The following is a 60,948-nucleotide window of genomic DNA, read 5'->3' on the forward strand; positions in this document are numbered from 1 at the left end:
GGAGAATAACTGGTGTTATTGATGTTAAAAGTAGAAAGATTGCTGTTTCTCTGTCTCAGAAATACAGCTAACCAAGGGGGCTGGGACTTCAGAAAGCCTAAGCATTCCTTAGCCAGTTACTGAGATTAGACTGGTTTCATTCCTGTGCCAGAAGGTGTAGAATGAGAGAAGACTGGCACTAAAGCTCAAGTAAGAAAAAAAAAATAAGATTTGCATTTTCTTTCAGAATGCAAAACTGAACTTTTTCCCTCCTTGTTTGCATTTCTCAGTTTGCAGATGGTTCTGCCTTCTGCCAACTTACCCTGAAAAGCTGGGGGTTAATCTACTCAGTCTGACTCAAATATGCACAATTAATACTTGGGCACCCCTAAACCTCTGCAGTGTTAAGTGAAGTCCCGTCCTCCTGAGATACCAGCAGGCAAAGGCTGTCATTCTCATGTAGAAGTTGACAAGTTGAGCCAAATTTTAGGCTACAGGCCCCTGGCTGTTGCTGGTTTGATGCCCTTCATATGCCAAGACCTTAGCAGTTTTTTGTAATGCCATATAATAAACTAGTGGTAAAACCAGGATTGCAGCATGAGAACTTGAACCAACCTATGCCATGCTCTGACTGCTAAATATTGCTGCCATCCAGCATTGGTGGAAGGCTCATAACCCACTTGCATGTCACTTCCAGGAAACAAAAAAGCTAAAATTATTTTTTTAGGGTTGACTGAAAGCATCTGCCTTCCCTACAGTTGAGGCAACCTCTCACAAAGGTTCGCTGTCATTATCCAGACCTGCACTTCAGTTAAGCATGCAGAGATTTGGTGCTTGTTCAACCGGGCCTCGTCAGGGCTGGTAGCCCTCGTTAGGATTATTTTTCAAAACAGAGACTCGGTGGGGCCAGGCTGTAGTGTACGCTGCCTAGATGCTGCCTTCTGTTTGTTCTGAGTCTGCCTCCTCCTAGTTTCCCTAGTTGCTCCCTACCTCTGCCAGAAAAGGTGGTAAACGGTTGTTCCTGATTCACCTTTGCCAGTGCTGCTCAGCGGTTTATAGACCTCTGTTATATTCTCTCACTTGTTTACTTCCCAGACTGAAACACTCCAGTATGTTTAGTTATTCCTCATAGAGATATAGTAGGTGAAAATAGGATAATTTGGGGAAAAGGGGTAACCAGTCAGTCCTGTCATGACTTTTTTCCCCTCTATTGTCAGTTTGGTTACATGGTCTCCTTGTCAGTGAGATGTACTCTGTGCCAGATGGCATTTGAGGCCAAGCATCTTGGCATCTTTTGAGCCAAAGGAATCGTTCTGTGTTTCACCTTCAAGCCTGTGCTTGTGCCACAGCTTTGATGATATTCTCTACCCAAAGCTACGACATCTAGAATGACACCAAAATTCATGGAGCCTGTAAGGGAAAGGTATCTCATCATCTCTATGAGTGACTTGTGAATGTGAGGTGAAGAAGGCTGGAAGGCATAGTTCCCACCCTGTAAGGATTTTCAAGATTTAAAAAATTAAAACAGCCTCCAGTGGTCCCCTTAGCTATCAATTTAAAAAAAATAAACCCCAAAAAACCCAAAAACCAAGCAACACCACCCAAACCTGATTTGTTTTTATCAAGACTGAAAGATGCCACACAGGCTGACTTACAGCATTAATAAGCTTGTCTGTGGTTTAGGAAATTTAGATTGAGATCCTTCACCTGTTACCTCCAGTACGTATCTGGACTGTTGGCTGCTCTGAATATATTCCAAGATCTCCTGTTGTCAGTGCTAGTTCCAAATTTGTTTGAATCTCAAGCAGGTAGGACCTTGTTCAGGTCCAAATAGCAGCCAACCTACCAGGCTCACAGAACTTCAATCCTGAATGAGAACAAAATTATGAAAATTGCTTGTCCTATGAGATTTCTGTCATTCAAAGCCAAATCCACATGCTAAACTTGTCTATTTGTCTATTTGTCTATTCCTTTTACTGCTCTTTGGAAAAGTGTGAGCACTGTGATAAGGACTGTGTGGAGTACAATGAGAGAAGAATGCACGTTGCAGATGTGCTCAAATCGGGGTTAGGGCGAGAACCCAATGGGAGAAGTAGTCTGGGATCCAAACCACTTTGTGATTTCTGCATAACTGGAGAATCGAGCTGTAATGGGATGCAGAGCGCCTGCATGTTTGTCTGCCCATGAGAGACACAGCTTCTTTTAAGTTGCCTGGACCACAGGCCCCAAAAGATCTAACTATAGGATAAAATAACTGTTGCTTCCCTGAATCCCTCCATGTGCCTAAGTAAAAGGGATGTGAGTCAGAGCTGAGTTCCTGGAGTGGGTGCTGGGAGCACAGTGTGAGAGCGTGCGATGCTGTGCAGAAACACAGCTTAAGGTCAGACTCAGCTCTAAAGCTTCCCCAGAATCCCAAATCCTCTTTTTATATGAGTTTCACTCAAACACAAACAATTAAAGAATTTCATCTTCTCCTACTATGGTGGGAAAGCCTGGATGCTTCTCTGGTCTCTAAACTTTATTAAATAGCTCCAGAGTGTTCCCTAGATGAGGGTCCTGCTTGGCTTCAGACAACCCATATCTTTGTGTTTGGTGCGAATAAATTGGTCACTGATGCCAGTTGGCAGTGGGGAAGAGAAATAACACAGCCTGTTGCAAAGAAGGAAAAAAAAAGGGCAGCTATGAGCCCCCTGTCTGCTCGTATGATTGGAGTCATTTGACAAGGACGCCCATCAATGGCAGCTTTTCAGAGGCCTCAGTGTGGGCTATCGCACACCTCCACTATCTGCCCCCTTTTATGTTTCCCCTCCTAAGAACAACACCCATACCAGCTTTCGAGCTTAAGCACCATATGTTCTGACGCCTGCCTGGAGCACAGGGAGACGCTTTTTGTAGTTTTAATTTTGGAATTTGCCCCATTAGTAGCAATGGTCTGGTGGAACAGGGAGAAACTTTCCCCCTGGGCTGGATTGCTCTGGACGCCAGCAGCTCTCTCATCACCAGGATTTTGTCAAAGCGTGCAGTATGCTAACATCCTGCCAGCTCACCTTTCGCAAGCTGAGTCGAAAGCATTAGTCCCACCAGTGCAAATAAGGTGTCTGCCACATGTCTGCTGGTTTCTCCCTGGTGCACTGAGGCAAAGCAGCCCTTCCTTGTCAGTCATTGACCAAAACTGTTGATTCTGGAACAACTGACTGCTGGTGGTAAAGGATGCCAAAACCTCTTGAAAGCTGGGAAGCAAAGGTGTTTTCTTTTTAAATGAATTAAGCTGTAGAAGGAATTTCCCTGAGAGCTTGTTTGATATCTGGAGTAGAAATGGCTTTCCTTCTCCATTTCCACCTACTCAACGCTCAGAGTCACATCCACAGAGCGTTTAGACACATTTTTCCTCTCCAGACTCCCTGCATTGGGGTTCCTGCATTTATTTCTAGACAACAGACGAATGTTCCAGGTGAGTCCGACTTGAATTTGCTTGCTGGGTTAGTGTAATGGACTTAGTTCAGCCTAAGGAGAATATAGCAGTTGTAGAGCACATTTTCTGTTGTATCAGACATTTCTGGCAGGGCTGAGCTGGAGGAAGTTTGGTCCAGTTTGGTTAAACTGTCTGTTAAAATCACAGCCAGTTCCTGAACTACTTGTTAAAGTTCAGGTCTGGTACATCCCACTGGATGTACGTGCTCTGTTTTCCCGGGAGCCACCCCTGCTCAGTTTAGCTGGCAGTTCCCCCCCTCCCCTCCCCAACAGCAGGCTGAGGGGGGCTCTACGGCCAGCCCCAGGGTCACCCAGACACCTCCTGACCCCCCCCCGCCTCCCTTGAGAAACATAGCTGAGCAAAAGGAAAGCACATCCCAAGATTCGTGTATGCCCAAAGGACCTGTCATATCGCTAAATGCTGTCATGTGTCGTGTGATTGAGGCAGGACCTTGCAATGCAAAAGGCATTTCTGCAGATACGTAGGAGACCAACCCCATGATAAGAGTGGCTTTTAAAAAACAAGTCTTATTGAGAGGAGTGGTAAACCCAGCTCCACCTGTACCTAAAGACACAGATAACACCTGGTGGCACGGATAAAGTGCTGGAGCTGTGAGCCTAATGCCCCTTGGCTCTCGTAGGAAATAGGACCTCTACCAACATCCGTAAATAAATATCCCCCTCTGTCTTCACACACTTAAATACCTTTGCAAACCTGGCTCCTTGCCTGTTTCCCGTACTCGGCTGCTGCTTCTTTACTTTTGCACAGCAGCAGGAGCAAGGAGCTCAGCTGTAATTTGGGGTTGTGTTGTGCTAAGTGCTGTACAGGCACAGAACAAAAGACCTCTGACCGCTTCCCAGCATCTAGCTCCTGTTGTTTTAAAAACAACCCTCCCTGGTTGTCTTTTTTTTTTTTGGTCTTTTACTCATTGTTTTCTTGCTTCCTTTATATTCCTGGTGCCTCCAAGGTAGAATACCTTTGCTGAGCTCCTGAGTGAGCCTGGCCAAGCCGGCCACATGGAAAGGACTGTTTACCTGTGTCCCGCTTATCTGCAAGTGGTAAGCGTGGAGTGAAGCTGCAAGGGTTGAAATGAAGGGTGTTAGGGGTAATGCCGCACAACAAACTTAGTGCTTCAAGGTTCCCACTGGGATTAGGGAACATAAGCACTGCTGGAAAAAAAAGCAAAAGTTTAGACCACAGAGAACTGAGCAGATGCAAACATGTGACACAAAACTGAAAAGCTGTGCTCCAAGAGAGGCAAATGTACCCCAGCTGCGCCCGGAGTGGGTGGGTCGTGCTTTTCCTGTGCCCAAGCTGTTTATTCGACAGCAACTACCAAGATGGGATTTCCTCCAGGTTTACGTCAAGGAGCTTCATTTCTTGCGTCTTGACCCTTAAATAGGTAAAAGTTATTGTATTAACAATCAACGAACCTGGGGTTTGATCTCCGAGTGACGATTTGCATCCATCCCTGAGTTACATAAATCTAAGCCACCATATTTTAAAGAAAAAGTTCCTGAGCTGGTGTTTCTTGTGAAATCCCAATGGGAGTAGTGTGTTTTCTGGGTGCTTTGATGCATTTCAGGTTCATTTTGGGGCTCTGCAATTCATGGCAGCTGGTTCTCTGATTATTTTATATTAAGGACCAACTTCCAGTAACATCAGTGGGAGCAGGATTTTAGCTCTAAAGCTATTATTAACTAATGCAGCACAACAATGCCTGGCTTTCGTTCTGTTTTGTTTTCTCCCAGGGTCGGAACGTGTGTGTATCCCATTAACTCTGTCCTCGCTGCTCTCAAGATGTTCCGCACAAATGATTTTATTTTTTTTGTAAGAAAATATATTTTACTAGGCAGTTTTATGAGAGCTGACAAAATGCCTCATAAATAACCCAGCAGGAAATATGGGGTAAATAAAATTTTTACAACTTTATCATAAACCTGAGAAGTCTTTGGTTCCTTTTCGAATGGAATGAGCAAGGTATTTCATTAAAGGAAAAGACATGCTCTCTAAAGCCCAACAATTATAGACACAATGCCTTTTTAACCTGCAATTCAGTCAAACAGGTTTGGTGGCAGTGGAAAATGTTAAAGGCCCTGTTTTGACACTTTGGGTCATGCTCCCCACAGATCAATTTGTGCTGTAGGTTCCCTACACAGCAGAGCTGGAGAACTGGTGTGTGCCTGACCTGCCCCCAAAGTATCCAGGACCTCTAAGGAAACACGTATCTGGGGGAACATGCTTAGGACAGGCTGAGGTTTTATGTTTTATGCCTTTATACATCTCCTAGTACAGGGGGCTGTGCCCGGGCCCCTAAGCGCAAAGGGAGTACAAACAAATATGGTCCTCAGGTCTTCAGCACAAGCCTGAAATGCGATGATTTGGTCAAAGACCAAGAGTCTGAAATAGAAACGCTTGGAACAAGCCTCAGTCCTTGAACTTTGCGTGAAGGGGGAATTCAGCTCTCAGCAGGAGGATCTTTGACGTGTGATATTTTGGTACTGTGGGAAGACGGGAGGGGGTGTCACTTTTAAGTCCTTTGCACTTGTAAAAATTCATATCGACATTCATGACTATTTTCTACTTACAGTGAAACAGAAATTTGGCACAATACAACCTGTTCCTGGGTGCATAAGAGGTATGGAAACTACTCCCAAAGGAAGTGGTAAAGTGCCATTGTATGCCTACTTGGTCTGATGAAATACCAGAGGAAATGATCTGGAGTGAAGGTCTTTGCCATTTCTCACACCTCTGGTTCTCTGATCCACCCTATTTGTGTCTCTGGGTTGGCTAAAAACTGAGAGAGAACAGTCATGGAAAGGCTGAGCTTCAAAGAAGAATTGGAGATGTTCAGATATGCATGTCATCTTCCCTGCGTTGAGAGTGGGGCTCTCGGACTCATCAGAGGAAGACCAGAGTGGACTCCACCACCCAGGCCTCACCTTGCTGGCACCACAGGTTGTACCGCACAGCTATGGCCCCCACCCCTCCTCCAGGGCGTTATTGCATAAAGCCCACCACCCAGGGTGGTATGGGCCCCACCTTCCCTTAGAGGCACTGTTGCATTCCCCTGCCTTCCCTCCCAGTCCCTCCCTGCTAGATAGCCCTTCCCCACCCACCCAGCAGATCACCTAGGTCCTCAGGACATCTACAGCAACTTCCTGCAGGAATGTCATGTCAGGAAAGTATTTAAAGCCTTTGTAGCTCTAAGGCCATGTAAACAAGGAGGTAAGCCCACCCCACCCCACACCGCCACTCCAAAGCCCTTTTGATGTTGATTTCTTTTATGGTCACCAGCCACACTTTGGGAATGGGGCACATAGAGGAGAGCTGGTCCCTGCACCAACAGGTTTGCAGTCCTGCAGCCTGATCCTACACCATGCTGAGTGCTCAGAGCCTTAGCTGACTTTCAAGCCAAGTCAGGGTGTCCCTGGGAGCTTTGCCTGTATAAGGGCTCCAGCCTCTGGCACGTTGTCTGGAAAGCACTGTGTAAATAGGAGAGACAATTATTGCAGCCCTTTCCCGAAAGGAAATTCCATATTGGCACTGAACAGCACGTTAGTACGGCAGAGCACAGCCCTGACGGAGCAGGCTGGGCTGCGTACAGGGCTCTGCCCTCCCCCGGCAGCGACTGACAGCACGCTGAGGGAAATTGGCTTTTCAGTGGAACATGCTGCTTTAGTGAAAGCCCATATGTTACTGAGTTATCTGTTCTGAATCCCCCGTATTATCCCCACGCCTCTGTCACCACCCCCCTATCTCTACCCTCCCATCAGGCCCCCACCCTGATGCAGAGGTTAAATAAAATATCATTTCCTTCTGATTTAGCCTTTGTCTTTGGCAATCAAAATGCCCTTCAGGCCCCTGTGGATTCAACCTTCCAGGTCAGGGTAGGACATGGGAAACCCCTTCCCAGGCATTTCACTGTAGATAACGTTGTGGCTGATTCATGAGATCATTCAAAGCGCTGCCTTCCGCCACGGCTGCTGCTTTCGGTGCTGATGCTTCTCGGCTTGGGCTCTACCTCCTTTTCCCTCCCCACAACACCACCTCTCCTTCTGGCTGGATTTTACAAACCATCTCCTGGGCAGCTGGGAGACACAGGACAGGTGCTCAGAAGGAGAACAAAAATAAAGGGCAGGTTAGGTCTACTGCAGCAAGCCTCCGTGCAGGCAAGGAACAGGCTGGGTGAGTCGGGAGAGCCAGCGAACTCTGTCCCTGCTTCAGGAGGGGCTGACCCAGGGAAGCAGCCCTGCTCTTGCAATCCTGCTGCTCCTGTTTGAGCCCCTGAGTGCCAGAGTAGACAGAGGAAGCATGAGGGCTCCTGTTGTAATACTGCTGGGCAGATATGGCAAGAGATGGGAGAACATATGTATACCTGCCTATAGAAAGCAACACTCAGCATCACCTGTGTGTCATTCCTCAGCTTGAGGGTGCAATACAAAACAATATGGCATGTATTTTTATTTATTATAGCTCCTCTAATTTCCTGCTCAGTATCTTCCTGGAGACTCCCTCTAACATAACACCCAACTGAGATCATAATGGTAAAAGAACCAGTGGTGTAAGGGGAAGACCTATAAAGGACAGTATATTACCTGTCTTTTATTATGGAGTGCTGTTATTTTAACTTCCCTTCCTTGTGCAGTTTTACATCCTTGGGTTGAAAGTGCAAAGAGGCAGCAGGGAAATAGAGCACACTGACTTCACCCTGTAATGTGCAACGCAGGTAAAAGGGGAGGGAGGTCAACAGTGGTTTTTATCATTTGTGTGTCCAAGGTAAGTAGGATGAGCATGGAAGGAAAGTCTCCAGTGTCGGTATCCCATGCGTTTTGCTGGCTGGGTTTGTCCGTTTCCCATGCGGTTTAGTGTGCAAATGTGTGGTTGGCGGGGAGCATGCTGCTGTCATGGATGTGCAGCAGGTATACACAGGGATGCACTCGAGGTGAAAGCCTCTGTGGGTGCAGGGCTATCATCCACCTCCCTGTCTGATCAAAACTATTCTGGATCAACCCCGTGCGGGGATACATCTCGGTAGAAAATCATGCTGGTTAAAACTGTCAGTGAGTTGTCAGCAGTCATCCCCAAACCAGTGTTTATTGACATGGCTGTTACTGATGTAACTGCCAGGTCTGTCCTAGGACTTGGCCCCAAGCACCTCCTCGCTGTCTGGTCTCTGCAGAAGACCCTAGAAGACTAGGGATGCAGGAAAAGGCAAGCACAGGGTAAAGGACAAGGCATGGATTGTGTGTGTGCATCCACCTTACCATGGGGTTATCCGTGGGTCAAAGCACCCTGTATCTTTGGTGGATGGAGCTGTAGGGAATCAGCTCACAGGAGTTTGGGCTATGAGGATGTTCCCTGGTTTTTCTTGCAGAAATAGAGCCTATTTATCTATATTTTTTTTTTCTTTTAAATCGGCAGCCTCCTAAATAACTATCTAAAGCATTTCAAAAAGCCAGGCTGGCAAGACGCGAAAATCAGAAGGAGACAGCAGGGAGGGGAAAGCGCCTGAGAGCCGGGAATAGAGGACAAATGGCCCCCGCCCCAGCAATGGTCCCAGCCCCCCATTCTCACCCTGCTAACATCCCTCCCTTTGGTAAACGGAGACAGGCAGGTTGGCACCTTGTCTCCTCGGACAAAGGAGCTGGCCCTTTGTTTCACTGTGTGAGTCCCTGGCAGCTGGGGGCTGGAGGGTGCCTGAGGGGTCTTGTTCAAGGGAAGCCTCCAGTATGCAAAACGCGCCCACAGGCAGGCAGGAGAGCGATGGGTTTCCTCCTGTGAAAGGGCTGGGTGAAACAGTTTCTATCTCCCGATGGTTCTTTTTTGACTTTGAGAAAACATAAATAGTCTGTAATTTTCCTGACTGAGCCACATGTTTTTATAGGAACTGAGAGGAAAACCTGGGATTTGGAGCCAAACTTTATTTCTGGAGAAGGAGAAAGCCAAAATCCTGACAGCAGGAATGTGTGCATATCTTAAATATTTAAAATTCTTGCACAAAATTTCTTAGGAGGTGAGAATTTGGATCACAAATCAGTGAGATGCAAGTTTTGCAAAGTCCTAATACTTGTGAATCCCTGCTTCCAGCCCCAAGGGATTTACTGGGTTTTATTCTTGTTGCTTTCAGGGGGGTGAGCGAGGCAGAGAGAGAGGAAATAGCCAAGCCAAGGCACAAGAGTTGAGGAGAAGCCCATAGTTAGCTGGTCAGTTAGTCTATCACCCACTGGTGTGTTTTAACCAGCTCTTTTTCCAAGGCCATTGTACCACATATGTGGCCTAACCTTGGTGTATGTGCTTTCTCCAGCCTCCCATACCACAAAAAGCCGGGCTGAGGCAATTAAATCATTGAAAATATATTGATTTCTTCAGGGAAGGTGTCAGGCACTGCATGGGGAGACTTGTGGCACATTTCCATACCCAGCTCTACTGTGATGGCAGCTCAGATCTGTCTTTGTGGATGGGGGGGTCTCTGGGCTGAAACGAGTCTCAGTCAAAGGACCTGCTGTGCTGGTTTGGAGGTCTCAGACCGACTGGTAACAGGAGGATGCCCACACTGCTGTTGGCATGATTTGTCCCCTTGTTTCATTATTTTCCTTCCCTACTCTGACCTATTATTAACAGACCCACCTTCTACCTAGTGCTTCTGTTTCCCCTGATATATTTGTAAAAGGCCTCTTATTCTCCTTAATCCCTTTGGCTATAATTAACTCATTCTGCATTTTTGCTGCCCTTATCTTTTCCCTGCAAGCCTTAACTGACTGAATATTCTTGTTTGGTTGCCTCCCTGTTTTCCATTTCTACTAAAGGTTTTCTTTTTAATCCTTAGATCTCTGAGCAGGCTTTGCACACTCTTCTTTCTTGCATTCTTCTTCTTTATTTACTCTTCTTTTTCTCTCCCACCTTACTTATTGTGCGTGTAAGGACCCCTATCTGCCTTACACACGGGTAGATTTCAGGACCACCTCACATGGCACCTTACTTGCTCAATTTCTTAATTCCCTTCAACGCATTTGCCTTTTTCCTTTGGCACTATGCAATTTTTTTTGGCTATGTTGAATTTGTCCTTCCCACTTGAGAGATTCCTACCTTCTCAGGCAGTTCCTTTCTTTCACCCAATACCTTTTGTTCTACAGAAGCCATGCAAAGTAAAAATTATGTATTTTTTGAAAATTATTATTTGTGCGGGGGGTTTTTTTGAACAAGAAAACTAGAAGGGCTGAACATGGGCTCAGTGCTATTTAGGAAAGTGGATCTTGGCTCTTGGTGCCAAAACTGTCTTTAGAGTTCGGGTCTGCATAACATCCTGGCATCTCTTCCCAATGGAACTCTCCGGGCAGCCCTTCCCTTTACTCCTCTCAGTCCCCAACTTTTCCACCCTTCCTCTCAGCTGGGCTTGCCTTTACCATGATGGCTTTGAGCAGGTTTTTTCTTTTGATGCATTTTATCTCTCATGCCCACAGCGATATCCCTGAGGGGACTGCGCTCCTGCTGCTGGGACTCAGCTGGGAAATGGGGTGTTCCCCCACATTCAGAAGAGGAAATTTGTGGCACATGATGGGGATCCAGTGTGTTTACCTGAGGGGAAGGTGCCAGGGGCTGGGATGATGCTGTGTGGTTGTGGGCTGGGGCCGTGAGAGCCCGTGGGGGACAGTGGAGACCCGATAGCCATTGCGGGGCTGAGGCAGCCTGTCCTCACCACCATTTTAGGCATCAGAAGGAGGGAGCCTGGGCCACCCTCTCGCTCCTCGGCCCGCTGGTAACACCTGCCTTGGAAGCAAGCATGGCGAGAGGAAACTTTTGCTGCTAACAAAGAGATGTAAACAGAATCGCGATCTCCAGCCATGCTTTTCCTCTTCCTCCCGCAAACCCTGCCTGGGCACCCCGAGGAGCGGCCGCTGGCCTGTGCAGGTACGCCGCGTAATTCAGTGGGTGGGGACGGTGATAAGAAGCCCATTCTTTTGTCCTTGTTATTGTGGAGACAGAGGCTAAAAGAGACCCCCTTGGAGAAGAGTCGCAGATGAACTTGTCCTGTGTGGTGTCAGCACCCAGGAGGCTGCCAGGGTGGTCGGTGAGGGCCTGGCCTGGCCGCCATCTTCTCTGTGAGAGGACAGGGCTGCCTGAGCCCAGCAGCCTGTGCCCTGACAAAGGGCAACTGGCTCACCATGGTTTGAAGAGGGGAAAAAGACAACTAAACTGACCGTTTTTACCCCACTGCCAGCTCCCTTTCTCCTTCCCACCATGTTCCCCCAGGCCTGGGCCTCCATGGAGGCAAGGGCTGTGCTGCTTGGACAGCAGGATGGCAGCAGGGAGGAGGGAGGTTTATGAGGGCTGGCATGCGGCTGCCTTCCCTCCTCAGGTTCTCCCTCACCAGCATCAGGCAGGGCCCGCCAGAGCTGAGTGCCCACTCTGGTCTGTGCACAGGCCTGAGTGAGGGCAGCAGCGGCTGCAGACAGCCATGCCCACAGCCAGTTTTGCCGGCCTTGGGCCCTGGCATCGCTCTTTGCAGTGGCCACGGACATTTTTTGCGCCCTTTGCTCTCCTCCAGTTTCAGGCTCAGCCGCTCCAGCGCTGCGGTTCAGCAGGGCAGAGCAAGGGAGGGAAGGAGGAAGAAGTGGGGGGGTTGCTTTGCAGAAAAAAGAAAAAAAAAGTGAAAAGGCAGTCATCTGGGGCCTGGGCATGCTGGTGGTTTCGCTGTTTCCGTTGCCTGATCCACCTTTTCAGACACGCATGAGGAGACTTCTGAGAAAAGGCCTTGGGCCGGCCCTGAGCGCTTCAGCATAACTGTGCACACGCATGCGTGCAAACATGGCCCTGCACACAGGCTTGCACGCCGGGAAGGAGCCCGCGAGGCCGGGCTGCTCCCCAGCACACACTCACGCATGCACACCTACCGTCCTCCTTCCACAAAAGAGGTTTCTTTCATTTCCTGCGAGAGGAGGAGGTGGGAGAGAGGGAACTTGAAGGCTGCAAATTCCTCAGCCACATATCTCGCCTCCCTCTCCTTTCCTATGCTGCCTGCCAGCTCCACGTTCAGGAGCCACGGCTCCCGCTTCCCATACAAATAGGCAAGGCTGAACAACTGTGCTTTTAAACCTTGTGAGACATTTCTGTTGCTTTGCGGGTTGTTTTTTTTCCACAGCATTTGTGTGCTTTGCCTGTCAGAGCCACCTCAAGGCTGCTCTAACTCTATAGGGCCAAGTTGCTGTTCAGCTGGTTAGGAGCACAGGCATACCTTGTGCTGTGGTTGAAGCATTTTTTCCACCCAAGCTGTCCCCTTCTTGCCCCCTGCCAACCCCAGGAAGCTTGTCTTCATGCATATTGACAATTACCCTGTGCTGGAGCAAGGCTTTCCAAACCCTGAGCAGGTTTGGAAACATGGCATTTCAAAGGGATATTGCTGTCAAGCACCCAGCTTGTCACAAAACTGTGAGCAGGAGCCACTAAAGCAGCAGGTGGTACCCAGGTGTGTTAGGCTAATCCTCAGCTCTCCTAAGCCAGAGTTACTTTCCCTCATGAGTAACTAGGACAAGCACAGGAGAGGCAGAGTGTTTCTGTTTCACAGTTACTTGGCGCCTGCAGGCTCTCCCTTATTTTCTACAAGGTAGGTAGTATTGCTTCTCCTGTGTCATGGACAGAGACATTAAGGATAGTCGGTAAGATCTTATTTCTCCAGAGATGTGGCAAAGCAGCTTACAAAAGCCACTCCAGGGCTGCTGTGGCTGTGAGGTGGTGTTTCTTAGCCTGTTCGGAGCATCCTGATGCAGTGTTGTGGCTCAGTTAGAGCTGCCGCTGACGTAGGAGGGAGTCCAGCTGGCTCTCCTGTTTCTTTGCCTGACACTGCAGGCATAAACGAGTAGTATCAATCAGAAACTATGCCTGAAAGGCAAGTAGATTTTTTGTTCATCTAAATAGGGGAAATCCTGTGCACGGAGATTTCAGGACCTGGTGGCTGGAGTGCAGAATGCATGGAGAGAAAGTCTGCTTTTGCAGAACATTTCCCAAGGCATCCAAGGACTCTCTCAAACCCACAAAGCCTGCCCTAAAACCACAGCTGCAACAAAAGAGGAAGAGTCCACAGCAGAACTCGGAGCATATTAAACCTTGCAAAATAGGTCTCTTTCTGTGGTGGGGGGCATGTGTATAAATACATACATACATGTACATGAAGAGAGAGCGGGTTTGTTCAGCATCGGGGCTAAAAGTGAAAGCAGCCTGCAGGAATGCTGAGCAGAGGCGGTGATTTCAGGCAGGACTAGCAGTGGCAGGGCTGTATTGCGTGGAGGAGCGGCCCGCAGTGGTGGCTTCGCAAGGAGAATGACCAGTCTTCCCAGGCCCTAGTGCAGCAGAAGTAAAGGACTCTGGCTAGTTTGTGAGCCACAGATGTAAATTCAGCAAGGATGTAAACGGGAGAGTGAAACATTGGAAAGAGAGCACCAAGAAAGAGGGTGCAGATTAAAAGATGCCCAATGGTGTAGGGTGCATAGGCCAAAAGGAGCGTAATTTCCATGTGGCATTAAGGAAGAATGTAGTAAAAGAAAGTAAAAAGAGCGTGTTAAAATATAGCCAGCTGTCTAACATGCTGGTACCATCTCCGTCCTTGTCAGTCCTGACACAACTGTTCAGTTCAGAGTTGTGCAGACTACCGTGAAGGCAGTGTTCAAGGCTGGCCCCAGTGAGACTCTACCTGAGGTGGCTGCATTCCTGTGCATTGAGTCAGGAGCTCAGGGTTAACTCTTTTGAGGATGCAGGACCTTTGCTGAGCAGGTGTGGGTCCCTCATGAACAGCTTTGCTGGAGCTGGAATGATGCTGGCCAAAGGGACCTCACCAAAGAAAGGAAATTCAACGAGCTTGTGCTTGGACACAGTGTCTGTAAGAGCTGTTGCTTCATTCGGACAAGCCTCTGGCCCACAGTGCTGGTGCATACTTTGTGAACGTGCCTATGGTATGGTTTGCGGTCAGAGCTGCATATTTTGGCTGCTGCATGTATCCAGCTTCAAGTTTCCATTCTTGGGACGTGACCATGTCCAAGGCCTGCACTAACACAGACTAATGGATTGCCACAACCCTATGCGAGGTAGATAAATCCCGCCTTATCTGAGCAGGCAGAGACACTAAGCTGCTGAGTTAAGCAGGTGTAGAGCCCATTCTAGATCTCAGGAGTCTGTAGCTCCTGGGCACAGTGGACTTGCCTCCTGGATCACTTTAGAAAGCACAGAAGAAGGAAATGCACTGGAGATCCCTGCTACTATCTCAGTTCTTGTGAGCACAAGGTCAGCAGAAGAAAAGCTTCTCCATGCTATGTCTGGACTGCAGGCAGACAGGCTCCACTGAGCAAGCCACAACATTTATTCCCCAGTCATCTCATCCAGGACAGGGATGTGGTTGGAGCTCCCTGACCTCCTTTAGCCCACACACCCAATTTTTCTTCCGAGGGAGTCAGAACAGAGCTGCTGTAACCCTCAAGATGGAAGGATCAAGGGGTGCCTGAGACCAGAGGTTGCAGTAGCGTTTCCATCTCTGAGATTATCTGTGTCTCGCGTTCCACGGGAGCAAAATTCACTTCCACATCCCTCCAAGTCAGCCTGCTGTGGAAGTGATGGAGAAAGAGAGTAAAGCAAGCAGATAATGCAGTGGGGGAGCATTTCTTTGCATCTTTTCTGGGTAGAAGCATCGTCTCCTTTCCCATCACTTGCAGGACCAGCTGTGGTTTCTGGCAATGCCAGACACAGCCATCACCCTCTGGGTTCCTTTCCCTTTCATTGTCCCTCTGGAGAACAGGACTCCTGTTAAAAACCCTGCAAGTATCACTGAGAGCCAGCTCTATTATTCACCAGCCAGTGAAGCAAGACAGGCATACTCTCCCACAACCTAAGGATGCCCCTCTGATCTATTACCAATGGGGCTATCTTTAATGGGATCAGAGCCTGCCCTTTTCCACATCCCGGTGGGACAACACCTGCCCACCAGAGAACAAAGAGGAAACCTGTTGTGATGGGAAAAAAGACAGAGTTCTCCCCAGAGAGGCAGCCAGGCCGTTTGATTAAGAGCATCTTTCTCCCAGCCAGCTGGTTTGCTAGCAAAACAACCAACTAAACTTCATCTTTATGCAAGAGAGAAAATCTCTGTGAAGCAAATACCACAAGTCCGGTTTTACTCACCTATATAAACCATGAGAAATCTGGGTAAATCACTGTAGAAAAAGACTGTAGGAGCAAGAGGGAAAATATTTCTGCTTAGAAACCGTATTTAAAATACATTTTTTAAAGGTAAATTCAGAGCAATATTTGAAATGCTGTAGCAAAGAGATCTAACTAGAAGCTTCATCTCTAAATTGTCCTCCTCAAAAGACCCAACGGTTATCCATTGCTGTACATTTCTCTCAAGCCCCAGTCTTTGCAGAGGTGCAGCATCCCTGTCAGGCAGGTCTAATTCCAGCTGTGCCTTCTGCATGAATGTCCTCTGGAGACTGACTGTCCCACGTGTGCACATCTGGCCCAGGAGTGCCCTTCATCTGCACTCCCAGTCCTGGGGCAAGAAACCAGGACAGGACCAACCAACCAACATCTCCTCGACAGTGGTGCCAAACTCCAAATCAGACTGTGCCTTCTTTTTCTCTGTCCATTTCCCAAATCAGAGACCATAGGCTTGGTTGCTGGTGCTTATCCCATGAGCTGCCCAGAGCAAAACTGGCATATGAGCATAGGTACAGGCTCCAAGGGGGTCAGAAGAAATTATCTATGAGCCAGGGCCACTTCGTGGTACATGGTTCATTAGCCCTGTCCAGAGTTGCAGTGGAAGGACTCAGGCATGCTTGGATGTGTTTATGCATCCTAGTTTCTTTGGGGGTTTTGTGATTCTGGCAGAAGTGTAGTTGTGAGCAAAGCTTTATTCCAGTGGATGCGGCATGTAACAAGAAGTTCACCTTCAGTTAAAGAGGCTCTTAATGTGACCTTCCATAAAAAAGGGGCATTGTTTTGAGTTGTTAAACAGCTGCTGTGTTCCACCCCAGTAATGGTTGCAATTCAGTAGTGAATAACATAAGCCTTAGATAAACAGCCGGTAAAATAATTTGGGATCTTTCCTAGTGGGGGGAAGCAGGCAAGTTATGCTACAAAAATAAATTATTATTCTCTCTGCCTAGGAAATGAAGTGTTCTCCTTTTCATCACCAAGTGGGCTGTTGCACAAAAACTCTTCCCGCCCTTGTGTGCTGGAAGCAGCCCGATGCCGTTTGCAGTACGCTCGTGCCATCTTCACCTTCATAGAAAGCAAGAGGCAGTTTTAGTTTGGATTCAGTTTCTCCTCCGACTCTTGTCCACTTCTCCATCCCATCCCCAATCTTAAAAACAACCCTCCCAAACTGCCCATCTACTATTCTGCACAGGCACAGACATCATCTACTTTCTTGAAGCAGCTGCAACGTGACTGCAAGAGAAGCAAAAGTTTCCCTAAACCACTCCCTCCTGCGAAACGCCGAGTGTCCGTTCGGTACACGCTGTGTCTGCCTGTGCTGGGGCAGGACTGAAAAGCACCGGGCCTTGGGTCTTGGCCTCCATCGGATGAACAATTTCCTGTTGAAGGTTACTCACTTCCTGTTTTCCGTATTTAGACAATCTGGGCCTATAGGGAGGCTTTGATTTGTTGTAAACTTCAGCTGGTTTAAACGTTAAGTCACGGGAGACCGAGGCGGGGGGAGGAGGGGAAAGGCCTGGAGACAAATTAGGGCTATTTAATACCGCGACTGTGTTCTCTGGCAGTTTTCTAGTGACCATTGGAGCATGTGAAAGGAAGGTCAGGGGCTGACAGCATGGGAGATGGAGAAAGGGCTGCTTCACAATGGGCTGGGGCTGGAGGCAGTGCGTGCATGCGTGTGCGTGTGCGTGGGGCGCTCTGTGTGCGCAGCAGTTGGGAGCAGCCGGTGATACACTCCAATGACTAATTTCTCCAATGTGTCATTTTTGCCACAGACAGCTGTACGGAGAGGCTAACGGCAGTGTAACAGCTCCACAGCGAAGGCAGGGAGGAGCCTCTAACCTAGAGAGGAGAGTGCTGTGCCCTTTCCTGGTGCCTATCCGTACACACTACGCACTGACATTTGTTCAAACTTGCCCAGAAGTCTATTAGACTGGAGCGAGTCAACACTTGTAGATAGCTGATAGGGCAGGTCATGTCTTTTTTATGCCTGTTTTGTGAGGGGAAACTGAGGCATGGAGTGCTGTAACTTTGCTTGTTATCAGAAAGTGAGTGTGTGAGGGATTGGGGTGAGTCCTGGCGCTAGTCAGGCAGTGGTCTGTCTCCTGAGACGTGCTTCATCATGAAGAACATCTTCCCTGTGTTGGCTGGAGTTATGCTTGGACAGAGAAAAATAGTACGCAGCCCAGAGTGCCTGTGGGCACATGAATGGTGTTGGTCTGTTCCTTTGTGTTCATCTAGTTCTCTTCTAACAGATTAACTCTCAAAACGGGGTGCTTTTACTTCCAAATTTTACAAGGGTCTACAAAAAAGAAAAGAAAAAAACCTAGTGGATGGGCTGAAATGCATCGGGAGATGGTAAATTGTTCTGAATTTTACAGCAAAATCCAGTAGGAATTTCCAGGGACGTCCTGATATCTAGCAGTACAACCCGCTACCAGAATGTCAATGTGGGCAGGTGGGAGTGAATGAAAGAATCAGAGATAAAAAATCACAACCAAAACAGCCAACATAATGCTCTTGTGTCCCAGGTAAAGAAATCTGCCATGTCCTCTCTACCTGACGGAGAGCAGGCAGGAGCAGAATCAAGCTCCGGAGGAAAATACAAGCACTGGGAAAGACTTTGGTGAAGCACTGAAGTGTTTAGGAGAAACAAGTGTCCATGTTCACGCTCTGGCATTGATAGGCCCAACTCCAAATGATTTACACATGCTTTTGACCCTCCTGAGCCAGAGCCAGAGCCAGTTTCCTCCAAATAACTCCCTGCAGCCCAGAGTGCAGAACCATAGCGAGAGGCACGGGAGCGGGATACAGGCAGGTTTTCTCCCTGGCATTGCTGGATAGGCTGGGTTAACATTGTACTTCCCCAATTCAGTTTTTATAGACCAAACAGTAGCAGTTCCCTCCCTCAGCGGTGTGTTGAAGCCTTTCACTGACGGAGGAGTTAGTTCTCTATTGTGTTACTACCTGCTGGATGTTTTTTCTGCTGTATCTCCTACCCTGTGATTGCGTTTTGCTCAGCCGAGCTTTTGGTGCTCAGCAATGCAACTGAGTTCTTACTGCAAATGCAGTGCAGTTCTTACTGCAGTCTCTCCCGTAAGTTTCCTCTGATGGGGCCCTCGACCTCCCAGCAGCACCTTGGTGCAATCTGAGCCCTGGATTTAGAACAAACTCTGGATCTGACAGGGGCACATCAGGCTGAATCAGAATTGACTGCAAAGCTGACACCATGGAGAATTGCACCCAAAGCTATTCAAGCAAATGGTGTTTCTGAGTCGGCACCAGGCTGAGGTTGATCTGTTAGATCCAGAGCAGCCTGGTTTGCACTCATATCACCACGCTTAAAGAACAGTCACTTAATCTCACTTAGAAATGTTTACTTGCGAGGACCAGATGGCCCAGGGAGTTGGGCTAAACAAAGCATTTTAATTCTAGGTCACGCATTCTAATCCAGTTCAGGTTGGTGATAAATGAACATATTCACCTGATAGCCACTTTTGGCTTCATTTTTGGTGATTTTTAGGCTGATTTCCAAGGGGAGATGTCTCACCACAAAATCTCCCTCTGTGCCCTGCCACAGTTGGTACTGATTTGACTGTCTCTGTGGAGAAGCCAAGGATCAAACGCTCCATGGCGCCAGACTGTTTTCTTTTGCAGCCTGCAGGTAAGGGGAAGTTGTCCTGTGTCTGGCTGTGTCATGCCTGCTCTGCGGATGGGCAGGATTTCAGTTTGCAAAGCCAGTCCAACCCCCTCCACCAACGTGAAATTCATTTAAAAAAATAGGGAAGTGTTTAATTGCAGTTGACATATAGGCACTCTCCACTATGAACTTTACACGCAATCACAGATAACAGTATCAAAATTAATGCCTGCTTCCCACTTGTCCTGCTATAAGCAATAAACGTTTGGCAAGTCAGTAAATAACAAAATTCTCATGTGGCCATCTACAGGTCACCAGGATACTTAAGAAGTTTGCGTTAATTATACCATGTTTGCCATCAAAGAGGGGATATTAACCCTTTTGAGCTGTTGCAGGAAAGCAGTGGAGTCATTTGGAAGTAAGTAAATGAAATCTCCTCGCTAAAAGTGCAACCTTTGCAAAATAATTAAAAAAAAGAGATGTTTATGGCAAAAACCTCACTAGACATCATGGAAAATACGGTACCTTTTCAGCTTTCCTTTTATTTATTTTGTATTTTGACATCAAACACTCCCTGTAACCTAATCTTCTTGGCTTTTGATGTGGCCGTGGAGACATGACAATTAAGCACGGCTTAAAACAATAATCCCAACAACAGGAACCAAAGGCAAGTAATGTCAGGGTTCCCCCCTCACAAAAAGCCTGTCCCCCAGCATTTGGTGGTAGTGAAAGGACCGTAAATCCCAGTTTGTTGCCTTGATATCTGCTCTGTGCTTACACTTTACGTTGAACTTTACACACTTGCTCCATTTCCATTCCCTGCTGTTTGTTTTTCTTCCGCTATGCAAAATGTCTGGAGACAAACACGATACACACGTTGCAGAGAGATGGTTTGATCTTTCACAGATTAGTGCCACCTGACAAACATGGGATTATTTGTTATCTGTGTTGCAGGAACCGCTGAAGACCCCGCTCAGGAGAGGCACGCTCCTCCGGGTGCCAGGGGGCTGCAGCACCCCTCCCGACAAACTGATGGATTATGGCCCTGATTCTGCAAGCGAATCAGACCGACCTGGAGAAATGCCTGCAGAGAGACAACACCAAGGTAAGCCCTCATCAAAGTGTAATGTGCAACCAAAGCAAATAGCTTGATTATTCTGAATTATTTTAAAGTGATGTTGTTAGTTCTCCCGTTCTCTCCTCGTCTCAGCTATTCAAATATGGAGGGAGAGTGGCTGAGTTTACTTATAACCCTGTTTTAAACCTGTCTGAAAACGAACATGTTTCTTTTTAAATGAAGCTTGCACGGTATGCTATAAACTGCTTTTTTTTTTTTTTTTTTTTAATGGGTGTTTGCACTAAGCCTCGCTAAACAAGTTAGAGAGATGATTAACTCATCTGAAATGATGCGGGAAGGCCTCGTCCCAGTTGCGTGTGCTTTCTTCAGCACATCTAGAGCTGCTGCGACTCCTCGTCATTCACGAGCAGGGCTTGCAAACAGGGCGGGGGAGGAGGCTGCACGGCTAAAGAGCAGGACTGATAGAAAGGGCTGGAATTTGCACACACACGCTGAAAAAGGAACTCGGGTTATTTTTTTCTTAATGAGTAAGGAGTTATCCCCAAGTTGGTTTCCACAGAAGTGAGACGCAACTCCCAGGAGGTCAAAGGAGGAAACCCAAAGTTCATTAGCAGTTTTCTTGAAAATATTGTTTTAGTAGCAGCAGTACTCACCCCTACACATGGCGGGGGGACTTTGCAAGACTTTGCTTCACTTTGTAAGTCCTGAAGGAGTTCCTGGTGTGGGTCACACTTGACTGTGTGATGAAAGCAGCCACAAAGTTTTGGCCGTGTGAGAGCTGCCTGGTAAGCAACTCTTCTCCATCCTCACGTGCCAGCCCGCGTGCGCACTCCCCTGCACCCACGGCTGCACCCCTTGTATCCAGGACAGCCGCTCTGGGCTGGCCATCCCCCCTTGCTCCCTTCACGCCACTGATGACCCCAAATGGTAAGAAACAGGTTTCCAGGTTGACGGTGTTGCCTGTTACAGCAGTGAAGAACCTACAGAGAACTTTGCCCGGTCTAATATAGGCACTGCCTTGAAACCCATTAGGCAGCTGGCTGTTTTTCTGTGTTTACAGTGCTTTTAAAACTTGTTTCTAATTGAAAAGTATTTCTCCAAACACTTTAAGAAAAGAACCCAAAAAACAACAAAAAAAAAGCCCAGAGAAACCACAGTTCATCATCTGCAATGTGGCTGCTGCCTTAGATTTTAAACTGATTTAGAAACTCTAGCACACTTAACTGCATGACCTTGTCACCCCAAAACAACATCGGAGAATAAGCTTTTGTACCTGTGCTTTTTATACTAAATCATTCGCCAAATACTTTTTTTGTCCTACCCTGGTAGCTTTTTGAAATATCAATAGACCGCTCTGCATAAAGTTTAAGCTAATAATTCTACTGGCAACAATGACGACGATAATTTTTCCTCTCTCCCTATTAAAAGCAGCAGTTATGACATGAAGCTGGGCACAGATACTTTGACAAAAAAGGTATTTTATTATTCTTAGCAATATTCACCTTGAAGGAATATGAGGAAAGCATACACTTTTTACAGACAATATATAAACATGTTGTACATAATTAACAATAACTTAGTTCACTAATCCAAAAATAAGCAAAATAAAAAAAATTAAAATAAAAACAGAAAATACTGCAGAATTTTTTTATGCTGATACAAGTACAAAATAATTTAAATCTCGACTGCCGTTGTCTATGCTGCAGTGACTGACAATATATTGCACTTTGTCAACTGTATCAGTAATCCCTGTCTTCCACCCACACCCCTTCCCCGCCCCCCGCCCAAATCCTACAGAAATTTGAGTTGGGTACAAATAACGTACAACTGTACCATTGTGAAAGGTAAAAAGTAGAAAGGACCCAATTTTTTACCTCAGTAGATTAAAAATTCTTATTTCTCGCAACCAATTTAGTTTCCCATTTATTTCCACTTCTTTACAAAGTGCACCTATATGCCTACACAGACCAGAAAAAGGAGGAAAGCAGGATTTTCATAGCTGCTTGGTTCTTAATCCATTATCAAATATTTGAATCACATGTTTAGAAAAAAAAATTACCGTACATCTATTTTTATTTGTTTCCTTGTGTTTTTTTTCTTTAAAGCAGGACTTTTGCAGTAAAGATATAATTGGCTTGATCCAAAAAAAAGAAAAACCCCAACAACAAAAAAGTTAAAAATTAGAAAAAAAAAAAAAAAAAGCTTGTCACAGAGTTAAGCTTACGTGGTTTACATTATCAAACCCCTCTGTTCATTGGGGCATTTTCATCAGAAGTATAGCTAAATATGTACATTGTATGTTATACTGGAGCTTGTGTTCACGAGAGGCATCAGATCATAACAATCAATAGAATACACTTCACATTGGCAATAGCTTTGTTTTCGGTCATTTACGTACAATATGGTTTTATAATGGGAGATTTAAATTTTTTCTTTTTTTTTGTTTTGTTTTTTTTTTTTTTTCATATAAAATACGCTACGGAAAACGGACGTTCCCCTTAGAACGATGCTTTCCCTCGTCTCATTAGCTGTCGCTGTGTCTGGGATTTGACGGATGCGTGAAGCTCAAACTGATTGTCTCTCTCTTTCCCCTCTCCAGTGATCTCAACCTCATTTCTGCCCTTCCTCCCTGTGAAGTCTACCGGGGCCTGGATGCCCGAGACAGCACACGCGCTGGCTGGCTGCGTGTGGACGTGGTGGCCACACTGCCATAAGTTTACCCAAGCAGCTAATCTGCATTTTTAAGCGACAGCTGCCAACACAACAGAACAAAATGCTTCAACCTCTAAAGTCTGCGAGTTGGATGTTTTTACGCTCTGTGATGGTTTTTGCTGTGCTAGAAGTTAGCTGCGACACAGTTTAGTAAATGCCTGTATCTCACCCCTTGCTAGTGCAGGATTGCCTTCCCCGAGAGTTTTTTCCCAACAGTTTGTCTGATCTAGCTATCTGTTTTGAGGAATAATACGGTAGCTGAGAGGGGGGCTGTTTTTTTTTAAATAAATCTTTCCTGTTAGGGAAAAGAATGAAGAAATTGTGTCAAAATTATCACCATCTTGGGCACATTAAAATCCCGTATTACGGCTACATTTTTGCTTTGTGTCCCCCCTAGTCTTTTCCCCCTTCCTAGTACATATTTTGGTATGGAAGATAGACGGAGCTAATCCAAGGGGGCTGCTGAATGTGTTCCCCCCTCTCCCCATTGCTTTGAAGGCAGGTTTTCTTACAGGGTAGCCATGGCAAACAACAGCACAAAAACATGCAATCAGAGGGGTTGAGGCTTTTTGTGGAAAACAAGAACAAAATAAATATGACTTTGTGTCTGATTTCATTTTAAAAATTACGTTTTTATAAAGATGTCCTTTTCTTTTTTTAATTTTTTTTCCTTTTTTCCCCATCCCAAACAAAGTCCGCGATAGAAATCCAGCATGTCTGGCTTCCAGTGAGCTGATTCCATCCTGGGAGGCTGCTTATATCTCTTTACAATATTCACAGTAATAACAAAGAGAGAAAGGAAAGCCAGTTCCAAGCCTTTTCCTTCAGCTTCTGCCACCTTTTGCTTCCTGCTGGACCATTAAGTATCAAACAGGTGAGTTCTTTTTCCTTATACCTGAGGGGGCAAAGTGCATTACAGGCACCACTACACGTTTCTGCAGAAGACCCATCATTTGCAAGGTTTTAGTCCAGCATTAAGAGTTAAACCACACGGGAGCAAAGATCCCCTTTTGCCATTCCCTACATTCTCCTCTTGGCAGGACATTTTCTTACTTGGTGTCGTCTTAGGCAAAGCCCCATGTTCTTAATCTCTGGGTGGGTCTCTTGGTCATCAGGTTTTATCCCATGGCTGTAACCATGCTGGATGGGTGCGGATGTCCAAATGAGATGCTGGAAGATGGGTGGATGGGGGTAGGTGTTGGTAGGATGTGTCCAGAGTGGCTGAAAGGTGGCAAATGCCCCATGGGCGCCATGTGACTAGCAAGGGCAGCAGCGCTGAAGGGAGATGATTTCTCCTGCATGCACTTGGACAGTTCCTCAAAACACTCGGAGCCTTTCTTGCTTTTCTTTGATTTGTTGGACATTTTCCTATTCCTGGTCTGAATTCCTTCCTTTTTCATGGTCAGAGGCCTGTTCACCTGCAAGAAATGAGAAAATCAGGCTCATGCAGACAAAATGACCTTATTGTGCAAAAATGAAAATATTTGGACAGCCCCCATGTGTTTTTCCTGGATGGAGACCTTTTTCTGGCCAAAAAAAATGGTGTTTCTCTCTGCAGAACTTGTTTATATTGATTTGTTTAATAAAACCACACACAAAAAAAACCCTAGACATGAAAAACAAATTGAACTGAATTTGGCAGCTGATGACTCTCTTTCCCGTAGGCTTACCCTCAGTCCTCATTAATTTCCTAACAGAAGAGATCAAACTAGGAGGCACACATTGACCCAAATTCAAGTCCTAAGACATGAGCAATCTTGTACCAGTAACCTCTGTTACTTACAGTTTAAATAACGTTCCAACATGTCAAGTTATTCCTGCTTAGGATTAATTTCTTTTAAAAAAATATAAAACAAAACCTTGGATATAATGATTTTTAAACAAAATCAAAATGAAAATGCCCCATCGGGCTTAGTTTTTGCACAGAGCCCATTCCAAATGTCCTCTGTGTTTCTGGAGGGAAACAGCACACAAAACACACTTACTTAAAACAAAGTGTGGTAGCTCTATTTTGCCTGATTTGCCCAAGCGTTAGAAGCCAAGCTAATACATTGTAATGTCACTGAACTTAGCATCACTATGCCGACAAAGAATGGCTGTCACTTCCCAGGGGAACCTTAGAGACGGGGGAAGAAATAAAACAAAAACCAAAACCCTGAAACCAATAAAAGCCTAGTGTGCACCATGCAGTTAAGACATCAATCCCAGCTAGGCAAGCAACGACACATGAGATGAGTAAATACTCACATTGTGCAATTTATAGTAGAGTCCGCAGGCATTACAAACTGGGTCCCCGTTTGCATTACGTCGCCATAAGGTCGTGGTGGTTGTCTGACAGTTGGCACAACAAGTCCCTGCTCTCCTAGCCGCTGACTAACCAAAAGAAAGAGAAAATTAAAAATGTATCAGCAGGAGGAGGAGATCATGAGAAAGGTCAAGTTGGACTCAATATTTAGGTTGGGTAGAACTAGTTACTAAGATTTCACAGAGCATCAGGGCTGAAGGAAAGCTCCTGTCAGTTTTACATTTTGTGGCTGTTAGGTTTTTGTTTAAATTCAAGTATTCTCCTATGCGGAAAGCAGCTTCAAGCCCTGTGGCACCATGTGTGCAGGGGATGTAGAGAGAAACAAAACATCTCTAACTCCACAAACAAAAATTTTAGAGGGGAAAACTACACCTGATTTGTTCAGGTTTTCCCTTTGTAGGATTCCAGAATGCATCATGAAAATGCATTTGCCTTTTTTTTTTTTTTTTTAAATGACCGATTTAGTTTGTGCCAGTGTTGGGACTGGGTTTGAAAAGAGGGAATGATCTTAAAGAATGTGATTTTTACCCCTACTCTGGCCCTTTAAAGATGGACACAAAAGAAAACCAACCGCATTACTTAACTGGGTGCAGTATTTATCAGAGCCATCACTGAAAATTCAGTTTCCATTTACAAGTGAAAGGCAGAAAACAAAACCGGCTCCAACTTTCTTTAAATATTTAGCAAACCAAATTTCATGCCTTGCAGCAATGATTCCGCTGACCCGTCTGCCGCCTCTGTCCCTGCTCAGTTCCTTGGCTGACAAGCCCTCAAACAACTGTCTTAAAAAAAAAAAAAAAGGCAAAAAAAAAAACCAAAACCCCCAAAATCCACCACCCTTTCTAAAACTATCGTTCTGCTAAAACCAAGGTGGAGGGAAAGAAAAATGCCCAAACATTCACCCACCTCCCAAAACAAGAACAGGAAAAGTAGAACAGCAGGCAGCCAGTAATTTCTGGATGGACCCTTGTTTAGCAGACCCCACAATAATACATTCTTTGTGCAAGCATGCTATCATATAAAGTGTTATGGATGGATCAATTGCACCCCGTATTTTGGAAAATAATTTTGTATTAGAAAGCTTCAGCCCTGCCTCTGGAAGTGATCAAAATACAGTCCGTTTTGTGCAATTGGATTAATGCTGAGGACTCAATATTTTCTTAAATTAGCAGAGTTTACATTCTAATGCACATCAATTGTGGTAATTTCCCTGGGGCCTTGCTCCCTGGATATTTTTGCAGTTAGCCGCTGAGAGCCATAGGGTGAAGCAGCAGCGAAGCTCATGTTAATGTGCAGGGCATCTCCGTGAGCAGCGAGCAGAGTCACGGAGAGGTGGGTTTCCCAGACGAGAACTTTGTGTGCTTCCCTGCCTGCTGGCTCCGCTGGGGAGCTGGTGCCGCTCAAAGCACAGACTGACCCGGCTCGCAAAAGAGGAGCACCGGGTTCTGTTCTCACTTGTTCCTGATTTACACCATGGCCCTCTGTAACTTTCCCAAAGCTGATGGACGGCTCAGCAGCTTAAGGCAAGAATCAGGCCCTGGGAGACTCATATATTTCAGTCCCTTACTTGCCTGTGAGAACAGGCCAAAGGCAGAAAGAGGGGGTACCCCCTACTGCAAGTACACTCATGCAACCCAAACACAATTAATGCCAGACTTCCAAACGCTGACATTATTAATATGATCACTTTGCTATTGCATGTCAGATGAACAAATTCCCAAAGATGGCCATCTCCTCTCCCCCGCAAACAAGCAAACTACAGTGGAAAAAGGGGCAATAAACAAAGCTGTAAATCAATTAAACCAAAACAAAACATTAAAACAACTAAACTAAAAGAAAACCTCTCTAGTGCCCCCCGAACCCCTCTCAGTGAGCTAAGTATAACAGTCTCCCAACATACTGGAAGGTGGAGACCTGTGTTTGCATATTTGAGATGGCTTACTGATATTCAGCTATGCTGCTTAACTCTATGGCCTGTCCCATTCAGACTGGAGAGCACTTGAGCCTGAGAGACGATAATGTTACACTGTTGTCTTAACATTTTTCTATATGTCAGTCACTTTAGAAGGCAAGTGATTAAGAAGCTTGCATAGTTGAAATTCTGACTCACTACAGAAATCTTCTGTATCCCATCCCAGTGTTAGAGCAGTAATGCCAATTTTCTGCTCTCCAAGCCTCATTGAAATGTGCCCACTAATAGCTAAGAGACTTAGGCACCATAAATCACAAAGCTCCAAAAAATATATTTATTATTCTTAGCATTTTACGCATTATTTGTGGAGTAGAGTGTATTAGAAATTTCAAAACAGCAAGCATGACTGGCAAGGCTTGCCTATAGAAACTCTCTAAAGCTTTTAGAGTCAGGAAACAGATACACAAAGTTTCCTTATCTTTAACGTACAGATATCCGGATAGGAAACTACTACCAGGAGCTTAGAAAGGACATTTTTTTTAAATCACTCAAATGAAAATACAAAGTATAGGTGACTCCATGGAAAAATAATAGGACTTTTTTTTTTTAAACAGTAGGGGATTGTCTGGGGAGGGAACCAATATTAATATTGCCAGAGAATATAAGAGTGAAAATTACTTCATGGCTTTTATACAAATAATTATTAAGTAGGGAGCAGTAGCTTTGACTCATCTGATTTGTTTGGCTTTTTGGAGCTGGAACTTTTTTTTAGTACACGGTGGAGGACATTCACACTCATAACCCTTTCGCTCCCACTATGCGCCCAAAATGTCCCAAGAGGCCAAATAAATGAGGAATTAAATTAAAAGCTGTCATCCGAGGATAAGCGGGGAGACGGATACACGATATCCCGCATGTATTGTGAGCGGCAGGGAGGCTCGGGACAGAGGCGCGCTCGGCAGGCTGCGGCGGCGCGGTGGTCTGTGCCGGGGATGCCGGGGCTGGGGGTGGCGGGGGAGAGATCTGCCCTGAGGCACGGCAGTGACCTCGACGTGACTGACCCCCATGTACAGTACAGCTCGGCTCCGCGCAGGGGCTGAGCAGGGATGAGACACATTCGACTTGTGCCTGCGTGTGGTCCCTTTGCCTAATTTATCCCCAAACCCAGGAGAAACAGAGACACCTACCAGCCTTCGTTTAGGTTTAATGAGAGGTCGGTTTTGACCATTCATTTTGTGGTAGAGCCCGCAGGCGTTACACAGGTAATGCCCAGTGCCGTCTCTTCTCCAGAGAGGGGTGGCAGTTGCTCCACAGTTCACACACTCTCTGCCTTCTAAATGGAAACACGAAGAAACCGGATTTCTTTCTTTAAAAACAAATTCACAAAAGCTTTTTGCATTGTCCTTTAGGCGTTTTCCAGAAGTCAAAACAGTGTGTTAATTCAAGCACAATCAGACAGCAGTGACATCTACAGCACATGCAGCAAGGAGCTCAGTGTTTCAAGAATGCCCAGACTCCAGCGAGTATTTTATGTCATGATCAGAAATAGGCAGCTCTCTCTGCAAGGTGAGAAAGAGTGACACTCTTATTGTGTCAGATGGAAGTTATCGTTTCAGTAACGAGAACTCCCTTAATCTGCGCTGGGCACCGCTCCCCTCCTGTATCTATTGCACTCCAATGGTTAGATCCTGTGTTCTCCTGCCACAAACACACACGTACACATGTACACAGACACACAGACCTGCAAACACACAACATGTTAAAGAGAGAGTCAAAGGAAGAGGTTTTCTAGAATTAAATCCAAGCAAAAAGACCTCCCATTCTGTGCTTTCTTTTTTGTTGCAAATGCTACGGGATGAGAAAGTAAAGCCGAGCAGATTGGGAATGGGTACAGAATGCCAAAGGCTCGGTTATTATTTTTGTTCTAAAGGCAGAAAAACGCTGTTAACGCTGATCTTTGAGAAAGTTCAGTTTCAGCAAGCACTCTGGAGATTACTGTAAAAAACAGGCTTTCAGTTCTTTTCCATTTCTGTGATTTTTTGGCAATACAGTTTGGATTTGGTAGGGAGCAGTTTACCTTATTACTGCTTCATTATTAGTTTTAGTAGCACAACGTGGGAAACACGGCATTGTAGAATGGCTGTATTAAAACCCAGCATGTAACTCCTAGATATCTGTTTCGGCCTCAGAAAGCTCTCTGCTAAAAGTTCATTTGCCTCTGACGGTTCGAGGGCAGGTCTGCTTAATATAGAAATCTCTCTTAATATAGTTTATGCAAATCCTATAGTATTTAACTGGAGAGGAAATTCTTTTTGCTAATAACTGAAGCAGGCCACGTTGAGTTCAGCGGGGCTTGTGTCTCCTTTAATCTAGGGAGTGGGTGGCTTTTAAACAACACAGTCTACAGTGAAAAATGAGGGGAGCTCTGCGGCACTGCATTTGTAGCTTTTGTCCCTCCTAGGGCAGGAAGCTGCAGGAGTCGTTGTGTCGTGAGTCTTAGTTTTCCTACAAAAACACTGAGTGGTCACGAACTTTCCCCAGTTCCTTGCACAGGGGGCTCCCTTACAGAAAAAAAAAAACCACCACAAAACAAAACAAAAAAGCTCCTTACTTCCCCCATCTAATAAAATCATCGGCAGCTACAGGACAAAAATTAAAAAGCTACTCGAGATCCCTCTATCTTCACAGAAGTGGGTCTTGAATCTCTTTCCAAACTCGGGAGGCTCGGGCTGCTAATTACTACTCTCTGCACTACTAAAAAAATACATATACATAGTAGCAACTGCATTTAAATAATGGTAGAGGGAGAGTGTCTTTTTCCGCTCAGACGAGCCATTTGAAACAGAGCTGATGAGCTTGTAAAATAGCTGATATTTTTGTTGCAAAGTTCGTAAGAGATCACATTTCTAAATTATTGTCTACTTTAAAAATGAATGCCTGTGGTGTATTCATAAGCATAGATGCACAATGATACATAAGAATACACACACAAAAGCATACATAGCCATTTATTTTTAAAGGGCTATCTAAATTCAGTCCCAATATACCGTATTTCATTTCCTTCCATGGCTGAGGATGTTAAAGCAGGAAGGTTAGTAGAATTACAAAAATTGTCTAGTTGTACAACTTCTGTGATTTCGAAGTGGGATCAAAACTTCGTCCATCACCTAATTTGCCGATTTAGGACTACACTTTTAGGAAGAAATGCAAGGAAGGGTTGCGGGCACGGGAAAGGTCTGCAGTCAATCTTTGGAAGCAGAGATATGTCTGGTTCAGGGGGAAGAAAAAAAAAAAAGGAGTATTTTCTAGTTAAAGTTAGGCTGGAGTAAGTTAGCGATGACTGGACACCTCAGTCTTTCGCACTGGTATGTAAACTATATTTGAACTTTTGCTCCTGTAAAACCTGAAGGAAATAAGGCCCTCTGCGATTTGAAGCGGACTGGCCGGGTAAGTTTCGCTTTCATCCTGCGCTGGGGCCTCGGTTCGTGTTAATGAAGAGACGTGGAAATCATCGAGGGAGAAATACCCATCGCTAGAACGTCCCCACGTGTAATCCGTGGGAGGTTTTACTGACTTGGGGGAGCAGGGTCGGGCCTGAGCCCCTCGGGTGGCTGAGGCCAGCTTTTCTCCGAGGGAAACTTTTTTTTCCTCCTATAAATCCCTCTCCTATAAATCCCTAGCTCGATCTGCCAGCTCACACTGCACGGGTCCCCGTGTCCCTCGGCCCCGTCCGAGGGCCCCGGGGCCGGTGCCCGGTGGCTCAGCGGCCGCTATGGATGTGTTGGCACCCACAGAAGCCTGCTGCAAGCTCCATCTCCGGTTTAAAAACCCAGAAAAGCGGGACCAAGCAGTCACCTGCCCCTCTGTCCCGAAGAGGGCCGACACAAGCACCCAGCCTCGCAGCAGCCTGCAGCCTCACCCCCAAACAGCCAGCGAAGCCACCCACGACAGGCAAGCACCCCCCGGCAGCACGGCCCTCACCTCGGTCCCTCCACCCCGGGGATACAGCCGGTGCGGTACGGGGACGGGGCGGGCCACGGGGTGCAACGCTTACCCGAACAGGACCTGGCCTTGCTTCGCGGCTTGGGGGTGAAGCTGGACGCGGGGCCCCCCAGGAAGCTGCCGGGATGGAAGAGGCTGCTGCTGTAGTCGTGGGCGGCCGGCACGTAGGAGGGGTAGGTGGGGATGGGGTGGTGGGTGGAGGGCTGGGCCCCCATGCTGGTGAGGCTGCTTCTGAGCGGGCTGGCGCTCTCCATCTTCATCCCCTCCGACAGCGACACTTGGTACTTGATGCTGTCTTTGTCCTCCTGCCGGGCCCCAGCGGAGGACGAAGGGGAGGCAGCGCTGGTGGAGTTGGGGTCCGGGGACACTTCCTTGGGAGGGGTCGGGGGGAAGCCGAAGAGGTGGGAGCCGGAGTGCGAGGCCGGGGTGAGCGAAGACACGGAGGCGGTGCTGGACGTGCTGCTGCCTGGGTACACCGAGATGGCCCCGGGCGCTCCGGCCGCCGAGGGGTGCAGGGGTGCCTTGGTGAAGGGGTTGACGGTCCAGGGGTTGTGGTGATGGGCAGACAGTGCCGCCTTGCTGCTGTCCAGCCAAGGGATCCCGGGGCTGTGGATAAGATGAGGCCGGCACATTTGACTCCCGGTCAGGCGGGCTGTAGGAACACAAGACGTTTGGGATCAGCGTGGGGCAGCTCAGCCCGGAAAGTCCCCCAGCTCCCGGCCCGGGCAGCTCCCCAGCCTGCGGGCAGCCGGAGGGGAGCCGGGCACGGGGAGAGATTTCACAACCCGGAGAAGAGCAGCCAGGCTGGCGCGACAACCCCTTTGCCCTATCCCCTCCGAGGGAGGGAACAGCCAGCCCAGCGAGAAAGAGCAGCAGGAGGGGGACCCAGCCACCCGGGGCAGGAGCAGGGGCACCCCCTTTCCGCCCACCCCACCCCTGGGAATGAGCAGCAAACCCCTTTCTGCTCCGTCTTCCGAGCTGCTGCAACACGCTCTCTTCGGCTCCTAAAAACACCCCCAAATAAAATCCATCGCCGGTTCGAATCGGTTTGTATTTTGCATCCGGGAAGTAGCCGTGTCTGAGAAGTTTTAGCCTGTGCGCACACTATTTCCCCTTCCTCTCTCACCTCCCCCCTTTCTTTCCCTCCCCTCCGCCCGTCCTCGGTTATCTCTAGGGTTAAAATCCACCCGTGCCTCCCTTTCTATCCTGTTTTCTTAGATCTCCTTTCCCCCCGGCTCCGACACACCGAAGCGGCCCCCGAGTGAAACTCCTCGCCTCCACGTAGGACACCCGCACGGAGGGGCCCGGGCAGCGCGGGTGGAGGCGGGCGGGGAAGGGGCCGGGGGGGCAAAGGAGGGCAGCGGGTGCTGATTTACCGTGTGCCTGGCTGTAGGACACCCTGGCCCGGGCATGGGCGGAATTGGCGTAGTAGGGGTTGCCCTGGGAGTCCAGGTGGTTGAAGAAGACGTCGACTTCATCCGGAGGTAGGAGCTGCGCTGGTTCCATGTAGTTGTGAGCCAGTCCGGGATGGTGGCTCTCGGGGTGCTGCCCGTTGAGCACGGCGTGGTGGGCCATCCAGCGAGGCTGGTCCGTGGCCACCTCCATGGCCTCGGGCCTCCCCTCCCACCCACCCCCGGACCAGGAGCGAGCGGCGCTCGGTGGGGGGGGGGGATGGGTGCTGCTCGGGGGGTGGCTTTTGGCGCTGCTGGTGGGCTTTAGGAGATGGGGTGGCTTTTCTTAAAGAGAAACCCGTCGGGTGACTGGAGTGCGCCCTCGGAGGGGTGGGGGAGGACCCCCGAAGTCAGCGTGTTCCTCTGTCAGCGGGCGGGCGGCGGAGGCAGGTCCGGGGAAGCGCCGGGGCAGCACCTGTAGGGAGAGACGGGCGGGTTAGCGGCTCGGCAGCCCCGGGGTGCTCTGCCCGCCGGGCCGGCTCTTGCCCGGGTGGTTTTCCCAGCGGTAAATGGATGGGGAGGGGGAAGCGGAGCCCCTCCCCCCTTCCAAAAAAATCTTCTCCCCCAAAGTCCTCGCCTTGCGCCCTCCCTGCTCATTGCCCCACAAAATAAACAGAGATCCCATTTCAAACTCTTTACCAAAAAAAAAAAAAAAAAAAAAGGCAAAAAGCTTCCTTTTTTTTCCCCCCGCTCTCGCTACAAACGTCAACAGGAGTTTTTCCAGCTGGCTTCAAAAGCGGGGTAAAAAAGGAAGAACGGCAGATCTAATATAGCGTAGTTCTAGCAAGAACTCCGAGTGACACAAAAGGAAAAGGAGGGGAGAAAGAGGGAGGGGGGAGAGAAGGAGAAGAGGGGGGAGAAGGGTGTTTAGCGAAAGCAACGAGTGCGCCCTGGCAGCGGCGCGGCGGCCCCCCCGCGCCCCACACTTACCCGGCGCGGGAGGCAGGGTGCCTCCGCGGGGTGGGTGGTGATGGATGCCTGCTCGGAGGATGCGAGTGCCGCAAAGAGGGGGAGAAGGGAGGGGGCAAAGGAAAAAAAAAACAGAAAAAAAAAATAAAAGACGAGAGGGGGGGAAAGCAGAGCGAGCGCGGGAGGAGCAGAGGAGGCTGGATGGAGGGTGTTACTCAGATGGCAAAGCCGCTGCTCTGGCCGGCTCGGTCCCATCCCCGCGCATCCTATATGAGCGCTGGCGCCAGCTGGCCGCGGCGCCGCAGACGGGCCGGGGCGCGCAGGGCCGGCGGCCGGGCCAGCCAATCCCGCCGCCCCACACCGCCCCCAACCGCACCCCCGGCCCCAAACGGAGCCGACCCGGGGGGGGGGAGCGCGGCGCAGACCCCCTCCTCCGCCCCCCTTCCCCCGCCCGCAGCATCCTCGCCCGGCAGCGCCGTGGGGGCTTTCCCCGCCCGGGCGCTGCACGCCCCTGCGGGGCGGGGACGGCAAAATAGGGGGGTCCCGCCGGGGTGTGCGGGGATGCGGGGGGGGGCCGGGGCGGGCGAGTGAGGACGGAGTGCGGGAAAGGGTCGGCGGTGGGGCCGGCTCCGTCGGGTGCTGCCCGGCCGCGGAGCCGCGGCTCCCAGCGCCGCCGCCGGGATGCCCGGGCCTGGGGGTCTGGAAGTCGGCACCGGGGAGATAAATATGCTAAAATCCCCTAAATCAGGCACAGCAGCGCGAAGCCGGGAGCGGGACAAACCCCAGCGTGCTCGTTCCCATCACGTTAGTTTGAAATAACTGTCTGAATCGGAAAAAAGAAAATATTTTAAAACAAATAAATGCGAGGCGCCGCGCTGGCCCCGGGGACCGGCAGGGCGAGGAGGGCCCGGGCCGCGGGGCCGCTCCGGCCGGCGCTAACCTCCGCGCCGGGCAGGCTGCGGGGCAGGGACGGATCCTGCCCGGCTCCCCGGCCTGCTGGGCTCGGGCCGGGCCCGGGCCGGGGTTTGCTGGCGGCTGCGGCAGCAAACGGCCAGGCCCGGGGAGCCGAGGCGGGCCGGGGCAGAAGGGCACCTGGGGACCGGCTACAGCCTCCCCGATGGGGCTACCGCGCCGCAACCCCGTTTTTTAACCTTCTCCCTTTTTTTTTTTTTTAAACCCCCCCCCCCATTTTTAATATTTGCAATTACTTGTGTGCTTTGGGCCGGGGAGGAGAGGCGCAGCCCGAATCAACAGGCGTTTTCTGCGGAGTTTGCGGGCAGCTCGGCAGCAGCCGGGGCGCGGGTCGGGCTCTGCCACCCCCGAAGGTGCTGCGGGAAAACTCGTCCGCTTTTGGGGCGGAAAATAATAATAATGGGAAAGTCACGACCAACCCCCCAGAGCGCGGCCGGGCGCTGCTGCAGGTCCTGTTTCCCAGGCGCTCCCCTTCCATTCCTCAGCCGCTGCTTTCGGGGGAAAAGGGAAACGCTCGTCGCAATCCCTTAAACCTCCGACCCGGACACAGGGCAAGGAAACCCGGGAGCGGGGCAGGGGGTGGTGGAGAGCGGCCCCTCCGCCCGCCGGGCAGCGGCCGTGGCTCCAGCCCGACGGTGCGGCCGGGGCAGGGGGCGCGAGAGCCGGTCGGTGCCGTGCGGGCCGTGCCGGGCCCCGCCGGGGGGATGCCGGCGGGGGGAGCGGGGCGGCCCTGAGGATGCTGCTGCTGCTGCTGCTGCCCCGAGGGCCGCCCCCCCGGCGGGCAGCGCTGGGGGCTGGGAGCCGGAGCCGGCCTCCCCCGGCCCGGCCGCCCCAGTCACTACGACGCCGGGGCTCTGACGTCACCCGCCACTGCCAAATTCGCCAGGAAATGAACTTTTTTTTTTTTAAATAATAACAATAATAATAATAATGATGACGGTAATAATAATAAAACTCCCTTTCCTCGCTGCGGAGCCCGTCTGTCCGGAACGACACGGGGCTCCCTCCCTAACTGTTCCCCCACCACTACCCCTTGTCCCCCCCCAAACCTTCCCCCAGGGGATTCCCAGCGCAGCCCCCCGGGGGGGACCCGCAGCGCAGCCCTGCGGGGCGGGGAAGTGAGGGCCGGTCTGGGGGCGCCGGAGGCTGGGGTAGGGGGAGCCGGCGTTGCTCCCCCCGCCCCGCATCCTTTCCTCTGCCGGCCTCCTGCACCCAAAACCCGGGTTGTCCCGCTGCCCCCCGGTCCCCTGCCCTCGGGGCTGCGCGGCGGCACCGGGACCGCGGCGCCCCTCGCTCCCTCCTGCCGCCGGGGGGGTCGCAAGCGGCGGGCCGGGCGGCAGCTCCTCCATCGGCCGCCGGGCGTGGAAGGGGTGGTGGAGCTGGCTTCTCCCGGGACGGGCTGGTTGGGCCGGGCAGGCCGGGGACAGGCGCTGGGCCGGGCTTGGTGGGAGAGGGGCCGGGGCTCGGGAGAGCAAGTGCCCCCCGCGCTGCGGAGCTGCCTGCCCGCGGCGGAGCGTGCCCGGGCGCCTCAGGCCGGAGGTGCCAGGAAGGAAAGGGAAACAAAGCAAAAAAAAAAAAAAAAAAAAGAAAAGAAAAGAAAAAGGAAAGTTAAAAGGCAGAGAGAGAACCAAGGGAGCTTTCTAAAAATCCGGCTTCTCCCTCCGAAGCGATTTTCTTTCTACATGCACCAAAAATCCCCACCAAAACCATCCAAATATCCCCCCAAAACGGATTTTTTTTTTTTTTTGAAAGAAGGGTGAGTATAAAATAAACGCGGGCGTTTGCAGGTATGTTACCCCGCGCCTCGCTCTACCCACAGCCCGGAGACTGCCGGGGCGAGCCGTGCCCGGGGGGGTCCGTCCCGCTGCAGCAGAGCGGCGGTCAGCCGGGATCGCCCCGGCCCCGGCTCCCAGCCGGCGGCGAAAGGCAGCGCCTCGCTACGCCCTTATTAATATGGATGTTTTAATTATTGCCCGCCTGCCATCAGCATGGGGCCGCGATATTTTTTTTTTGGGGGGGGGGAATGGGGTGGGCTGTTTGTTTTAGGCAGGTGATAAAATCGCAGTTAACGAGCTGATAATTCGTTCGTGTTTGTTTTAAAAGACAAATTGTAAAGATTAATCAGGCGGCTTGATTTATGGCGAGGCAGACCCCGGCGCTGCCCGGCCAGGGCTCCCTGAAGCCCCGCTCTCGGGTTACCCGGGGGCCGGCAGGCGAAGCAAAACAAAAGGGGCGATCGGGCAGCGACTCCGGCCGCGCTGCCTCGGGCCGGACCCCCGCCCCGGCGCCCGCCCCCCCTCCGGTCGGGGGGTCCGGCTGCCCCCTCCCTGCCGCAGGGGTGCTGGCACCGCGGCCGGCGCCTCTCCTCGCCCCCAGCTCCCGCGTTTTGTCGCCCCCCCCACCCTTCCATTAAGATCCTTTGCAAAATAAATGACCCCTCCAGCAGGGATGAACGATTTCTGCTGAGGGAGCGGTTTAATTCCCGTGGCTGAGCTGGGAGATTTCCTAGCCAGCCAGCTCGCAGGATTTTACTTTTTTTTTTTTTTAATTTTATTTTATTTTATTTTATTCCCGCCGCGTCCCGTCCCCGCTGCTTGCGTTTAGCGAACCGGCTGCCTGCTCCCTCCCGGCCGCTAAATGCCCCGGCGGCACGGCGGGGGTTTTTAATTGAATTAATTCACCCACCGGGAACATCAGCAGCCCGCGCTGGCTGCTGGAGGCGAGCAGCTTAGCTCCGCTCCGCAGCCCGCTTCACACGGCTGGTTAAGCAGCTCTCCCCTCAATTTTCTGCCAAGCCTCCGGGGAGAGGGTCCGCCCGCCGTCGGCCGGGCCCGGGACGCGCCCTGCTCCCTCGCCCCGCTCCCTGCAACCCCCCGTTTGCCTTCTTTTCTCCCCTTCCCCCCCCCCCCTTTTTTCCCCCCGACACAACGGGCTCCGTTTTATTAACTTTATTTTGTTATTGCCGTTGCGATTTTTTTTCTTTTTTAATAAGGGAGCTTTCCCAGATCTGCAAGCACAACTGGTTATTTTGATTTGATTGACAAGTGATGTCATATCATTAAGGGAGGGGGGAGACGACAACATGTTTTAGCAACAGTCAGTAGCGCCATGTGATGGAGTTGACACCTATGCCCGGGCAGAGGCGAAGGCAGAAAACAAATATCCCCGGCCGTGCACACAGACTATTTATTTACACGCCCGGAGTGGGGTTTCTTCCTCTTTTTTTTTTTTTTTTTCCTGATCCTGGGTGCTTGGACCTGGGAAAAAGTGTACCTGGGCAAACGGGGCTAGGCTGGGTGGGCCCCGCAGCCCCCGGGGCACTTTCCTCCAGGCATCCCCCTTGCCGGGGTGCCCCCGGCGGCCTCCCCCAGGGGCCACGCTCCCTCCCGCCGCCCAGTGAACGGAGACCCGGGGGTCGAGACCTCCAAGAGCGGCCGTGCAGCAACCCCCCCCTCCCGGCCCCACTCCGCCCCGAAGTGCAACCGCAACGGCGGCCGCAAGCAGGGAGGGCAGGAAAAACTCCGTGAAAAGAAAGAAAAAGAGGGAGAGAAGCGCCGGTACCGGCGGGCGGTGTGCGAGCCCCGGGGCGGGCCGGGAGGGACGGCGGCGGACTGTGGGCGTACCGCCCCGACCCCCCCGCCCCGCTGGGGGCCGCGGCAGGTAGAGGGCCAGCCGGCCGGTGCGAGCGGCTCCCGCCCGCCCGCCGCCCGCAGGTAGGAGCCCCGCGCCCCCCCGGGCGGCCAGCACCGGCCGCGGCGAGCAGCCCCCCCGCGCCTCTGGTTTATTTCCTTGGGTGTGATTTTCTGGGGAGGGGAAGTTCTTGCTTTCTGCCTGTTTTTCGGTGTTTTCCTCCCTCTGGTCTTGTCTCCGCATTGCTTTTCTTCTCCCCCGGCCCCCCCCGTCCTGCCTTACTAGCACGTATTAATGGCTGCTAATAGGGTTATAAAATGACACAGTTACCTCTTAACCACAAGACCCTATTTAAGCTGCATTAAAAAAAAAAAAAAAAAAAAAGAGAGACGGCTTGGGGAATAAATCACGGAATACTTAATCTTTTTTTTTTCTGTTGTAAATACTGTAGGAGCCTCGTCGCTATTCCCCCATCCCGCAGACGATTTCTGCGGGGTATGTCCCCCACCGTGGGAACCCTCGGTCCCAGCCTCCCTCCCGGCCCGCTCCCGCACACGCGTTCACCTGCGCTTTGTCCGCAATTTGCCCGGTCCCCGCCGTCCCCCGCACACCCCCGCAGCCCCACGGCTCGCTCGGCTGCAAATAGAGGGGAGGAAAAGCCTCAAGTCGACCCCAGCCTGCCCACAAAAACGTCTTTTGTGCAAGTTCCCAAGAAAAACGCGTGCGGGGGGGTTGGTTTGCACACGCACAGCTTTGTCCAGAAAAAGGTATAAACATTTTTTTCAGGCACTGCCAGGAAAGATTTCGTTCGCAGGAGCTCGCTTTAATTTTATATTTTTTTTTTCTTGCAAGGTTATTTCGGGCGCAGCTGTTGCAGGAGGGAGGAAAGAGGCCGATCCCGCAGGTTTGATTTGTTTCTCCGCAGGCAAAACTTCACTGGGGAGGGACCGAGCCCGGGACGGGGAGCGGGACTCGTCTCACGCCCGGCACCGGCAGCGGCCCGGCCGCCGGCGCAGCCCGCGGCTGCCTTTCCCCTGCGAGCCGCGGGGCTTGAACCAGACCGGGGTTTAGAATTCCGAGAAAAAAAAAAAAATTGCGTTTAATAAAGATGCTCCGTGCTCTGGGGGAGAACAATCCCCGCGACCGAAACCCGCACCCCCCTTAGTGAAATCGCTTTTCTTATTGAAATCGCCTCAAATCCAGGCAGGCTCCACTCCCGGTCGCTTCTATTTTTTTTTTTTTTTTTCTTGCCTTCCAGCCTCAGCACCCCAAAGCAAAAGGAGGATAAAGAGGGGAACTTTGCACATACAACAACAAAAAAAAAAAAAAAAAAAAAAAAGGAGAGGGGGGTGAAAGAGCCCGCGGAGAGGAGCGGCCCGGTCCCCGATGTGGCTGGGTAATTTTAAATCATGCAAAGCCCCGTAAAGCTGCCGCACGGGACTGGGACGGGGAGGACTCCCCGGCAGGCAGGTGCAGGGGGAGCGGGGCCGGGCCCTGCCGGCTTTCGGGGGCAGAACAAACCCTCGCATCTTTTTTTTTTTTTTAATGCCCAAATCTGCCAACAATGGGAGCGAGGAGATAGGATGTGGCTGCTGGGAGGGGGCGCGGGGCTCTGCACACCCTGTCTCCGGGAAGTGTCTGCCTGGCCGCCCTGGGTGAAATGCAACTTTCCAAGATGGAGATTTAAATAATTACCCTGGTGACAATGGGAAAAAAAACCAAAACTCTCAAACCAAAACGCGGCCCGGCGGCCCCGCTCCCCGCAGGGTGTCGGTGCGGGGAGCGCACCGGGTGCCGCCCCAGCCGCCGGGCCGAGCCGCTGAGCCCCCGCGGTGCCTCCGAGCCGGCGGGCGCTGCAGCGGACTCAGCCCGGCCCGGCAGCGCCGGCCCCGGCCGGTCGGGCGGAGGCGGCCCGAGGGGGTCCGGGCGTGCCGGGGGCATTTTTTCGTTCTTTAGATAACCCCGCCAGGTTTGTCCCCAGGGTAAACTGCCCCGAGCGATGCGCTCTAGCAGCGGGACCCGCACCCCGGTGCGCTGCGGCGGCGGAGCCGCGGTGCCGGTTCGGCAGTCCCCGGGCAGCGCAGAGCCGCGCAGAGCCGCGCAGCCGCATCCCCTTACCTTGCCTTTCGCCCGTCCTCGTTTTTCTTTCAGTTTTCCGCCCGGTGCTTGGAAAGCGCCGGTTCGCCTCCTCCGCGGGGCTGCTCCGCGGGCTGGGGAGGGGGTGCCGGCCGCAGGGAGCCTCCCCCGCCTGCCCGCGCCGGGAGCGGCGGCTCTGCCGCGGGCGGTGGGTGCACGCAGCCCGGCGGAGGGGCTGCCCGAGGTGCGCGCTGCTTAAAACTGGCAGCAGTTTTCGAGCTGAGCCCTTTTTTTTTTTCCCTTCCCTCCTTCCCCCCTTCCCTTCCTCCCTCCCTCCCTCTTTTCCTCTCTCCCTTCTTTCCCTCCCCTTCTCTCTCTCACTCTCCTGCATTCGAGGATGGCACAGCGAGCCACTGTGTATTTATGTACATAATAAGGCAGCTCGTCCCCTCCACTTCATTTGCATCATTACAATATCTGTACAAGCACATCACATTGTCTGTTGCTTGCACCTTTTGTTACGGTTGCTGTCACAGTCTACGCGACTTGACTTTCATATTTTAAATGAATTGATATTATACCAACAACACACACTCACATCCCAGGCGCTGGGAAACCGGGCTCCCGCGCGCTGGGCGCCGCCGCCCCAGCCTCTCCCGAGCCGCTCGCTTCTTCCACCGGATCCCAAGGAAGGTGGGGTGGGGGGAGCCGTTTTATAGGATCAATTATTCGTATAAATTATTCCTATTCGTATTAATTTTGTTTCCACTCCCTAGTGAAGGGAATGTTTTGGGGGTTTTGGATTATTACATTTTTTGGCATTGGCCAGCCTGGTTTTTGTATAACCTCGTGTTTCTTTCCCCCCTTTCCCTTCCCAAACTCAGTCTTTCGGGCCATGCACCTGCACTTAAGAGAGGCAGCAGAGAAGCTGGAAGAGACGCAAGCAAATATTACGCGACGAGTCGTTGTTATAGCTAGGAAAGAAACGGTAAAATATAGACCACTAGGAAATTCAGCCAGAACGAATGTGTTTGGAAATGTTTGTGCGCCCCAGCCCCAGCTTGGCAGTCCTCACCTGCTGGGTATTTTCCTCCTGGTGCGTGTATGTGTGCGGGGCTAGGGGGGATCCCCTCGCCAAGCGCCCGGTGGCTGGATGGGGTGGCGGGCGCCGGGGCCAGCCGCGGGGGGCCGCGCCGAGGCGCCGCGGGGCGCGGCGCGATTCTCCGGGGGGGCAGGCGAGACCCCCGCCCGGGGCTGCGGGAAAACCATATTAATGGAGAGACAAAGGCCGGACCGTCCGGCGGGGGCCCTGCGGGAGCGGGGGAACGAAATACGGTTCAGGAAGGGAAGGAGAAAAGTTTCGCGGGAGAAGAATTATCATCATAATGGAGGTAAAAATGTGAGGAGGGGAAAGCGGAGGGGGGGGAATCCTATTCTGCTGGCATTTTCTGTCTGTCTTTGTGATATGGTTCGGGGGAAAAAGGGTCCTTGATATGCAGCAGATAATTCTTATCAGCCCCACGCAGCCCATTTCCAAAGTAAGTGTTTTAATTACTCCTGTATTACCCTTCATCCTCTGAGAGGAGATACATCGCCAGATTTATGCAGGGGAAAAAATACAAAAGAATGCGATATTAAAATATATACATAAATATATATCCCCCTCTTTTTTCCCTTGTGCCCAGGAAGAGGGAGATGCTGTCGCCAGCCGCGCCCTGGGATCGCCCCTGCACGGAACGACTCTAAAACGAGGGACCGTCACTCAGGCGGAAAAACTACGGGAAAAGCGGGGTTTGGAGCCTGCAGATTTTCCCCAAGCGGGGGCAGACGGGGGTGTCCGAGCCGGGGGCTCGGGGGGGCTCAGACCGGCGGCGGCGCAGGGCTGCCCACCCGAGGCTCGCCGCGCCGCTGCCTGCTCGCTGGCCGGGCTGTCCCGGGCTGTCCCGGGGCCAGGGCCACCCCCCAAGTGCCACCAGAGGCATTTGGGACCGGAGGGCGGGGAGGGTGCGATTTTCCCCTCATGCCCGCTGGAAGAGAAGGGTGTCTTCCTCTGCTGTTTAGCTTTCGTACTAAAGATGTCATCTGAAAGTCTGGGAGGAACGGGGACCGTGCTCTGCGCTCTTCCACGGTAACAACCATATTCTGCATATTGAAAAACATGATAGACAGTGGGGAAGGCTTTTTTTTTCCCCCTTTTAAAAAAAAAAAAAAGGAACCAACCTTTTCAATATTGATTCAACAAAAAAAGAGAGGGAGAGAATTTAAAAAAGAGAAGAAGCAGCACCAGCAGCAGGGAGAATATAGGCTCAGCAACTCTCCAGGTTCGCTTCCTTATTATTACTATCCAGGGGTAATTTTTCATCTCTGCTAGCTAATCTTTGTTCCTTGTGAAGATAATGAATAGCCCAATCCTTATCTCCTGGGCTCCTGGAGGCTGCTGGAGAATGGGGTTGAACAGGGTTGAAAATTGGTTCCAAAGTGCTGCTGAATAAATGGTGTTCCTTATCTCTCGCTTCCAGATTATCGGAACCCTTTCAAAACTCACACAACAAATACAGCCACCGCATCTAATGCATCATTTACCAGAGCAGATCTCCGCGTTTGATCGGCAGATAGGCAAAATCTATGTATTCCTTGCTTTACTTAGTATGCATGGACGCCGGGCTGCTGTGCATGCGGGGTGCCCCCGGCCCGGCCTGGGACACCCCCGAGGCTCTTAGCACAGGCAGATCTTTGCTGTGGACTCCTTTGCTGGGGTGAGGAGAGTGTCCCCTGCCTGCCCCCGACCCGGGGGAGCAGGGTGGGACAGCAACTCACCTTGCAAGGTGCTGCCTTGCGGCATACTTGGAAATTTGGGGTTGCTCCGCTGGGGAGCTGGCAGGTTTGCAGGGAGAGGAGAAGAGGTGTGAGCATCATCCTGTGCACCCCAGCCACCTGCTTGCACTCATGCTCACTCCTGCACCCACAGTTGCATTCACCCGCACCCATAAGCGGTCCTTGCTCCAGGGATGCTGAGTCCCAGCTGTGTGGCAGCACCCCAGCCCCCGTAGAAAGCCACTTTTTGGCTCAGTCGTGCCCTAGTCCTGCCCCAGCCCTCAGCAGCCTCAGGACCCAGCTGGACCAGCCTGGTAAAACCTCCTGGTGCTCCCCCCAGCTTGTCCCCCCTCAAATCCCGGCAGCCCAGCTGCGGAGCCTGGCCACTCCCTCGGGTCCCCCAGGGGCTGAGGCCGAATCCCAGCCCTCCCCGTCGGTGCTGGGTGATCCCCCCACATCCCAGCCGCAGGCAGGACAGGGTAACTGGGGCAGTCCAAATTGGGGGAGCAACTGGTGATCTTGGGGGAGAAAAATAAACAAATAAACCCTACAGAAAGGGAGTCCTTCTTCCCTCCTGGAGTTAGTGTGAAGTCTGTCCCTTCTAGCTCAGGGCAGTATCAGGCTTCTCTCTCTCTCTTTCTTTCTCTCTTTCTCACCTTCTCTCTCACGCTCTCTTTTTCTCTCCCCCCACTATGTTTTCTTGTTTCTTATTCTCTATTTTATTCCACACACCCCCCCAAATCACCTGCATAACAGTAAATGCCTCCCAGTCCATCCGTGCAGCCCCCGGCTCCAGAGCAGGAGATCCCCCAGCCCTGAGCCGGGACAAATGTCCCCTCAGCTCTCACCCACTCCTTCTTTCCCCACAGTGCCTGAGCCGGTGCCCAGGTACCAAACAAGGTGACATTCTGGTTTGCACACCCCTGCATCCCCAGTGCTGCCCTGGAACCCCAGCCCAAGGGGCCAGCAGGTTCTGGGTTGGGGACAGGACATCCCCAGTGTCCCAGTCCAGCAAAGCTCATCCCTCCCCTGCCTGGAAAGGGAGAGAAACTTCCATGGGAAGTTGTGGGCAAGCAGCAGCCCCAGCCAGCCCCTGCCCGTGCTCAAGAGTTTTGCAAATGTTCAACTTGTACTAATTTTTTTATGGCTGTATTCATAGTTGTTCCCTGTAAAAAATGGACCTGTGTTAGTTTATTAATAACCTAAACATTACGTATTAAAGACCTATGAGTGACACAAGATGACAAAAAGCTGTATTTTTCCAATATACACAAGCACACATTTAATAACCTTCTATTGCATCTCAGCTAGGCCTTCTCTCTGATGGTTCCCATGGCAACTGAGATAAAAAAGCAGCCATTTTCCATATCTCTATGAAAGTCTATTATATTGCAGGATTAGTTCATCTTCTGCTAAGGTCAAACACAAAGTCATACAACCTGAAATATTTAGAATCCATGTACATTCATTTTTTTATATGCCCTTTCATTTTCCACAAAAGACTGGGCTCCTCTGAGGTTTTATTCCCCAGAAAATGCTAAGCAAAGCAATAAAAAAATCATGATTAGCAGCTGATGAAAAGTTCAATTGTTTTTTTTTTTTTTCCCCCCAGATTTTTTTTTTCCCTTTAAAAAAAAAAAACCACTATTGTTGGGCAGATAGTGCCTTCCTCATTTATCTCTATCAGCAGCCGTGATTGCAGCCGATACCGGCCGCCTAATTGGGCTCGGAGCAATTTGCAGGCGGACGGCGTCACCTTCTGGCTAAGGCGGGTGAGACAGCGGCGGGGCAGGGTCAGGCTCGGGGAGCGGGGGGGTGCTGGAGCCGCCCCCCCTTTTAGCACCCCCCAGGCCTGCCAACCGGCGGCGGGGCGGGATGTGCCCGGGCGGCTCCGTGCGCTTCCCCGTGGGGAAGGGTACCCCGGGGTCGCGCAGCTCCGGGCCGCACCGCTCCATCTGCGCCGCTTTACAGGAGCGAATATCATCTCGCTACGGGCTTGCAAACATTTCAAGAGTCCGTGTCTGCTTATTCCTGCGATGATTAAATATTTTTATTTTATTATTAATGTGTCCTGATGAGGTGCTCAAAGCCTTTCACCTGCAAGTTTCAGCTAGTGCACGCTTGCAAAAAAAATGTGTTGAACACATCTGAGTCGCTCCCGCGAGCCCCGATCTCCAGCGTGGCATGGAGATGGAAAGCAAAGTCACTTTTTTTTTTTATGAAGGCGTTGGCAACGTAATTCAGCTGGGTCTTGGTGACACCTAGAAATGTAATAAAATAAAACCTGGGCAGCCTTCAGACAGTTTGAATGGTGACAAACGTGTTATCGCCCATGACATAAAGAACTACAGCTCACTCTTTTTCCAAGGTCACTCCTGAAAACCTGGAAAATCAGGGGGGAGAATTTGTGCATGTGGCCATCCACACTTGTGGCTTTGTTCACAGGTACCTGCTGCAATGTGACATTTATTCCAGCCCCTTTTAATGTGGAAAAATAGAGGCTCTGGAAATATGCGCAAAAGGGGAGAAGCTCGTGGGTGGCGGAAGGATTGAAGAATAATTTTTCTCCTTCTCTTCCTCATCCCTCCACCCGCAGGGGACCCTGCAGAGGTGTCCCGGTGGTCCCAGCCATGCTATCAGAGCAGCCCAGGGTGGGCCAGGCGGGGGGTTAGCAGGGATGGTGTATCCCAGGCTACCCCTGGAGATGAACTGTGCCTGCTGCGGAGAGGTGGAGTGGGAGTGGGGGATAGGAGCCAGCATGGGCAAAGCCAAATCCCATCCCAAGCTGCCTTAGCTTCCCCCAGCCTGGGTGACATGGGTGGCACAGGGCGCACACCCACATGGTGTTGCGAGACGTCAGCAGGTACCTGAAGGTGTTTTTAACAAGCTGTTTGCAGGTAGGTGTTGCACAGCAGTGGCCAGAGCCATGCCCACCTCCCCAAAACAGGCAGTGGCTCCTGCTCTTGGTAGCACACCTGGGAGGGGGATGACAGGGTGTCTTCCCCACCTGGGCATCCGCTCACCTGGGGCACCTGTGCACCCATAAAAGCCCACACCTGCACCCTTCCCCTCCCTTTGGTCTCTGCTTCCTTCTGCTCCTTTCGTTGGAGGGCAGACACCTGCATTTTTAGGGCTAATGCAAAGCTACCTATTTTTAAAGCCTTGGATCTATTTTTAAGCCTTGGATCCTGGGATTTGGAGGTCTCATCTCTCTCTTTTTTTTTTTTTTTTAAAAAAGGTGGCTGTATTTCTAGTCTCAGGGTTTGCACTAAAGAGAAGAAGCCTGAAAGTGTCCCCTGAGCTGAAAGTTTGAAGGAGGAGTTCAGAGCATCACCAACCGTAGGTGGATTTCTTTTTTATGTCTTGTGGTTTCTTTTCTTCCCCACTTCATCCTTGCCATCCCGGGCAGCAGCTGACGCGGTGTTTGCATGTCTGGGGTCTGCAGCCTTGAGAAAGCCTCTAGAAATCTGGGCATAACTGTGTCCTCCAGTTAACAAGGGGTGTTCCCCTGCCTACAGTGCTAGCACTGTCTTCTTGCGGTGGTGGTGTTGGTCTTCTCTCATAACCCTGGCTTTCTTGTTAAATCTGCTTTGGGGGTAGGTAAAGGCTGAGCTGCCCTGGTGCTGGCAGCATGGGTGCTATGGGGGGGGGCTGTGAAAGAGCTCCCTGCGAGGGTCCCTGTTCTCCAGCAAGTGGGGATGTTTGCATGCCGGTGCCTGTCGAGGCTGCCGGGAACACTGCGGAGCCATGCTGGGTGCCGTGCTGAGTGCCATTCAAACCCAGCATGGAGCAAAAATGGGAAAAAACCCAAGTCCCCTTTGGGCTGCAAATATTTAGATTATTTCCAGTGGCTGGTTACTGCTGGGGGAAGCCTGGAGGCATGTGGGGCTGCTGTCATGTGGCTTTTTGCAGGAGCAGGGTGGCCGCTCGTGCCCGGGAGGAAGGGGCTCCTTCCAACCCTGGGGGCTCGGGGTGCTGGCAGTGCCACCGAGGGGATGCTCTCTGCTCTCCCTCCCTGGCAAGCCTGGCGCCGTGTGGTTTGGGATTCAGGGCAGTGGCGAAATGCCCCAGTTTGGCCCCCAGTTGTTTTTCTGTCTCTGGGTGACATCTGGTACGTTGCTGTGAGTTCCCAGAAAGAGGCCCTGATGGAGGATGTCAGGGTAGGAAGAAAGGAGCTGACCTTGCTATTAAAAGGCAACAGAAATGGAAATGTTTCAGGCTGTTTCTCGCAGACATCTCTGGGAAGAAAATCTCCTTGCTCTGCTCCATCAGGCCCTCGTGGGCAGCTTTTCTCTGCTAATTGTTCACTTGATACCGCACTGGAGATGCTTAATTTATCCTCGCCCCCATTGTTGCGTCTGAAAAGATCTTGTGGAGTTTGAGAAGGATTTAAGTCCTCTTGATCCCTCAGGACTTTGTATGTTCCTGATCTTATAGTGACGCCAACAGCCCTAAAGTTCTCGGATCAAAGATGCTCATCTTGAGTGGGAAGAGTTTGGGGCCAGATCCTGCTCTGAGTCCGGAGCGATCCCAGCCCAGCATTCCCAGCAGCACCTCTCTAAAGAGGGGATCTCTTGCAAATCTCTGATCCCTGCCCTGAGCAGGGTCCCATGGAGGAAAGAAACCTTACTGCTCCTCGTGATGGGGAAGAAGTGCAGTAATTATCGAGATTAGTGAGAATAAGCTTTGCTTACAGCTTGAGATGAATGAATGTTTTAAACCCTCTTGGCTTTTTGGCTGAGATCAAATGTGGCATCAGTTTAACATCTGTATCTTTTATCTGGGGAGTGGGAAGACTAACCTTTCTGGACACAGGGTGTGAACTTGATTTAAAAGGGCTCTCCTTCCATTTTTTTCCCCTGTTGTGTGCGATCCTGCTAGTTGATACCGCAGGGAGCAGGGGCTGCTTTGCCTGCCTGGAAGGGAAGGGGAGGAGGATGAGGACAGCACAGGAGGCTGTGCTGGATATTTGGAGAACGATGAGAGCAGCGAGTGTGAAATGTGGCTGGGGCTGGACCTGTGTGCTTGAGGACAGCGCGGGCATGGTGACAGCGCGGTGACAGCAGGCAGCCATCGGGATTGAGATGTACGGATAGTCCCTGCTGGCCGCAGAGCGATCGGCTCCCCCGGTTCAGTCTCCTCCGAGCTGTTGTCCGCTGAGCTGTGGCTGACAGCGTATCCCGGAAAACCCGAACAATATATCTGCTGCAAAGGCATAAATCATCCCAGGTGCCATCTACCTGTGCCCCAGCGCTCCTCCTGTGCCGCACGCTGCTGCTCCCGCTGTGTCGTGGGAAGCGCAGGGCTGGCAGCGAGCTGACAGCCGGTGTTCCCCCAGCGCGGGTGGCGGAGGGGGCTCGGTAGCAGCCACCGGAGCTCATGATTTAAATGATTAGCACCAGGAGCACAGGCAGCTGCTATTGACTTCAGCCAAGGTGCTCCTGTTATTTGGACTGGTGTTTCCCAGCCGCTGCCGGCGGAGATGCTGCCAGTGCTGCCAAGAGCTGCCTTGCCGGGGCCGTGGCGGTGGGATGTGTGATGAAGCACTTCCCAGAAGCTGTGGGCACAGAGCAGGGACAGCCGAAGGCTTTCTGAGCTCTGCCTTCAAATGCTTTTCGGTGATGAAAGTGGCTGTTCCCTTGGGACGGGACTTGTTGAACACCATCTCCTCTTGCCCGTCCCAGCTCTGGGGTGTGCCTGGGCTAGTGGCCCATGATGCCACAGTGGTGGCCAAAGCTGGGCAGCGAGGCTGGCGTGCCCCAAACGGGGAAGACTGGCATAGCTGTGCCCAGTGCAGGAGCTCAGGGATGGGCTCTCCTGCAGGGTTTCTGCATCCTCAGTGCATTTAGCCTGTACTGGGCTGCAGGCACTGGCTTCACCTTTCCCACTGCTTTCTCTTGGCTTGTTGCTCTTGGGCTGTGCTAAGGAACAGTCCTTAATGGTGACAAGCCCCTGAGCAAAAAAGCACCAAATAACTTTGTCTTGCACCCAGCAGAGAGGGGGATGGTATCTAGTAGAGCCCAGGAGCCTTTCACCCCCTCAGGGGCCAGGCCTGGTGTTTGTTTGAAAAAATCAGCCTGGGCTGGCTCTGCCCATCCCTGCGAAGTGAACCCCATGCGTGTTGGAAGGAGGTTTTGTTTGCTGGGCCAGAGGAAATGAAATGCAACCTGAGAGCAGGGCTGGAGCCCAGCTCACCCCCCACGCTCTGGCAAGTGGCACACGAAGCGGCAGAGCCATGTCCTGCACCCCTGGCCCTCGAAGCCTCTGCACATCTGAGCAGCCCCTCGAAGTGTGCTGCTCCGGCCCAGCACAGGCAGTGGTCAGGTCGGTGGGTGGACATGATGCCCATACCTGGAGGGTCTCCAGGAAAGTCATCTCCCCTTCAGAGACTAAGGCAGTCGATGCTGGGAGGCAGAGCTGGTCGTGTTTGACTATGGGCTCTTACGACCCACTGGAGCATCCAGGCTGATCCTGTTGGGGACAGGATACTGCAGTGGGGGATATTGGAGCTGGTCCACCAGCCGGTTCCTGTGCTGTGTGGATGTGTAATGCACACCGGCACGGTATATACTGTGCAGAGTGTGTGTCTGTGGATACAGTATTTATTTAGGTGTGGAAGGTGAAATGAATCTCTGCTGTTTCCCTCTGGGCTGAATCTTTACCTGCTCCCCCAGTTGAAAGCCAACACTGCTTCTCCGGAGCACGGGAACCTCCTCCCGGCACGGTGGGTGGACGTTTCCCAGACTTCAGGAGAAAAGCCCTTTCCCCCGGCACCCCCTAATGAAACACTCAGTCCCCCTTACCCATCTTCCCACTCGCTTTTGCCTTCGTTTCCAAAGGCTGGTCGGGCTGCTGCTGCTCTGCCCCTTCCCCTTGTTTTTCCCAGCTATTTTGGAGCCCAGTGGGTGGCTTGGGACAGGAACCTGCCCAGCCCACAGAAGCCATAGAAATGCTTCCTATGGGGCTGATAAAAGCAGGGTTTTTTTGCCAGAACCCAAAATAGCCATTTCCAGTACCACAGGCGCATCACCAGCGAGTCAGATCGGCACAGCAACTGCAAATCCTGCCGGAGGGTGTTGCTCCGGAGGAGGCACCTGGGCTGCTGCTCTTCCCCAGTGTGCACAGGTGAACTGGCAACAACTGCACTGGGATCAGTGGGGCTGCTGGGAACATCCCTCGAGGGAGCACTTTCCTTAACCCACTGATCTTGACCCTCGCCTGCTGGGCTGTTCTCAGGGCTCCTAAACAAAGCCCATCCTTCATTTAGTAATGTCGCTGCATTTTTTTTGATGAATGGAGGGATTTCTTCATAAATCACTTTTTTTCACTAAATTAAGAGGGAAAAGAAGGGGAGGAAGGGAAACCCCCCAGCCCTTGTCTTGGTGGCTTGTCATGCCTGCCTTTAATTGACAGACCTTGTTATTAATGTTTTCCAGCCGCCTCTCATCCAGGGCTCAAACCTCCCTTTTAAAGCCCTGTCATGTTAAAAATTGACGTGTGTTGACTTTGGCGTGGGATAAGCTGGGCCCTGGCTGTAGGTAGGAACTGCATGTGTTTAGTCTGGCCTACATTTTATTTTCCCCTTTCATCAAATTAGTTCAGCTGTATTTTTTTTTCTGAAGGAAAGAAAAGAAAAGAAAAACTGTTTGACAATCCGAGGCTCTGGGTTAGAATTGCAGCATTGCGTTAAAACAACAAAAAATATCTTACAAATGTGGGCTGCGGCAGGCTGGGTGGAGATGGGGCCACCGTAGCAGGGACGGGAAAAACTGCTGCAAGTAAACACCATCTCCGAGGAGGCAGATTCCTTCTGCAACCCCACAGCCCCGGCTGTTTGTTTGTTTGATTTATACCCGTTGGGGTAGTTGCATTCAGCCTTGCTAAAATTAGTGCTGTTCTGACTGCATCAGGGTTTTTTTCCCCTCCTCCTTGTTCAGCACGTGCAACAGCCTTGCAGCGGGTACCCGAGTGCTCCACTCCAAAGCTCAGCCAGGGATGTGCTGCAAGCCCAGAGAAGTGACCACCTGGCTGAAGTAGGGCTGGAAAGCCAAGGAAATCCTGCTTCTTGCCCACTAAGTGCCTGGGATTAGGAGCTATGTGGCATGTTTCATTGGGATTGCAGTTAAGATCCAAACTGCATCTGTCAGGGATGCTCCTGCTTGTGAGTGTGGAGTGGAGGAGTTCCCACATGCCGGGGAGAGCATGTCCTGCTCCTGCTGCCCCAGGGTTTTACTGACACCTTAGTGCCTCGCTGTGGGAGGCATCTGCCCCCGTCCTGGTGCGATTCCCCAGGTGTTTTGGGGTTAAATGCACCTGAAATGTCAGTGGGGTTCATTTAACATATAGGAGGTTTTCCCGGCCCCAAGTCACTGAGGACCAGGGAAACACCAGCTGCTGTTTTGGTGCCAAATGGAAAGAAATAGCTGAAACCTCAGGAAGTTACTAATGTGCTTGTGACACCATCCTGCCTGCGCTGAATCCAACCCTGCTCTGCCCGGGGCGGATGAGAGACACCAGCCTGGGGCTGGAAACAGCAAGGGGGGGAACCCCAGGTGGGGCTGCCAGGAGTGGGTAAGGGGGGTCTCCACTCCCACCCCCTCAAGAGCACGGCAGTGGCATGTCCCCATGCCCCCATCAGGGTTTCTCCTGCAGTGCCTGTGGACATGGGAGCAATGGGGCTCAGCATCTGCTGCTTGATTGATGCCATGTCCATGCAGAGCCAGTGTCACTCCTGCAAAGAGTGACCACCCCATCGCACCCGAACAGTGCAAGTGAGGTGGAAATAGGCAGAGAAGGATCCTCATTTGCCCTAGGGCATGTTGGGGACAACCTGTCTTTGCCTCCTGAAAGGTCTCGCAGGTGGGTGCTGGCTTAACATCTCCCCTCACAGCAACTCCCATGCATCCTTTTTTTTCCTGCACCTCATCATGGTGTTTCTGTGGGCCCTGTGGGATGCCCACAATGCAGCCCTGTATCCTCAGTGCCCGCCGAATGCAGTGCCAGACCCTACCACCCTGGCAGTCCCAGGATCCTCAACCTGGATTAGACCCCTGTTTTTTGACTGTATGAGGGGACAAGAACAGGTCCCATCCTGTTGATGCTGGCTGCCCCACAGGTGTCACTGCAAACTGGGGGACCCAGTCCCTGATGGACCTGTAACAAAATAGTTGCACCCAGGGAAGTGTGGGGAGATTTGGCACTGAGACCTCTTCTCCCTGCAGCCATGATCCCTTTCCAAAGGGCCCGGCTGGGCAGCGAGCCCATACACATGAGGACCCGGCCCCTCACAAGGGGGGGGCTGAAATATTTTCTAACAGCTACTTTTGTAACATTAGCAAAATCAAAGCAAAATGTGTCAAAATTCCCATTAAGACACATTTAACTTCCCTTGTTTCAAGACAAAGTGTCTTTGCCTGGAGGCAGGTTTCAGGTTTGCTGGGGCGGCCGTGGGAGACTATTGGATTACAGGCAGCACAGAGCCAGGTTTTGCTTTCTTCAGGGTAAAGGCTTTTTCTAATCAGGATCAGTTTAATTCTGTCATCTGAATTATTAGCTTGGCTCAGTTTCTGGCCTGTGCAGGAAGGAGATGAGGGAAAGGAGCCTGTTGCTGGAGGAGGGGAGAGGGTCCGAGCCCTGAAGGGCAGAGTCTCTCCCTGCCTGGGACCTGCTCTTTGCACTGCAAAAACCCCGTGTTCGTATTTTAGATGGTGATGGATGGTGGAGGGTGTGAAGGCCTCGGAGGGCTTGACAGCTACGGATTAAGCCTTGCCGCGTGGCTCTTGCCATAGATGAGCATCAGCCTGATTTACTGGTGGGGAAACTGAGGCATGGGGCAGAAACCAGGGATGTGGAGCTGTGGTGCTGGCAATGCTGAGCCGCCCTCGCCTGCAGAGAGGTAAGATGAATTCCTCATTAAATAGAGGAGACGGCAAAATCCCTCCTTTCCTCCTGGAAAAAACAGCATCTCTGCATCCTGGCTCCTGTGTCAGGGGAGGCTGTTTGGGCCTTACCACATCCTTGCTTTGAAAAGGATACTTTTTTCCCTTCCCTTTTTTCTTTCCCTTTTTTTTTTTCCCCCAAGAGTGAGGGTGTGTATGGAAATTTGAAGGCAGTGTTTTCCATGTTATTCCTCCAACATCCTCATTCCCCATGTCATGGGTCCTGTCTGCGGTCCCCATTCCCAAGTGGATCCGGATGGTTGTACTCTGGGCATGCACAGTCCCGCTGCCTTCAGCCCAGGCCCCCAGGGAGCATTTTGGCTGTTTAATCTGCTCAGAGGGCACCAGGCAGCAGCAGTAACAAATAATAACTAACTTGGTGGGTATTGCTGATGGCATTGTAAGGAGAGCGTGATGGGGAGCATTGGCACAGCGGTGCTGAGAAGGGCTGGCCTTGGGTGAAGGGGCTGGGCAGCGCATCCCAGGCGGCCGGTGACCAAGGTTTGGTTTATCTGCACCTCTGAATGGGGTGAAATCAGACTGGACTGAGGCATCAGAGGAAAGATGGTGCTTGCTCTTGGGGGAAGGTGGTTCCTCAAAATGAGGGGAAAGTTGTTAGCATGAGGATGACCCCATTTTTGTTTCACCCATGCAATTCAGGAGAGAGGGGAGCCTCGCTACAGCCCATGAGCTGGATACCTGCTTGTCCGAGGTGGCACCAAGACACCTAAAATGAGAGAACGCAGGCACAGGCGGTGTGATCAAGATTAGCCAGGCCGCTGAGGCACCGTTGGGGTGGCTGAGCCTTGCAGGAGCATGCAAGGACTCCAGTGCATCCCATTTAAGCCGTTGAGCAAATCTGCAGGCAAAGGCACCCAGCATGGGGTGATGCTGGGTCTGAGCTGCATGGGCAAGTGCAGGCAGCACTACAAGTGTGGTCCTCGCAAAATAGCGGGAGGCATTGGAGGAGACAGGTAAGTGAGCCCACTGCTCGTTGTGTGAGCATCTGGGAGTCCAGACCCCATCTGAAAAAGGGAAAAAGGAATTGCTTCCAGCTGCCTCTAAGGAGAGGAGGGTCTGTGAGGAAATGGGCCAGTCAGGCAACTGCTGGGTTAGCTGGTGGGAGGGCAGGCAGTCCTGCAGCTGGGCTGGCTGGTGGACTCACCCGCAATGGGCACCCTTGGGAGACACCAAGCTTTCTTCTGGGCTGCTAACATCTGCCCTGCGGCTGGAGGGCCAGCTGCTGCCAACTTCCAGAGCAAGCAACCAAAAAAAGCAGCATAGTGGATCCTCTCCCTCATGCCCACAGGGAACGTGGCTCCTCAGGTGCATTTACCCTGGGGCAAGAGGTAATTCAATGAGACCTTCCCCATCCTGTGGCAGTGAGACACCTCTGCTTAATAAACTCTGCTCTTCGATTATGCTCAGGCCATGGTCGTTGAGAGGTCTGAGCCCAGGTCAGCCTGAGATGTATTGGCAGAGCTGGGGAAAATGGGTGAATTGCAAAAGACCTGGGGAGTCCTTAGCAGATCCACTACTGAGTCGTGTCTTACTGGGTTTTTATAAGATTTCCTTAACACCCATGAAGAACAAGAGAGACCTAGCTACTATATGAAGGGGTTTTGGCCCGTTAGATTTGGGGACAAAAGAGCTGCTTGTTCCCTGGCTGGGCCAGTGCTGGGGTGGGAGCAGGGAGATCCAGCACAGGGCAGGGCGTGATGTGAACAGCACCAGGTCTGGCTCATTGGTGATGGGGAACCCGTGGCTGGATCCATATTGGTCAGCATGTAGGGGTCCCACACATGGCAGAGCTCAGCTCCAAGGGGATAGAGGCTGACGTGATGTTTTTGGCTTTGTTCCTTGCTGGCATAATCAATCTTCTGCAAGAGATGCTCTCCGCTCAGCATTTCTGACGTTATCTCATCCCCACTGTCAAGTGCAGGCTGAAAAAGTGTCCCAGCACTTTAATTTTCAGCCACTTAAGCCCTGAGCATCTTTGAAGCCTTGGCTCTGTACTTCTCTCTGCACCCTCGTCTCCTCGCTGATGAGCTGTTGCACAGGGAAGCCAGCCCATGTCTTTGGTGTCCTGCCCCTGCAAGGTGCTCCTTTCCCCACGGCCTGTTTTGATCTGTAGAGTCCTTTAGGTCCCCTGTGTCAGAGATTCTCACTTTCCTCCTAAATCAGGAGCTGATGGTTGCATGTCTGAGTCCAGGAAAACTGCAGCCCTGGAGTCCTCTTTCCTTGGCCTCGTAATCTGATGGAGTCAACATGTTGGCTCTTTTGCTGGGCCCAAAATTTTTCCAAAGAAGGTAATTTTGTGGGGGTACTGCTGTGGGGTGTGCTAGTTTGCTTTTGGGATTGTGCTGCGTATTTTAAGATTGTTGAGGGTTGTGAGATGCAATGCCAATGTGCGGCTTGGTATTGAGAGTCAATGTTTCTTTGGGTCACTGCTGTGGGCTTCTGCCATGGAGCTGCTAGAGCTAGTGTCCAGGACGTGTGAGGTACCAGCTGGGCTGTCTCATCTTCACCAACATCTTCCAGCCCAGTCCATGTATCCTGGAGTCCCTTTCCCTTTTCTAGAAAGAGGCCAAGGAGATGGGAGATGGTGTGAGCTCAGGCCATGGGAGCTTTCACCCTCCGGCATGACCACTGAACCTGGGTGACAGGGATGATGCTTCCCAGGACTATCAGCTGGGACAGCCCTCAGCCACCCTCAGCAGCTGGCCAACACCTCCATTGTGCTTCAACAGTGTTTCTTCCCCAGGGAGGTTGGTGCCACCTCACACTCTGTCTTGCAGCTACTCCTCGGTGAGCGCAGGCCGTGTCTGCAGCCCCCGTCTGGGCATCTCACGGTGCACTGCCACCCACTCATGGGAGAGGGACCTTCTCCAACTGCTAGGGGTGGGCAGAGCTGTGAGCAAGCTTGCTGGGCTGCTGTGCCTCCAAAGCTGGCTGGTGCCAGCTCCCCTCGCCCCAGGGTGCTTCACCAAAATAGCTGCTATGGAAAGAGGTTTGTTGACTTTTTTCTTTTCCTTTTCTTTTTCTTTCTTTTTTTCTTCCTGTGCTCAAACTTCCCCAGACCTCCTCAGAAGGCTCTGGCATATCATCCTACAGATGTGGCATAGAAGCCCTGGTTGCAAAATATATCCGGCATGGCAGTTGGTAGTGTTGTGCAATCTCCATCAACTTACGGAAACCACTGTGAGATACTATTAAAGAGAGACTCCGGTCCCATCCATCACTCCAGCCTCAGTCACGTGTCCTGCTGTCAGGCAGAAGGGCACAGGCAGGCAGCGCAGGGGCTGTAGGCACCAGGAGAGCTTTTCCTTGCAGTGGGTGCTCTTGTGCGGGGTCGGATGGGATATGACCTCTCTTCCGGCACCCTTTGCTGTTCAGGCTGGATCTGTTGCATTACCACTTATGTCCTACCATTAAATATTCCTCTTCAGCGTCTGTCAGCACTGCTGGTTTCATGCCAGTGGTCAAAATTTGGGTGATTGTGAATGGCCATGCAAAGCTCAGCCGGGAAACGTGGCCGAGATGATGGTTATAGTAGCTCTGAGAGGCCAGACGTGGGATGGGAGTGTGAAAGCCACTGTTCAGATCTCAACACGTTTCCTTTTTCTTAACCCAGCAGAGACTTTCCTGTGGGCTCCATGGCCCAGGCTGTCCTCTGTGGCAGTCAGTGCAGTGTGCTCGATCAGACTGTCCTAGTGTGGGACAGCCTGTGCCACCACATCTGACACCAGCAAGCATGTGTGAGAAGGAGCTGCAGCAGAGACCCCAGGTATCTCCCTTGCAGGAGAAGGATGTTGTGCAGGTCAGAGGATGCTGTAGGGACTAGAAGCCAGAGGAGGGAAGGGGATTGGAGGTGTTTGCAGGAACAAGGGCATCCACGCTCTTCCTATGCAGCTGTCTGGCTTTTTTCAACTAAAAGGGAACCCTTTGGATGAGCAACACCAAATGAGGAGCAGGACTCTACCTGCCCATGTGCAGAGAGGCTCCTGGAGGCAACATCTGGGCTGGCAATGGGGCATCCCCCTCCCACGCTGCATCTCTGTTCTCTGCGACTCTTGCTAGTCGCCCTCCCAAATAAGCGGGGCCTTGGCTGCAAGGGGGCAGTTGTGCAACAGCCCGGGCCTCCTGGATTGGCAAGAGCATCAAGGGCTGTGAGGATGGACTGGCAACCTTCAACCGTGGGCAGACTCGGGCAAAGGGCCACAGGACACGGGTCTCACCACCCCTATCCATCCCTGTCCTTGGGGCACCTTCCCCACCAACCCCAACGGCTGTGGCAGACACCGCAGAGCACTGGGAAGGGAGGCAGCGCTGGTGAGAGCAGCCATCACTGATGAACCCTGCTCGGCATGGCAGGCTCTTTATCACCGCAGCTTTATTGCACCTTATTGCACAGCACCTCCTGGCCCAGCTCATCCTCTCCTCCCGAGCCGCCTCTTGCCCATCTTGCTCTCTGCAGGCATATTAAATCCCTGAGGTCTGCCCGGGAGAAATTGCCGCCGCTCCATTACCCTGCTGTCAGCATCCGCTGCACTTGTGAGAATCAGGCTCCGCATCAGAAAATAATAAAGGCAATATTATGAGCAGAAGGGAGAGGAGATTAAAAAACCTGTTTAAAGAGCCTTCTGGTCCCTGTGCTGTTTATTGCACATCGTGACTTTGGGTTATTTTTGTTGTCACTGAAGTTGGGCTTTTAATTTTCCCCTGATCGTCAAGTGACTGGTTTGTAATTTCCCTATGGCTCTGAGGATTAAAAAAGGCTGTTTTTTAAAGTACCTGTTGCTCCCTAAGATCAGCTAGTGATACTTTCTCTGCTAGTTGAAGTGCTAATTAAATCCTTTATTTAGCCAGACTACAGTCATGGCATGCGCTGGGTCCAACCCCGAGGCTGAGCCAAACTCACCGTGGCAGTGACAGCTGCTTGGGGAGGACTTTGTGTCCCAGTGCTGGGCTAGCTCTGTTCTCCTTGGGATCTTGCTGTCACACTCACATTTATCCAGGACTTTTTTTTTTTTGACGTGATTTACTTTCCAGGGTGTTTTGGTGAATTTTCACCCTTAATGTCTTTGGCTAATGAGCCTGCTGAATTTCACAGAATGGTTTTCATGCACTGACATGTTTGTGCTGTGGGTTGGCAGCACTGTAAAGGGAAGGTATTTAAGTCCTCCAGCCAAAAATGCCGTCTCCTCCACCCCCATGCCAAATACTTTATCTGTGATAGGATTTTTTTTGTGGTTGTTGTTGGTGGTGGTATTTTAATTAATGGCTAACTGCATACGTAATTCCCATGAGCTGCAGCAGCAGTGCTGGGTGCTGGTACTGTGGAGCTGTCATGGGCTGATGCCACAGCCGGGGCTGTACGGGCATGTGGCAGCCCTGGCCCTGGAGACCATGCGGTGTCCAGCATGGACATGCGGCTGCTGCTGCCTGCCTTGACGGCAGTGCCCATCTCCATACTGGTGGGTTTGTGTTATACCTCCCCCGCCAAGGGGGGTCAAAGCTACCTGGGGTGACTTAACTTATTTTATTGCAGTGCAGGTCTTTGTCAAGCCTGAAGAGTTTCATCAACGTGAGCCTGGGATCCATCACGTAAGCAGCTTTGCCTGCAGCTCCAGGGCAGACGTCTCTTCAGCTGGCACAGCAGCAGTGGAGGAAGGTCGGTCTTGGAGACGTTGGCTGGAAGCAGCTCCTGGAGGGCTCCAGGACTGTCGCTGGCACTAGAGCAGCTCAGCTCTGGCTTTGCCCAGCCAAGTCCTGCAAAACTCCAAGGATGGGACTCCTCACCCCTCTGGGGAACCAGCCCCCTGCTGCACTCTCATCCTGCTGATGGCAAGAAGGAACAGGTAGGGATGCGCACAACGCTGTGTGCAGCTCCTTCAGGCGCAGCACTTGGGCACGGGGCCATGGCAAACACCGTCAGGGTGAGGGCCTGATGGAGAAGGATGGGCCATGACAGGTGTAGTTGTTGGCCTCTCTACACGGCAGAGCTGCTGCAGGCGCTGCTGGGATGCTCGATACTTGCGTCTGCGTTGGCGTTACTTATCGCCCGAGACGTGAGTGCAACCATACCTGTGCCGTGCATGCACCCAAAGAGAGCCAGAGATGAAAACCCACCTCAGGAGATACTGCTTCGTTTTGGTGTGCTGTCCTCTCTTTCCCCACCCAGCTCCATGGGGGTTAGCGTGGGCCGAGCTCTCCTGAAGGCAAAGAGGTTGCCTGGCTTTGCTGGAGATGAGCCCAGGTCCAGTCCCTGCTCACAGCTGCCCAAGTGAGAGAGCTCTGCCTCTCCTCTGGTCCATCCCTCACCCTCCTCCCAGTCCTGGGGAGCCAGGTATGGGACTCCCCCACCAACAGGTCATGCTGGCACCAAAGATTAAAATTAAGGAAAAAAAAAAAAAAAAAAAATCCACATGTTTCTAAAGAAAACTCCAGGCTGAGCTTTCCCAGCTGGAGGGTAGGGGACGGTTGCTTTGTAATCGCTCCCGGCTTACTGTTGAAAACATCTTGGTCAGATTTTTATCAGTGCCTGAACAGGAACAGCCTTGAAGGACTGTCTCTGGGGAGATTAGGTGGTTGCCTAGTACAGCGCGCGATGCTCCTGCCCAGCCAGCTGAGATGCATTTTAAGTGACACTGATTTGGTGTCTGGCTGGGGACCGGCATCCCTGGTGTTCCATGGCAGAGCCGAGTGGCTGCTGTCTGGCCCAGGGAAGACTGTTAGCTGTCGGGTGATGCCCATGGTGGGGTGTAAGCGTGCGGTTGACTCCTGCTCGCGGTGTCACGGAAGGGCTGGGGATGCCCAGAAGGCAGGTGGGAGGCGTTTACCCATCCTCAGAGTGAGGTGAAAGGAAAAAAGGGCAAGGAGTCTCAGGGCTGCCCTGTGAGGAGAGGACTGGTATTGGGGATGAGGCTTGAGCTGCAAAGAGGGGACCATGCAGGGTCCTCTGATGAGGAGACATCTCCACTGCAGAGATGGGGTCGAGGTCAGATCAGGTTGTGTCAGGGGAGCTGGGCTGGAAGCGGTGAGATTTGATCTGTGGTGTTTCTGAGCAGCTTTGGGGCTAAGGTGGGTCCCAAGGAGGTTACAGCGTCCCCCAGGGAAGGTGATCAGGAGAGGAACCTGCACAAGAAGAGGTGGATGTTGAAGAGCAAGAAACAGTGGGTCTGGGCTGGGCTGGATGTACAATGGACAGGGAGGAGATCGAGCTGGTCTCCTGGGAGCGAGCCTGGGTGATGGGAGGGAGGGCAGGCTGGATGGCAAGGGGAATGAAGAGCCGTGCTCCCGTCAGGCAGTCAGCACAGCTCTGGCACAAACCCTGCAGGGATGAACCCTTCGCTTGGCTGATGCTGCTGCAAATCAAGCGGGAGCATGCTAGATGATCTCCATGGAGAGCGCCTGCTCCAAAAGCCCAGGCACCGGGCGGGATGGGTTGGCTTGCACTCCCCATGGCCTCGAATGCCGATGTTGTCTCTCACTGCCAGGGCTTGTGCCATTCCTCCCCTCTGCCTTTGCCGTCCTATTCCCTTTCATATCCCTATAGGAAGAAAACAAGCCCTGTGCTCCAGCAGCAGCACAAACCAGAGGGGAAGGGGGAGAGCGAGACTGTGGCTTGCGCCAGCCCTTTGTCACCTGGGCAGTGCTGGTGGCCGGGCTGGGCGCTTTGGGCAGCACTCAGGGTTTCCAGTAAGGCCGGGGCCGTGGCGGGGGGCAGGGACGGGGGCAGGAAGCGTGCAGCAGGCAGCAGGAAGCTGGCCGCCGCGCCGCCCGGCATTCCTGCGCTCTGGAAACCCGAGTCACGCTTCCTGCGGCGTGCCGGGAGCGCCTCCGCCCTGAGCAGCCCCTGCC

At 51.5% G+C, this 60,948-nt stretch overlaps 1 protein-coding gene across 5 annotated transcripts; it reads right to left on the minus strand.

Annotated features, from left to right (window-relative positions):
• Window positions 1-21,822: 21,822 nt before the first annotated feature.
• GATA2 (GATA binding protein 2) lies at window positions 21,823-40,481 on the minus strand. 5 transcript variants are annotated; one of them, XM_075158928.1, is made up of 6 exons: window positions 40,376-40,481; window positions 32,672-33,161; window positions 31,348-31,947; window positions 28,481-28,659; window positions 25,324-25,449; window positions 21,823-24,494 (listed from the first exon to the last, which is right to left on the minus strand). In XM_075158928.1, the coding sequence occupies exons 2-6, from the start codon at window positions 32,898-32,900 to the stop codon at window positions 24,195-24,197; spliced, it is 1,434 nt and encodes a 477-aa protein (XP_075015029.1). In that variant the 5' UTR covers window positions 32,901-33,161; window positions 40,376-40,481; the 3' UTR covers window positions 21,823-24,194. The 5 variants fall into 5 exon arrangements, with proteins under 5 accessions (XP_075015029.1, XP_075015030.1, XP_075015031.1 ...); XM_075158929.1 differs by lacking the exon at window positions 40,376-40,481 and adding an exon at window positions 34,864-36,425; XM_075158930.1 differs by lacking the exon at window positions 40,376-40,481 and adding an exon at window positions 33,677-34,140.
• Window positions 40,482-60,948: the final 20,467 nt, after the last annotated feature.

The sequence above is a fragment of the Calonectris borealis genome, chromosome 10, assembly GCF_964195595.1.
Source record: "Calonectris borealis chromosome 10, bCalBor7.hap1.2, whole genome shotgun sequence".
Lineage (NCBI taxonomy): Eukaryota > Metazoa > Chordata > Aves > Procellariiformes > Procellariidae > Calonectris > Calonectris borealis.

Coding starts and splice junctions, on each gene's coding strand:
- GATA2 (XM_075158928.1), bottom strand. CDS start 32,900: ATGGAGGTGGCCACGGACCAGCCTCGCTGGATGGCCCACCACGCCGTG. Junction 28,660..31,347: donor CAAGGCCAGGTCCTGTTCGG/GTAAGCGTTGCA, acceptor TTGTTTTTAAAG/AAAGAAATCCGGTTTCTTCG. Junction 24,495..25,323: donor TCTACTATAAATTGCACAAT/GTGAGTATTTAC, acceptor CATTTCTTGCAG/GTGAACAGGCCTCTGACCAT.